The sequence below is a fragment of the Pogoniulus pusillus genome, chromosome 5 (genome assembly GCF_015220805.1).
Source record: "Pogoniulus pusillus isolate bPogPus1 chromosome 5, bPogPus1.pri, whole genome shotgun sequence".
Classification (NCBI taxonomy): domain Eukaryota; kingdom Metazoa; phylum Chordata; class Aves; order Piciformes; family Lybiidae; genus Pogoniulus; species Pogoniulus pusillus.
Window position 1 is genome coordinate 26,868,605 of NC_087268.1, and position 60,948 is coordinate 26,929,552.

The 60,948-nt window shown below is 42.5% G+C and overlaps 1 protein-coding gene across 2 annotated transcripts; it reads left to right on the plus strand.

The window, feature by feature from the left end:
• The first annotated feature begins 21,354 nt into the window (after positions 1 to 21,354).
• On the plus strand, positions 21,355 to 55,497 carry IL1RL1 (interleukin 1 receptor like 1). Of its 2 annotated transcripts, XM_064144023.1 has the most exons (10): positions 21,355 to 21,421; positions 23,424 to 23,625; positions 23,918 to 24,086; positions 24,170 to 24,332; positions 26,773 to 26,841; positions 28,925 to 29,057; positions 29,147 to 29,304; positions 47,046 to 47,189; positions 48,963 to 49,121; positions 54,576 to 55,497. In XM_064144023.1, the coding sequence occupies exons 1-10, from the start codon at positions 21,355 to 21,357 to the stop codon at positions 54,920 to 54,922; spliced, it is 1,611 nt and encodes a 536-aa protein (XP_064000093.1). In that variant the 3' UTR covers positions 54,923 to 55,497. The 2 variants fall into 2 exon arrangements, with proteins under 2 accessions (XP_064000093.1, XP_064000094.1); XM_064144024.1 differs by lacking the exons at positions 47,046 to 47,189; positions 48,963 to 49,121; positions 54,576 to 55,497 and adding an exon at positions 31,544 to 31,800.
• Positions 55,498 to 60,948: the final 5,451 nt, after the last annotated feature.

Consider the following 60,948-nt stretch of genomic DNA (forward strand, 5'->3'; position numbering starts at 1 on the left):
TGAGCCCCACCAAAACCCTGGGGTCAGAAGAGTATTCTGGTGTCTGAACCTCGAACTTTTCTTTGGTGCTTTGCTTCTGTAGCAACAAACAAAAACCCATGTGAAACCTGCTGAGGTTTGTGTAGCTTGTTTAGCCTGTGGCTCCAGTATTTCATGGCATTTTGCCTCTGTTTGTAGCAATAAAGTCTCAGATGAAGTTGTGTATTTACAGTGAGATACTTTAATCATGCTTACTCAGCAAATAGATTTAGATTCTGGCAGGCTGTTTGCTTTCTGTCTTGAGAGTGAAAAAGAGGTTTCTTCTCTTTGCTGCAAAGTCTGTTGCTGCTGGTGGGAATGAAAGTCCCCAGAGTGAAGTAATAGAACCCAAGTACTCTTCTTCAAGCTTTGGAAACCACACAGGGCAGTTTATTTCCATTCAGATATAATAATGCTGAATTTGTCTGTTGTTACTGCAGAACATGATTCATCACATCCTCTCCCAGAAAAACAAGGGAGCTTTCTTTACTTATTAAGGTGACTTTGGACCCGAGAGGTATTAAAACAGTCAACTTTTGTCCTGAAGAAAACAGCATTCTTCATTAGTTCTTGGTTAGCAAACACTTGTACAACGTGAAGCTACAGAAAAATGTCTGCAGGCATCATGCTGGGGTGGCCTGTTGGATATCAGAAGAGTTATGATACTCTTTTGCTGTTCTTGTGTCATGGTCTGACAGATGCTTGTTCCCTGTCCTGGCTAGTTCAGACTGTCCTGCTCCCTCTGTCTGCCCACATCTACTCCAAGACTACCCTTTCTATTGTGCCAGCACAGCTAGCTTCCTGTCTATGAAACCTGCCCAAGAACCGAACCAGATGAAAAGTAACTGTGCTTTTGTTGTCTTGCTTGGTCAATTATTTCTTAACATCTTTCTTTCAGGTGTTTTCTGAACTGTTTGCCCCCTAGGAATATGAAATGTGTTTTTCTGGAACAGTAGAGACAGAGGAGGTAACAGCAGATGAGTGAGAAACTCTACTGGTTAAGCACAGCATTGGTGTGTAAGCTGTTGGATGGTCTGTGTTTTGGTGGCTATACTGTTTCCAGCACTCTTGAAGACCCCTCTGTAGACTGCAGTACCAGGTGAGGAACACATTGAGAAAACTCTGTCTTTGGCCACATGTTTTAAGGATTTTATTTTTGAATGCATTGCATCTGATGGGCTCTCAGTTGCACTGGTCAAGCTGTTGAGTGAAAAAATGTCGTATCTCACAGTAAGTAGCATGCTTGAAGTTTCCTCTTCCAGATCAGGGATATTTTCTGCTGCCAACACAACTTTCTCATATTTACATTCAATCTCTCATCAAACTTCAGCATGATCTCAGTTTTAGCCATTCAGCACATTAGAGAGAAAAGCATGATTGATCTCCATGAAAGAGATGGCAGCTAGAGAACACTGAAAAAAGCAGGAGGTTCCTGGGAAGACCACAGTTTGGAAGAGATATCCAGACTATAAGAGAATGTGAAAGGCAGAATGGACATAGGTGGAAGGGGCAAGGGAAAAACCTTCCAGCCCCCCTCACCTCCTCAGTTGCCCTTGCATAGCAGATATAGGGCACTAGAAGTTGAGGGTGAGGTGGTTTTGGAGGTAGAAGTATCACCATCTGGGGGGTTGACTAAGGCAAATAAGTTGCCCCCTCACATCAGAACTTGTAACCAAAAGAATAAGAGGAGGGTAGTTGATATTGGTGATTCCCTTCTGAAGGGAGCAGAGGGCCCCATATGCTGGCCAGAACCCTCCCACAGGGAAGTCTGCTGACTCCCTGGGGCCCGGGCCAGGGATGTTACCAGAAGGCTGCCTACTGTAGTGCAGCCCTCTGATGACAATCCTTTGTTGGCTATACAGGTGGGAAATGATGAGGTTGATAGCAGAGGGCTAAAAGCTATCAAAGGGGACTTCAAGGCTCTGGGAAAAGTAGTGAATCAATTGGGGGTACAGGTAATCTTTTCATCAATACTCTTAGTTGCAGGTTGGAATGCTGAGAGGCTCAGAGGCTGGTGCCACCAACAAAATTTTGGGTTCTTTGATTTTTGGGGAACTTCATATAAGGCCCTGGGTCTGCTAGTGACAGATGGGGTAGAACTGATTCAGAGGGGGAGAAAGATCCTGGAAGGTGAGCTGGCGGGGACTCCTGGCACAGAGTCAGGTGGGAGTCAGTCTCTTCTCCCAGGCAACCAGCAACAGAACAAGGGGACACAGTCTCAAGTTGTGCCAGGGGAAGCATAGGCTTGATGTTAGGAGGAAGTTCTTCCCAGAGAGAGTGATTGGCATTGGAATGGGCTGCCCAGGTTGGTGGTGGAGTCGCTGTCCCTGGAGGTATTCAAGAAAAGCCTGGATGAGGCACTTAGTGCCATGGTCTAGTTGATTGGACAGGACTGGGTGATAGGTTGGAGTGGATGATCTTGGAGTTCTCTTCCAACCTGGTCAATTCTATGATAGAAGGTGAATAAACAGACAAAAGTCAGGAAATTCCTGGTGCTGAGAGAAATTGAAGACTAGGAGATTACTGAGGTGGAGTTATGTTGGAAGTTGGTATATATTTGGCATGCTCTTACACTTAATTTTGTTGAAATAGTCCTTACTATTGTCATGTTTCTATGTTGTGAACTATAAAAGCAATATACAGAGCTATTTCATCAAAGTTTGCTACTAATACTGTTGACAAGCATTCTCTCACATATCTTCTTTGTGTCATTTATTAGTGGCCTAATTCTCTAAATGGTAATTATTGGAAGGAATCATCAGCTCTGAATTGCTTTAAGTAAGGACGTCTCCAATTAGATCAGGTTGCTCAGAGCCCCATCAAACCTGACCTTAAAATTTGTCTCCAGGGATAGAGACAGTGTTCCACCACCCTTATAGTAAAGAACTCCTTCCTACTGTCCAACCTAAATCTACTCTTCTCTAGCTTAAAACCACTGCCCATTTTTCTGGTTGACATACCTGTAGAAGCTCTTCTTGCTATTGTTCTAATTCCTTGCCAAGTTCAGCTCCAGCTACACTCTGGCCTTCTTTACCTCAGCCCTACATGACCAGGCAGCCTCCCTGTACTCTTCTCAAGAGACCTGTCCCTCCTTGAACAACCTGTGCAGTTCCTCCTTGCCTTTAATTTGACCAGCAGGTCTTGACTTAGCCATGCTGGTGTCTTCCTTTCCTTCCTTAACACTTTGTAATAAACTACTCTAGAAAAGCAAGACAAACTGAACAGAATATTTTTAATAAGAATAAAAAGTGAAGGACTTTAGTATCTCCCAGCTATTTTTCTAGAAGTATAGTGTACTAATGGCTTTACAGATACATTTCCTTCATTGGGTTATCAGCCACAGAGTTGCTGCTCTACTTGTGACTACTTCTATACTGTCTCTTCCCATCCTTCAGCACATAAATTCACAGAAAAAGAGTGCTTTTTCTAGTGATAGGGAGAGATGAAACCGATTTTCTGTTCGTTATTTCAAGATAGACTTCTGTTTCTGCTGAGCTCTTAAAATTCAAACTTTGTGGCTACCCAAAAGTCAGATCTGACACCTCAGGTTTTGCAGAAAACCAACCTGGCAGAAAATGTACAGTATTGATAAGCTTTGTGACAGCAGCAAGAGGAAAGCCTGTGGTAAGAGTTCTCTATACAAGCACTACTATTCAGTAAACTTCTGTCTGGCTGAGAAAATTAGGATAAAATAATTTACATGAACATAGTATCGTTTCTGTGTAATCTTGCAGAGCTAGAAGTGCCAGTGTCTATGGGCAGTGTCTTTGCCCAAATTTAGGTAATCCAGTATCACACACAGTGTCACAGTATCATCAGGGTTGGAAGAGACCTCACAGATCATCAAGTCCAACCCTCTACCACAGAGCTCAAGGCCAGACCATGGCACCAAGTGCCACGTCCAACCTTGCCTTGAACAGCTCCAGGGACGGCGACTCCACCACCTCCCCGGGCAGCCCATTCCAGTGTCCAATGACTCTCTCAGTGAAGAACTTTCTCCTCACCTCAAGCCTAAATCTCCCCTGGCACAGCCTGAGGCTGTGTCCTCTCGTTCTGGTGCTGGCCACCTGAGAGAAGAGAGCAACCTCCTCCTGGCCACAACCACCCCTCAGGGTCCACCTGCACCCCAAGAGGGAAAGGGATGGTCTGATCTGGCTAGTGACAAATGGTGAGGACTTTTAAGATCTTCAGAGGGAGCTTTACTCCCTTAACTGGGTAATCTCAATGCTTAGTACTAACTCTACTAATAATTAATAGGGCATTTCTTTTTTCCACCCACAGTCATGATGTAAGCTGGCTATCTGTCTTCTGATAATAGAGCAGAAACAGCTCTGATGATACAAAAAATCTGAATGCAGGATGCTCAATTCTTCATTCTCATACTAGCCTTGTGGGTAAAACAGTCATCAGCAAGCTGGTGGCTTCTCTTGTTTTGAAAGAGAATCTGCACCCTTAACTCTTCATAAAACACTTTCTGCTTCTTCTGAGGTACTTGGGCCAGGTTGTACAGTTTTGCCTGTTGAAAGCAGATGTGACAGAGACCGACACACTTAGGGAGTCAGAGCCTCACAATACAGATTTCCATTGATGCCCACCCTTTACGTGGCTAGAGTAAAATTCACTCTTGGCTAATCTCTGTCTTCCCCATGACTTATAAATCCTGACATGCAGCATGCCGGTTTCAATGCACAGGGTGAAGAGTTCTTGCCTTGACACAGAAGCCTCTAGAGACCTTAGGAATCAGGTTAAGTGTTCTGACTAAAAACTTTATCTGGGCGTTGTGGATTGCTCTCACTCTGAGCTGTAAATGATTTTGTGTTGGAGAGAAATCCTTGTCCTTTTCAGAGGATAAGGTGCTGAGTGTGTAGCGTGCCTATCTTAAACATAGAAGAGACATTGAATCTCAGGCAGTGCAGAACATCAGATGTACAGAATTCTTGTCTGAGGTGTGGATCAGTCCTATTTTCTAAATCCCACTTCAGGCAAAATTTGGCTACAAATGTGTGACAGCTGGAGACTGAATGCTAGACAGTTTGTGTCTCTGCCTATGCTGTCTGAGCTTGAATGGCCTCTGTGAACAGCAAACTGACTCTGCTTTTCCTAACACACCAAAAGAACTCTTTTCTTGGATAATGAAAATGAATACCAGGGGGAAATGCTTCCTGACAGTGTGCAGGTTCTTTAAAGTAAAAAAAGAGCAAATCTTCTTACTGTCTGGATGAACAGTGTCTGACCAAATCATCTCTGTGTCACCCACCTGTCCTGTACTATGCAGAACAGTCTGTACTGAGGGAATATGGAGCTGGCCAGGGAGCATCCTTTGCTCAGTAGGCTAAGCCTGTGGTTAGCTTGTTATACAAAGTGTGCAGTTACATAATGTCATTGAGCGTGTCAGATAATTCACTTGAGACACAAAGGCCTCAAGATCATTACTGAGCTAATCATCAATCTGGGCACAGACTGCAGCACTCTCACATGCAACTCTCTGTACAAACTGTGTGGGGTGGCTGGCACTGAACTGGGAGTCCAGTTCAGGGTAGAAGCTAACTCTACATGAGGGCTTGCGTGTCATGATTTGTTGGACTTTCCAGGACAGACATTCAGAGAATTCTTATGCATTTTTAATTCATTTTGAACATTTTGTTACTTCTGCAAAGGAGAGGAAAGGCATGAGCTGTATCAAAAAGCATAGCTTGAGCCTTTACAGGAACAGGTCTCCAGTTTCTGCAGGAATTCCTTATTGCAGGGATGGAAAATTGCTCTTTTGGCTGTTAGCAGAATTATTAATCACTGTGGTTTTGAGATTAAATGAAATAACTGACAAACACCCTCAACCAACCAAAAAACAACAACAACAAAAAAAACCCCACCAGAATTTTAACTCAAATAAGAGTTACCTACACATTTGTCTGTCTTCTGTTTATCTGTTGTACACAACCTCCCTGACTCTCCATGCACAGGTCTTTATTCTGTTACTAACCAAAAGCACAAGCCCTCAAAAACAGGCAAAGGGGAGCAAGATGAATCCTGCAAGTGTCAATTACAAGGAATGGACATCCTCTGTTTAAAGTTTTCTCAGCTGCAGAGTGCCAGTCAGGTTGGTTTATCCTTGTAGCAAGAGCCCTCTGTCTCTGATATCCTTACTGCTCTTGTTAATTATATCCTATTTGTCACTTGTGACCAGAATGACATCCAGTGCACGAGATAAGGATATGTTGCATCAGTGCGATAACATTTCCTGTTTTGTACTGTTCTTTTGCTAGTAACAACTGACAGTTTGTCCTTTTGGCAGCTTCTGAACAGCAGACTGTTTTCAGAGAAAATCCACAAGGACCCATTCCCAAGTAGTGAAAGCTGATCACTTTCTATGTGTTGGTAAGAATCTTCCCCTGAAAACAGTGCTTTGTGTAGATCAGTGGCTAGCAATAACAAACCAATTAAAGCTAGAGGATGCCTGATATCATGGGACTTCCACAATGAAAATTTATCCACTGTCCAAATGCAATTGTTCATCTGCAGAGTGGACTGACAGCTGGCCTTTGCATTTCAATTGGTTTCACAGGACCTAGGAAGCTTCCAGCACTTGAATCTTGTACTAGACCCTCAGTGCTCAGGTGGAGTATCTGGGAACTGCAGATAGTATGGCTGTTGGATTCCAGTGTGTGAGGGCATGAAGTGATGAGAGAAAGACAAAGATGTACTTGCTCATCTTGTACAATGTAGAGCATGCTCTTCACTGATGGTGTGTGAAGTCTCAAACCAGCATGCTTCTGCAGGCTGTTAGCTGTAGAGTATAGGTCTAGGAAGAGTTTGGCCCGTTGTCGCAACTCTGAGCAGCCAGGTCAGGAGTGCTTGAAACCTGAAGCTCTTGAAGGTACTGATGTCCTCAGAAACTGCTAGGAGGTTGTGCAAGCTCTGGTGCTGGTCATGGAGATGAAGCAGAACAGAGATGTTTCTAATCAAACACTTTTGAATAAAAGCCAGCCATGAAGTGAGTTCCATTTTTGGCTGAATCTACGCTGAGGACTTATGTGTCTAGTGTAGGTGTTGATTAGCTGTGGGTTACCCATCTCACAGGGCTCTGAGGGAGTTTGTGCTTCACTGCTTTCAAGACCTGCCTCTCTGAAGGCATCATTGGACCCCAAATCTGACTCTTCTAAAAGCCCAGTCTATAACCTGTAGAATAAGTAAAACATCTCATTAAATAGTGATATAAAAAGTATAAATAATCATTACAGCTATATCTCTTGCATTCTGTCAGTATATCACAACTGTCTGCTATCAGTATGACTTCCAGTAATTCATATATGTTAAGGAACAAACAAGACTATTTAGTAGGATGTCACTACAAACAATCTGCTTTGGCAACAGATTATATTCAATGACTTTTCAGAGACTCACAATGTATTTTTATTGAGTGAATCAGTAACTGTGTCTTTTGCACCTTTCCAAAATGCCATATATTTGTAGAAGCTTTTTCCTAAGGAATTGTGTAGGAAAAAATCCTTATCCTTAGGGAATAGATCAGATAGGAACAACAATCATGTGCAGGGTAATCTTCTGTTTCCACAGTAATGGGAGCCATCACGGCTCCACCAAGTCACTCTATCACTCCACCTCCTCAATAGGACACAGAGGAAATACTGCGACCTTTTGCTTATCGGTTGAGATAAGGACAGGAGATCACTTACCAGTTACCATTAAGGGTAAATTAGACTCAACTTGGGAAAATTAATTGAATTTAGTGCCAGTTAATAAAAGAGTAGGATAGTGAGAAATAAAACTATATCCACCTTTTCCCCACCTGTCCCTTCTTCCCAGGCTTAACTTCAGTCCCAGGTGTGAAGTTCTTCTACCTCCCTCCCCTAAGCACTGCACGGTGATGGAGAATGGGGATTGTGGTCAGTTCATAACATATTGTTTCTGCTGCTCCTCCTTCCTCACACTCTTCCCCTGCTGCAGTGTGAGGTTCCTCCCATGGGAGACACTTCACTAACTTTTCCAATGTGAGCTTTTTGTCATGGGCTAAAATTCTTCACAAAGTGCTTTGGTTTGAGTCTATTCCATGGGGTGCAAGCTTCAGGAATACACTGCTCCAGTTTGGGTCCCCCACATGCCAGATGTCCTGCTGGAAAAGCTGCTCCTCTGTGAATTCCTCTCCATGGCTTCAGATCCTACGAGGAGCCTGCTCTAGCATGGGCCTTCTGTGGGCTATAGCTTCCTTCAGGGCACATCACCTGCTCCACTGGGGCTGCAGGTGAATATTTGTTTTACCGCCATCCTCCATAGGCTGCAGAGGGTTAACCTGCATCACCATGGTCTTCATCACAAGCTGCAGAGGAACCTCTGCTCTGGTGCCTGCAGCACTTCCTCCTCTTTCTTGTTTGCTGACCTTGTTGTCTGCAGGGTTGTTTCTTTCACATTGTCTCACTCTTCTCACAGTTACTATGCAGCAGATTTCACCCTTTGTTAAGTATGTTACCACAGAGGCTTATCTTTGGCCAGCAGTGGGTCTTTCTTGGGCCCAGTTGAAACTAGCTCTAACCAGTATGGGGGCAGCTCTCGGTATCTTCCCACAGAAGCCACTCCTGGCACTCCACAATTTAGGCATGTAAATTACTGACAGTGTATCTTGGAATAATGGGCTCAAACTTCTTAGCACAAGGAAATAGCAGAGCTATTTGGGCACTATTCATTTTTCTTACAATATGGGTGGTAATTTGACAGCATCATTCATTATAAAGACATGGGGCAATTCTTACCTTGGGGGAAGAGGAATCCACCTCCATCAGAGTATTGTAACCCTTGAAAAATCTTTCTAATTCTTTTTGCATGAAGCACGAGGTGTTTATACTAGCTGCAAGTAAGGCACCACAGCACAGATGAACAGGATGCTACACCCTCAGTAGGGCAGATTCCCACCAGCTTAAAAACATTAGAGCTATCATGGGTATGGACACGCCCAGCAACAGTTTCCCCTGCCGTCTGACCATTTTCTAACTTCACCAGTGCTCCTTATGTTGACCTCAATAGATGAAGGTACTGAAATCACCTTGCTTCTGTGGGTACTTCTGCCCAGGTGTCCCCTATTGTGTGCAGTGACAGTTTGCAAGCAGAGTGCAAAATATCATAGAATCACCCAGGTTGGAAGGCACCTCTAGAGGTCATCTAGTCCAACCCTAGTAAGCAGGGGCATCCTCAGCTAGATTAGGGTGCCCAGAGCCCTGTTAAGCCTCACCTTGAACATCTGCAGGAATGGGGCCTAAGCCACCTGTCTGGGCAACCTGTTCCAGTGCTCAACTACCCTCCTTGTAAAGAACTTGTTCCTAACATCCAATTTAAGTCTACTCTTCTCTAATTTGAAACCATCACCCCTTGTCCTGTCACTGCAGGCCTTTGTAAACAGCCCCTCTCCAGCCTTCTTGCAGGGCACCCTCAGGTACTGGAAGATGTACACAGCAGTTTTTTCCTGGCCAATGGTGGTAGGTATTAGCCAGCCAGGACTAATACACTGCTAGGCTAAGCATTGTTTCTTGGAACAGAGTGAACCCGGATGTTGCTGAGCTGCTGTTTTCCGATCTCTGCTTTTTATCTCAGATTTTATCTTTCTCTGGGGACATAATTTTTCCTCTTGAATATTTGAACTCCTATTTCTCATGATCTTAGCACTTCATTTCCTCTACATTTAATTTTTTTATCTGGTATGTCTTTAACTGCATAGGTAAAGCATGAGTCAGGAGTAATTTTGCCAACACACCTAAGTTCATACAGCCATGTTTCACTAAACTCAACCTTTGAATCACAGACAACTGAGTGTCTGGGTCATTTACTCTTAGTGATGGTGAGGGCCTGTAGGGCTAGCTACAGCATCATGACACCAATACCGGATTTTTCTTCATGATCTAACACCTAGTGGCACTAGGTTCCTGGTAACCTCTCCCAGTGCTTCACTGCCCTTCCTGTTTGTTTTCTCCCTGTTATCTTGCATAGCTATCCCATCATTCAGTTTAAGCTCATTACCTCTTGACCTCTTTGTTTGAAGGATGAATGATTCTCTCTCTTGCTGAAGTGCGATACATACAGGCTGCTGAGGGAGTATGATGCCTCTAAGTTTTCAAAGAAATCTGAAATTTGCTTTTCTAGGCAAATTTTTTCATATACTTACCAAACAGTATTTTTTTTAGAAGCTGGGCCAAGACTTAGGAAACTTTCAGTATTGATTGTAGGTTCTTATGAAGTTTGCAGAACGGATTTTGCTCAGCTGGCCACTATATCCTTTAGCCAGGGGATCAGTTTCCTCCTTGCACCATCATCTGGGAACAATCTGGGCATTGGGAATGGACTACAGCATGAAGGGTTCTTCTGAGGCTTGGAGCAATGAAATGAGCATCTCTGGTTTTACATTTCTGTGGACTTTATGATAGAATAGCTTATCCTGTACCCAAGCAATGGAAGTTATCCTGTCCTGAATATATTTATCCTTTCTCTAAATTAACCTGACATGTGGTGGTGAGCAGATGCTGGATCTACTACTGAATGCAGATAATTACTCCACATTAAAAAGTCTCTGTGGTGACAAAATGATTCCAATGAAACTGCATGAATCTGAGCAGAGAAGTGGTTTGTGAGTTTTTCAAGGTGATAATCTGACCCTGACCAGCTGACCAAATTATTGTGAGATCACTGAGGTTAAGTCAGCCTACAACCTACATCAAAAAATAGTGGATGAGTGAAAGGCTGTGGATGTCATTTACCTGGACTTTAGTAAAGCCTTTGGTATTGCTTCCCACACCACTCTTCTGGAGAAACTGGCTGTTTGTGGCTGGATGGATGTGCACTGGGTGAAAACCTGGCTGGATGGCCAAACATTAAGAGTAGTGGTGAATGGAGTTAAATCTGAGTGGTGACTGGTTATGAGTAGTCTTTTCCAGGTCTCACTATTGGAGTGTCATGGAAGGCCTAAACAGGCCAAAATAGGCTTATACATGTCCTGGCTTGCCCAGGTACGTTTTTCTGCTCTCCCTCCTTCTGTTGAGGGGAGAAGCAACTGCAGGAAAGAGGACAAAGAATCTGGAGCCACTGAGTCTAAAGACTGGCTTGCCCAGGCTTGTTTTGCTCCTGTGGTAAACAGGGTATACACACTTGGCTTGTGCCTGCCTTCTGCAAGGGCTATGCTTTTCCCAAATTTGGGTAAAGCAAGCCTATGACTTCACCTAATGTGCTCAAGCTTGGCTAACTGCCATTCTGATTGGCTGTTTTGTGTCCAAAGGCTCATTAGTCTTGTGCTGTATTGATAAAAAGAGATGAGCAGGTAACACAATGTGTGCTCTGCCATTGTATTCATGCTTGCTTGCCTGCTGCTGCCTGCTGCCATGCTGTGCTAAGCTATATGCTAGCTCTGCCATAAAGTAACAAACCCTGATACTTGGGATTTGTTTGCCTGGAAACTACATTGCTTTGAGTTTATCAGGAACAGGTTCTAAATGCCTCCATGTGATTGGCCTGCATAGCCAGAGGGATGTTGTGCTAAGACTGCACATCACAAAACATCCTTCCTACACCCGAAAGTCTCCTGCCAAAATGGGAAGTCCTGGAGATACACAGATCATCTGGAGAAATCAGGACCTGGTCAGAGATTGTCTGCCTCCTTTTCCCAGCATTCTGTGAAGCCTGGGAAGAATCAGAAGTGTCAGCGGCTGACAAGACTGACAGAATTCCCTGAAAGTATTTGGGTACTGTTTGGAGCTGTAGCTAACCCCCTGAGTCGGGAGATAATTTTTGTGAGTAAATACTTAAAGCCTCTTGTAATTTGCCATAGCCTTCTGAGTGAGTCCACCTAGTGGACAAGTGGTATAATTAACCACAAGCTGTGTATTGACCACAAGAACCTTCTCTTCCAGTTCAATTAATGTTTATACATTTTTGCTAGTTATTTCTAGATCTAGTTATTCCTCTGAGTAATGTTTCCATGACTGTGTGAAGAACTGATTATTATTAAAATTAGTGGTTGGGGGGATGAGACTGCTGAATATCAAAATTAATAAACAATATTAATTTTGGAAAACAATAATATTGAAATTAATTTATTACTCCTCCATATAACATGGCACCAGGTCTCTTGAATGTCTTTATCAGTTACCTGGGCAAGAAGATAAGTGTACCTTCAGTAAGTTTGCAGACCACACCAAGTTTGGTAGGAATGTTGATTTGCTTGAAGGTAGGATTCTGCAGAGGAATCTGTGCAGGCTGGATTAATGGACTGAGTCCAATGGTATGAGGTTCAACAAGATCAAGTACCAAGCTTGGCCTTGGTCACAATAACCTTATGGAGTGCTTGGGGCAGAGTGGCTGAAAAACTGCCTATTGGGAAAGGACTTGAAGGTGTTGGTTGACAGCCAGCTGAATATGAACCAGCAGTGTGCTCAGGTGGCCAAGAAAGTCAACAGCATCCTGACTTCTGTCAGGAATAGTGTGGCCAGCAAGACTATGAAAGTGACTGTGTCCTGGACTTAGCACTAATGATGCTGTACCTTGAGTGCTGTTTACTTCTGGACCCCTCACTACTAGAAAGACTGAGTTGCTGGAGTGCGTCCAAAGACAGGCACAAGTCTTACAAGGAGTGGGTGAAGAAACTCTGGTTGTTTAGTCTGGAGTAAAGGAGGCTCAGAGGAGACCTTACCACTCTCTACAACCGCCTGAAAAGAGGTTGTAGTGATGTGAAGGTCAGACTCTTCTCCCATGTAACAAGCAATAGGATGAGAGGAAGTGGTCTCAGACTGCACCAGAGGATGTTTAGATTGGACATTAGAAAAAATATCTTTGCCAAAAGCAAAGGCATTGGAATAGGCTGCCCAGAGATGTGGTGGACACTCACTTTAAAAGACAAGTCAATCTGATGTTTAGGATGTGGCTTTGTGGTGGACCTGGCTAAAAAGATTCTATGATTATATGATCTCTTTTTTGGGGGGGGCAGGGGGAGGCTTTTTTTTCCATTGACCCCTAGGCCACTTCAGAGGAAAGGCTGCCTCAAGAACTGGGGAAAACATGGATGTGACACTAGTAATGTTGATGTGTAATTGCTATATCTTTATGTCGCCATGTGGAATTGCTGTATGCTGAAATGATAGTCCCAGGACTCTGGAGATGATAAATGGTATTCATAACTGTGCCAGGAAAACTTAGAGTTCGAATGACCATAGCATAAAATGTCCTTGTTTGGTAAAAGATACTGTGAAAAGAAAGAATAGTTGATTGTCTTTAGCAGTTATCCTGCTTAGATGTAAAACCTCATTTGCCCTGTGGAATTCAGCTGGTTTTGCACTGAAATTGCCCCTCTAGACTGTTTGTTGCACAAGAACAGGCTAGTTTGGAATCTTTCGTCTCATAGATTGTTTTTAGTGCTAATGTTTAGAAGCTGGCTCAGCACACATGAACAGTGCTTCCTTAAAATACCTTTCTAGTCTGCTGAGTACTGGTTCTTCTGTTCATGTCAGTCTTGTCAGTCTCGGTACACTGAAGTGATTTCTCCCTCTCCCTCTTGCTCAGAGTTGCTTCTTGATTTCCTATGGAACTGCTCTTCCTCTCCAGCCTTCTGTCCCTCATTTAGCTAGAAATGTAAACAAATAGTTTCTCAACAGCCTTCTTTTACCAGCTTGGCTTCATCGAAGCAATCTCATTCACTACAACTATTCCTGGTACGCCGGGGGCTTCTAGAGCTGTTCTCTGGTAGCTCCTGGCTGAGTTGAGCAGGTGAAGCTGTCACTTAGTTTCAAACAAAATCTGTTTCAAAGCACCCTCTGCTGACTCCGTGCCTCTTCTTTTTCATCCTGGGCATTTGAGAAATCCCATAGTGACCCACCAGATTTATTGGGATGTAATCATGCTGACATGGAATAATTTGTGATAAATGGAAAACCTATGCTGTTGGCAAAAGAGATATGATTAATTGAAACTATGAGATATCATCTCTGATAGGTACTTAAGATTGCTACAGTAATTTCCATGCTTTGCTCTTCTGCTCTGTTTAGTGGGAGGTGTCTCTCATAATGAGGCTGCATATCTTGGCCCTAGAGATATGAACAGCAAAAGCTAGTCAGAGTTCCTATTAGTATGTGGTGCAAGCTACAGCAGAGAAAGCAGTATAAAGGAGCCAGCCACAGACAGCAGGCCACCCCTCTGTTTTCTGTCTATTTCAGAAGGTAAGTCAAAGTGTTATGTTATCATTTATCCAAAAATAACTGAAGTATTTTATAAGTATCTCAGTTCACTTATGTGCTTCTTTACCTCAAGAAAGAAGATTAGAATAGTAGATATGCCTATGTCATAGACAAATAATTTTAAGAGCAACAAAGGTTTGCCTTATAATGAAGGGTATTTAGAAATGGGTTTACCCTCAGATATTTTTACTAATTATTCAAAGACAGGAAAGTATTTACTGTGCAATTGATTTTTCAGAGTTTATTATCTTTATGTATTTTCTTACCTCAATATGTTTTGTAAGAATAACATCCATATAAATTCTAGTATTTCTATATTTTAGTATTGGAGTTGCTAAGTTTTACACTTACAGCTGTAACTGGTATAAGTATCACTTTCTGAGTGCTAGTTCTGGAGCATGTTCACTGTTATTGTTGCTGTTTGAATCAAATAACCTGTTTTCAATCAGAATAGATTCTCTGGTTTAATAAAAGAATGAAAATAACTCTCAAAAGGTGAATTAATGAATTTTAATGTCTTAGTAAACAAATCTCCTGCAACTACTATTTCACAGTGTATTTATGCTGTGAAGTCTGCTAAGCTTTCTAAAGTGAAAATGTCAGTAATGTTTCCAGTTTTTGTCAAAATGCCAGTTGTGCTTCTTTTATAATGTTTGTTCACTTACTTGATAATATAAACAGTTTTTGCCAAGGGAAAAAAAAATAAGGTCACAAATATGTTACTAACACAGATGCCTTTGAACAAGCAAGAAGTTAAACCCCATTGACTACTGCTTCTGCAACACAAGTAGGGATTCCTTGTTCTTTCATCTTTGGTACTGGATTGCTATGGGCTAAATTTGCCATACTCAGGTAGCTTTCCCAATGCTCTGTCGTTGGACCCAGTGCTTTTTCAGCATTATGATGATTTTTTCCTTTGCAGAGCTTAGACTTCAGTTCATAGCATGCACTTATTATGAGCTACAAAAAGAAGGAGATTTAAGGAAAATATCTCATGTTTGTTCCCCTGAATATTCAGAATCTACATTTATGTTGTACTGAAGACCCCAAAATCTACTGTGCAGGTTTTGTTTCAGACAAATGCAGCAAAACAGAGGTTCTGCATAGATCTGCAAAATAAGAAAGAAATCTAGTAACTACTTCCAGTAATTATGGCCCATGTCTCTCAGTGCTTCTAGCTGTAGCTATTTCTTCCTTTTGAGTGTGGGGCATGAGGTGTCTTATTGCCTTTGTCTTGTGCCTCATAATACTCTTTGTTATTTGACTGACGTATCACAGATGTGTGGGTGCTTTCATTTTGCTTTGTGCAAATTAACATCACAAGTTGTAAGGCAGTGAACCAGTTTCTGTCTAGAACTGCAACCTCTGCCTTAGTTTGTATTGAGGTAATTTGGCAGTTTGCTGCTAACTTTGGAAACTGCAAAGAAAAATCTCATTGTTCTTTGAATTGCCTGACTTTGCATTTTCAGGGAACATTCCTCTTTAATTAGAGCCCCATATACTGCATATATTTGCACACACAAACCTCAAACTCTACTTCTCTGCATTTTCAGGGAACATTCCTCTTTAATTAGAGCCCCATATACTGCATATACTTGCACACACAACCCCCAGACTCAACTTCTTTGCATTTTCAGGGAACATTCCTCTTTAATTAGAGTCCAATATACTGCATATATTTGCACACACAAACCTCAAACCCTACTTAAACTGCTGCTAATACATGGAAACTTGAAAATTAGGGGGAAGTAAATAAAACGATCATCACAGTTAGCTGGGAAGAATGTGTCACTTCAGCACAATTATTTTGCAGTGTTTTGGTGCAAGGTGGCAGCCTATTCTGTGTAAGGTCTCTTGAAGACATTCTTTTTCAAGAAACAGAAGGCTAAATACAACAACTGGCAAGAATGATGACAGGTAAATACAAATTTTGCACTCCTGGATCATCTTCGCACTTGTTAAAGTAGTTGGTGAGGGTAACCGCGGAAGGGAATGGGAAAGCAAGGAGATGGCTCAATATGAGCTATGCTATCCAAGAAATTCACACTTTATTGAGAGCATCAGGCTTCAATCACAAAGCACATACTTTTCAGTTAGGGTGAGAAAAGTGAGCACACACAGCATGCAACACGGTACTGTTCACTAGCATTTGGTGCATCTAAATATTTGAATATGCATAATCCTCCCTACTTACAGTTACTGTTATAGCATTTAGTGCACCTAGATATTAGAATTTGCACATTCCTCCTATTTCCCTCCTACTCTGCACACAGTCCCACAGAAGCTGTTTATCAGAAGGCTGAAGGACAAATTCCTCTGAGCTTCTTCACACACAGTGCTGTGGTTTGCTGCAGTTCCAATGCTGCAGTTCCAATGCAGCACCTCACATCCAAGGCTTGATTGCACAATCTTCCAGGGGTTCGTACCCCTTATTTTTCAGCCAGTTATCAACAGGTAACTAATTGGCTAACTCCATTCCTGGAGACAGCTGTATCTCAAACCCAGAGAAAGCACATCTCCTCTCTGTCCATCACCAGCCTTCTATTTCTAGGCCTGCAGCAGCGCTGGCAAAAGGAACTATAGTAGACACTTACAACAATTTCACCTACTTTCCCACATCCCTTAATTCTTATTCATTAGCTTTCAACCTGTTCTGCCTCCCCCCTTGGATAGAACTCAGCACCTTTCAGTTGCTCTCACACATAGAGAGCAACTCCCCCCCTCGTCTTGCTGGTCTATCCTTCCTGAACAGTCCATAGCCATCCATAACAACATTCCAGCCATGGGAGATGTCCCACCATGTTTCACTGATGGCAATCATATCATAGTTATTCAGCCTAACATGGATGTCCAGCTTCTCCTGCTTATTCCTCATGCTCTCTGCATTGGTATATAAGCATTTCAGGGAGAGAGATGGCTTTCACTATTGCAGTCTGACCATTCCCAGCCACTTCCATGGCCACCAACCTAGCAGTAAGCTCTATGTGTGCTGATTCCTTATTACTTGATCCCCATGGTACATTTCTGTAAGACTTTAAGAGTGTGTCCCCAGCATTCTGCAGGGTAACAGGCTGCAGGCTCTTATTAGCCTCCACCCTGGTGTGGCATCCCTCAGCTTATACTCTTTGCTAGCCCTCACATCTTCTCCAACATAGAACTCATTGTTATCTACCTCTCCTGAGATAGCAGTGGAGCTGACACGTCGTCCCACAATTGTCTCAGGCTTGCTTATAGTAAGCCTGACTTTCTCCCTCCCCCGCTTCCAAACTAGTTTAAAGCACAATTAATGAGCTCAGCCAACCCCTGCAATATAAACCTTCTTCTACTTTGAGAGAGATGCACCCCACCTGCTGACAGCAGACCTGGTGTCATGTGGGGTGACCTGTGGTCAAAAAAGCCAAAGTCCTGCTGGAGGCTCGAGGCTCAAAGCCAAGAGTTAAGCGGGTGAGTCCTCCTCATTCTTTCTGGGTTAGTCCCATCAACAGGTAGGATAGAAGAGAATACTAGCTGTGCTCTCATTCCCTTGACTAGTTGACCCAAAGCCCTGAAGTCTCTCTTGATAGCCTTCAATTTTCTTCTTCCAAGGTCATCATTGCCTATCTGGAAGGTTAACAATAGGTAGTAATCTATGGGCCATACCAGAGAGGGAAGCCTTATCACATCTTTGACCTGGGTCTCCAGCAGACAGCAGACCTCCCTTTGGAGTGGGTCAGGTCTGCATATTGGGCCTTCTGTTCCCTTCAAAAGGGAGTCACCTATAACAATGACTCTCCTCTTCTTTTTGATGTAAGTTGTTTGTATGGTGGGCTTAGGCTTCCTTAATTTTGGGAACTCTTCTAAGCCAGGTGATTCACCTTCCTCACTGGCTGGTTGTACCTGCAGGACATCAAACCTGTTCTGCAAGGGTACATGGGAGGCACTGTTAACAACTGAAGCAACACTCCCACCATGGCAGGTGGGAACTTGTTTCCACAGCCCCATGTTGAGGGGTGGGAGGAGTTTGGGGATGAAAGGTGGACAAGGCAGGAGTTTGTTTACTGCCTTGACCGTGGACTTGCCTCCACTCCCTCTTTTCCTTTATCTTACTGGCCTCAATCTGACAGAGGGTGGCTACAAGGGGTACTTGACCCTCAGTATCTTTTAATGGGTAATCCTGTCTCTCCATCAGGGTGGTCAGAGCAATCTGTCATGGGTTAGAATGGAACTCTCTTCCTACAACTTACTGTAAATCTGCACCAGAGACCAAATTCATCACAACTCATAATTTGGAAAGTCAGAAAATGAACTTGTGTGTTTACTATTAGACTAAATGTATTAAGCAAAATACTACAGAATAACGTAGCCTTAGAGGGAGTAAACAGCACAGCAAAGCCAAGCAGCAGCTAAAGCAGCAGTGGCAGGAGAGATAGAATCAAGCAGCAGCAGGAGAGTTAGAAAGATACAAACTGTACTTCCAGATATAAAATTTCAATGCTCCAATGAAATGATATTAATTTACCTACTGTTGCCATTTGATGGCCTATCTCTGGCATGTTATCCTTCTCACTCAGAGTATTTCTCTGTTCCTGCTTTTTTTCTTTTTTCTAAGTTAGAAATGTAGCTCAAATGGCCACACTCAATAGAATACCCAAAAGAATACGGAGACAGCAAATTCCTTGGAATGATCAGTGATGGCTCTCATGAACTACAAGTGAAAGCCATCATTTCTGTGAGCTAAAACAAGTGAGATGTAGATTAACCAAAGCTGATTTCAACCAGTAAGATTAATTACATTGACAGGTAGTGAAAGACCATTAACCAGAGTGGAAATTAATGCAGAAAATGAAATGAACTTTGTTTCTAGGAGCTCCTAGCTGGTCACTTGCTTCCTGTAAAAGGCATGGTGTCAGCTTTGCCATGACACTAATGCAGGGACACCTCTTTTGTGATTTGCAAGCATCCTTGCAAAATATGTATTCTGAAATTCTCACTCTCTTCTGACACTAAGTTTTGTTATTATTTTTGAGAGTTTAAGAATAAGGTCTGGATGTTATGAAACCATTTGAAAGAGGAAGCTTTCCATATCAGTACAAAGCCCATGACATGTCTGAAAGCTCATAACTGAGTTTGTTCTGATTTTCAGACTTGGCAAAAACATGGGTCTTGATAAGGTCTGTCAATGTTTGTTTAGACTGGAAATCTTTGGCACTGAGATAAAAAATGCCTTTCAGTAAGTGTGACGACAACACTTACCCAGCCCTTGCATTTCTTGCCTATTTTTTTCTACTTCTTTTGTACACAGTATCTGCAAGATGAGTTATAGCTTGTTTCTAACTTGATTTTTCTTGGAAACTTATCTGCTTCTTCCTGATACATGATAATAGAGCTCACCACTCTGTGATCTGCAGTGAAAGACAGCATTCGAGGTGTTTGTTAATGGTAAATAGAATGGTTGCAGTTGCATAGTATAGATGAATTGCATGTTTGCTGTCTCTTGATATATTCTTAAATTAAGTGAACTCAATTTCCACACATACATAGCCAGCTTCATTGATAAAGGAGTTTAATGGAGTTTGGAGAAGAGAAGGCTTAGAGGGGACCTGATCAATGTTTACAAGTATCTTAATGATGGATGTCAAGAAGATGGGGCCAGTCTTTCCTTATTTGTGTTCATCAATAGGATGAGTGGCAGTGGATACAAATTGGAACACAGGAAATTTCACCTCAACATGAGGAAAAGCCTCTTTACTGTAAGAGTAATGGAGCACTGAAACAGACTTCCCAGAGAGGCTGTAGAGTCTTCTCCTCTGGAGACTTTCAAAACATGCCTAGGTGTGTTCCTGTGTGGCCTGCTCCAAGTGATCTTGCTTTTGCAGGAGGTTGAACTAGATGATCTTGAGGTCCCTTCCAACTCTTGACATTCTATGGTTCTGCTGGAGAGTGCTCGAGCTACACCATGAATTGTGAATTACAGCAGGTGCATATCAATTAGATGCAAATGAAAACATCAATGAAGTATGGCATCTGCCCTACTGCTGTTACAAGAGTATAATATATGCTTCTTTGTCTAACTTTCCAGTCCCTTTCTTCAGTTTCCCTTCAAGTTATCTCTGCTGATGGCACTCATCTGTTTTTGTTCTTACTGCTAAACACTTCATCTAGAGAAGATACCAGAAGATACCTCCACTTTCATAGAAAACACAAAAAAATGTTGTGCACCTAAGCTGTTGGTTTGTATGAAAGCTTAATTCAAAGCCAGGCTGTGTATTTTCAAATCCAGGATCTGTTCTTTTGTAAATCAGGGTATATTAACTATGAAGAGAATGCCAGAGTATGTTTAGCTTCCTTAAAAAAAGAAAGCAAACAGAGGGTTCTTCCGAATGCCCACTATGGCACGGCAATTCCCCCTCCCAAATTAGAATCATGGAACCATAGAATCAGTCAGGGTTGGAAGGGACCATGAGAATCATCTAGTTCCAACCCCCCTGCCATGGGCAGGGACACCCTACCCTAGATCAGGCTGGCCACAACCTCATCCAGCCTGGCCTTAAACACCTCCAGGTATGGGGCCTCAACCACCTCCCTGGGCAACCCACTCCAGGCTTTCACCACTCTCATGGTGAAGAACTTCCTCCTCACGTCCAGTCTGAACCTACCCACCTGCAGCTTCACTCCATTCCTTCTAGTCCTATTGATCCCTGACATCCTGAAAAGTCCTTCCCCAGCTTTTTTGTATGCCCCCTTCAGATACTGAAAGGCCACAAGAAGGTCACCTGGGAGCCTCCTCTTCTCCAGACTGAACAGCCCAAACTCTTTCAGTCTGTCCTCATAGGAGAGGTGCTCCAGCCCTCTGATCATCCCAGTGGCCCTTCTCTGGACATGCTCCAGCATTAAACTAAGTCATAACAGTAGTTTCATTGGAACATCAACTATTAAATTGGTTATAGAACAAAGAGCATAACATCAGAGCTTCAAAACCACTGCTACACACACAAAGACTGTACAAAGCAGCTCACATGACACAGGTTATTGTTGCATGATAGTGTTATCTGTTATTAAGTGTACCTCAGTGCCACAATGCTAGAAAACTGATTCAGAATATGTTCTAAGAAAGCATTGTTTTTCTTCTTCATTTAGAAATATGATGGAGTGTGTACATCTGATCTTCTTATCTACCTTCTTCTCTATTTCCATGACATCTGAAACATGTAAGTCACATTTTAAAAATGCTTTCTGTTGAGGTTTATTCTGTGCAGGCTATTCCCGAATGGGTATTTGCAAGATGTTCCTCCTTCCGTAGAACAGTGCCACCTCTCCTGACACCTCTGCTGTGTCCTTCTGTCTCTGCAAGGCTGTCTCTGCTGCTGTTAAAAGGACAGGGTTAGGCGTATTTCTACCTAATGTGGTTAACTTAAGTACCTGAATTAGTAATTGAGATGATATGTGTGATGGTTTGGGTGTTCCCCGCCCCCTCCCCCTCCTTATGAAAATCACCCAGACTAGACTCGGCCAAGCTGAAAATTAAGATGAAGCTTTATATTTACAGCTTAGCACAATATACAAGCAGGTATTTACAATATATGCAGCTAGAGACAGAAATCTACAAGTTAAAAAGGTAATACAGAAACACAACAGCCCTCCCAGAAACCTGAGACCCCAGGAGGGGCTCCCAACCACCCTTCCACTTCCTTTCCATCCCTCTACCTTATTCCCAGACTTTGCCTTGCATGCAAGGTGAGTTTAGAAGATCAACCAGGGGGATTGGAAAGCAGAAGGATTAGTTACACAGACAGCAGGTTAGGGAGAGAAGGGCAGGCAGCCAGAGTCAGAGAGCAACTGCATTATCTGTGTTTGTCTTCTTGGTTTTATACATCTCAGCAAGCCTATGAGTGAAGTAGACATCACCATTGTCTCCTTTTCACAGCCTATAATATAATTCTTCTCACCAAAATATTCCAGCTAGCTTCAAACTAGCATAATATGTAATGTCAGTAGTGATGGGCCACTGCTTGAGAAACAAGAGCAGAAGCCAAGTGTTCACTGTACAGAGAGACTTACCACCTGATGTGTGGACCTGCATGCCTAAAGTCAGGCACTGGCAGTACTCCCACAAAGTGTCATTTTTGGTAGAAATTCATTATTTTGGTTAGCTATTTGGTTATCTACTCTCACTTTCATGCTTCCTTATCTAGTGTAGCCCTTCTCCCAGTCTCCACCTTTTTCAAATTTTCATTCTTGCTTATTTTCTCCCCTTTCTCTTCTCCAAAATGCAATATAACTTTCAGATTAGCCTTTCTATTAGGAGCAGCCAGTTCACTATTCAAGAGCCTGGGGATTGAAATATGTACCCAAATTGCTTGATTCACATTTATAGAATCATAGAATCAGCCAGGATTGGAAGGGACCACAAGGATCACCTAGTTCCAGCCCCCCTGCCATGGGCAGGGACACTCTACCCTAGATTATATGTTTTGGTTTCAGTGCTGAAAAGTAGAAATACATTTAGTTAAAAAAAAAAAATAGTATCCTACTTCCATCTTGGTCCTCTTTCTTCTTATGTGTGAGCATGTATGATTTGTTTACCTGAGCTATTTATTTGTCTCTTATTCCTTTCTGGCAACTCTTCACATTTGCATAAGATTCTTCCGTTCAGTTGGTTCCAATTTTTTTCCCCCCTCCCCACAATTTTATGGAGGAGGCTCAGGGGGGACCTCATTGCTGTCTATAACTACGTGAAGGGAGGTTGTAGCCAGGTGGGGGTTGGTCTCTTCTTCCAGACAACCAGCAATAGAACAAGGGGACACAGTCTCAAGTTGTGCCAGGGTAGGTATAGGCTGGATGTTAGGAGGAAGTTCTTCCCAGAGAGAGTGATTGGCATTGGAATGGGCTGCCCAGGGAGGTGGTGGAGTGGCTGTCCCTGGAGGTGTTCAAGAAAAGACTGGATGAGGCACTTAGTGCCACAATCTGGTTGACTGGCTAGGGCTGGGTGCTAGGTTAGACTGAATGATCTTGGAGGTCTCTTCCAACCTGGCTGATTCTATGATTCTATGGGCTTCAGAAGCTCTTCTGCATGTATCTCTTCCTCCTCCTATTACTTCTTGCCCCGGAAGGCAGAGAGACATGACTGGCCTACTGGCCAAAGAATTCCAGGTTCTCCTCTAGGATGAAGGATTAATTCATCTAGGATTTTTATTTTTTGTCCATTTGCAGTTGACACAATGGAAGGTGAGGCTTTTGTTATAAAATGCCCCCGATGGAGGTCAGCTGTGAAAGTCACCTGGTGTCACACGGATACTAACAAAGCGATTCCGGCAGAAGAAGAAGGGTCACGCATATTTTCCTTAAAACAATTTCTTTTGTTTCTGCCAACTTCTAGAGAGGATTCTGGAAACTACACTTGTGTTACACATTTGTAAGTGCAACATTGAAAAGTGTAACTCTTACCCAGTTACCTGTTTTAATAACACATTCCAATTGTTAGATGTGGAAGTGATGCAGTTTCTTCATGACATGCACCAATTCTTCTAACTCTTCATTCTGCAATTGTTATTTCTAGGATGGGTAATTAAAATCTGTGACTGAATTACAGTAATAATTCACATGTTTACAAAAAAAAAAAGATACTTCAAATACTTTGTTAAAAATATTTAACATATTCCACATAAAAATACTATCGTTGACATATCTTTATTCTACTCTTGAAGCTCAAATAATCGCACAAATTCATTCAACATGAACGTGCAGGTGCACCCATTCAAGGAAGGAGTTTGCTTCCCAAGTCAGATTCGTTATCCAAATGACACTGGAATTGGAAAAGTTGTTTGTCCTACAATTGACAATTATAAGAATGCTACTATCACCCAGTGGTACAAGGTAAATAAACCCCCGACAGTGACAGTTATAGATCAAATCACTGTGAGATGGCATTTGCAGCCAAATAAAGTTTTCTTTTACAGGACTGCAAACCTCTTCAGGGGCAGAGATACTACAAGAGAGAAAAATACATATTTTTTAACAACCCAGGAAAGGAGGATGATGGTTATTATACTTGTCAATTTACCTACACACATAGAGGAAATGTGTTTAATGTATCAGCAACGAGGATTTTCGTAAGTAAGGGTAAGACTGTCATTTTGTAGCTTGTTAAGATAAAAGACATTGATGTTTGCTTGAAGCAAAGGAAGCTGCTCTTGTACATTAAAGGGGAAAAGGTTTTCTGTCGGTTTGTATTATCTTTATAATGAAACATTAGATCAGCTCTTTTTTTAAGGTGAATTTTGTGGGTTGAGGGCCAGTTGAAGCAAGACAGGGGTAAACTCAGACTTGGCCACATTCAGCTCTTTGCTAAAAGTCTCTAACAACTCTGGTTATGTACTGTGGTTGGTAGAGATGTCTGGCAGCACTTATCTGTGAAATGAAAGATTTCCTCAATGGGATGCCAGAAAACTTTGCTTTCTATTTGTTCAAATGGAAAGGGATTTGTATCTTGTTAGAATCATCTGGTGCTCATTGGACCACTTCTGTTTTGATGGCTTACAATGCAACCTTCTGGTCCATCCTAATTGCCTAGCATTGATTTGATAGTAGGAGTGAAAATAACTTTTTAATTTCTATTGAATGAGACAAATGTATATATACATATATATATAAATAATTTTGTAACATATATGTTACATATATATGTTATATGTATAAATAAATTTGTATCCTGTATATATATGAATATATATATATATATATATATATATACACAGAGAGGACCTGAGCACAGCTGTGTTTTTGTTCTTTTGGATGGGGCCAACATGGCAGAGGTGTGTAGATTTTGGGATGCCTTTAGGATGCAGTTTCGTTGAGGCAGCTTTGTGTTTGGATGGTTGTCAGGAGAAGAACACACGGTAATCAGCAATTCCAGATCACATCCACTTGCTAAACTTCAAACTGTCTTCAGTTCTGCAATCAGATCAATAGAAAAGTAGTCAGAAAGAATTTTCTGGGGGATTGAGGAAGTGCTTAGTTTTAGGTTGTGACTTTAGTTGTGGGTTTTTTTTCTCCTAAGTAGATAATGTCCATTTGCAGACTGACATCAGACCTTTTTTTTTCTGTGGGAGGGCACCCAGTGCCTGGGCAGAATGCAAATTTGGTGTGTATTCACTGCTGCACCCAGATCTCAGTAGTGGAGTTCATCCTGAGTACTCTGAGCAGGCCAGAAGATATATTTGAGCAAAGACCTAGTGCAGTAGTTTAGGAGATCTCTTTCCTGAAACATCCTGAGGGCCTATATCATACTTCTCTGCCTAACAATTCGTGTTTGTGTGCGTCTTCACCAAAACTTCTCTAACTATTCAGGAATATTGTTGAGGGGTGGTTATAATGAAATTTACTGGGTTTTATTTGGTGCAAAAGGCATCCAAATTTACAAAAGTATTTCTTGCATCCAAGCAGATGACATGCTTTCAAAGTTAATCCAGCTTCCTCTTGAAATCATTGCAGAAAGAAGGGATTGCACCATAACATGGGAAATACGAGCTGGGTCTGTCATGTCTGCTCCAGTTTTTGCTAAATGTAAAGTACTTAATGATGACTACTTTGAGATTTTATCAGCCCTTTAAAATTAGCATGCTGATGAATGGAGCTGTTATTTTTTGGGTAATATTGGCTTATGATCTACATTCCTGTTTCCTTGCTGATTCACACTGACTCAGAGGACCTTCTGCCTCTGAATGCTGGCAGCTAAGAGCTTAGCATGGTTAGCTTGTTAGTCTGGCCTGATTTAGTTTTCACTAGGTTCAGCTAATGAAGATTAGAAATGGGGTGGCTGAAGAGAGTTGCTTTTATGGTAGTTCAGGTAGCCAGAGTTTCTGCAGGGTGTTTTTAGGGAAATATACTTGAAGATTTCACAGAGGTGCCTTCAGATAGAAAAGCTTAATGATGGAAAGGCTTGCAAGCAATGTGTTTGGAGTGAGAAATATGAGACAGCATAAAGGGCAAGAAAATAAGAAAAATGCATTAAGGAGAAGAAATCTGAAAGATCTGATTGCCTAATTCTAATCAAGGAGGTGGATATAGTTTGGACCCATCTCTAAAAAATATAGTGAGGATGGAAAATAAATATATGAAAGGAAAAGCAAGATTCCTTCTAAAATGTAATGTGAAGAGATGATAAATGTCATGGCAGACTGCCATAATGTGCAGCAGTAGTGTGCAGACAGCAGAGAGACCACAACACTTGGGGAGCAGATGTGCTTGGTTATAAGGCTGCAGGGATGGGGGAAACTGAGGAGAACAGAGGCAGGCAACTGTGGGCTAGAGGGTACACAGCTTAGATACTACACAAAAGTGTATACACTACCTCTTTTATGTCATGGATGTGAATAATTTATGTAATTTATGAAGTCTTGGAAGGAATAATTTTATCTCTCTCTCCCCCCCCCCCCCCCCTTTTTTTTTTTAATCTGGATTTTTTATTGTTATTAACCTTACAGATTATAATAGTTATCTTACAAAATGCACTCTTGCAGCTTTCTAATATGTACTTTCTTTCCCTTCTTACTTTATAAAGCAAAACACTCACCTTTACCTATTCAAATTTTATTTCCAAAGGATAAAGATGTAGTAAAAGTGGAGCTTGGTAAGTATAGGCTTTAAATTCTTTTTTAAATTGGCATGGTCCTGCTCTGATAGGAGGGATTAAACTATCACAGAATCATAGAATCAACCAGGGTGGAAGAGATCTCCAAGATCATCCAGTCCAACCTGGCACCCAGCCCTAGCCAGTCATCTAGACCATGGCACTAAATGCCTCACTAGGTGATCTTTTGACCCCTTCCAACTCCTGGTGATCTTCCAATCCCTAACATTCTGTGATTCTGTAATGGCTTAGTGAATGTGGCGTGGGGATCATAAAGATTTAACAATGGGATTTTTTGTTACAGTTTTGCACCATAATGTTTACCAGATCTAATTCTGTTAACTGATTGGTCATTTAGCCATTAAGCAGCAATTTTAAGGTATTTAAATAACCCTTTCTACTCTCCCTGGGATAGACTAGGATTACTCCCAATGTTACATCTCAGTTGTTGGGATGACAGCTGACGTCCAGTTCAGATCACTTGAAGTTGCTTAGTAATACCCGTGAGAGAGAAGGTTGGACTATCATTCAAACTAGAGATACTCCTTGCTGCTTTCAGTCACCATGTGGAGACAGTAGCTGTTGATGACTGAAGGAGAGCAAAGGACTGGTTGCTGGTCCTGAGGTCTAGGAGCACTGCCTGGCTCACATCTAAGTTGGCTAGCATTTAGCAGACCTGTCTGGTTAGAAGGTACTGGAAGGGCTGAAAGACAGGATTGGGAAGTGAACTTAGAAATAGCAGGTTGGAGAGCCTGTGATGCAGAGCCTTCTTCCTAGATTCCTTTCGTTTATAACTAGAGATTTTCTCAGTGATCTAGATTCACCCTAAGTAACTTAAAGCATCAGAGCAATGAGCTTGTAGTAAGAGGGAAAGCCATCTGGGGTTTTTGTACAGTCAGCAGAGAAAGGTAGAACTCTAGAGAGAGACCATGCCCATCTTAAACGTACATAGGTAGCCCAGGGAGCCTGTTTCCCAGAGCAAGGGAGGTGAATCCGGGACACTGGAACAAAGGATCACAGTTACCACTCCACTGTTTCTGTCCTACAGCAATGCTGCTCTGGTGGCAGGTACAGCAGGAGAACAAGTTTCACTCTGAATTGTCCCAGACTATGGCTTAGAGGTTTGCTGTGCTGACTCTCATTCCCATTCTATTTTCCTCTTTCTCTCACCGGTTTTGTCTTTCAGAATCAGATGATCTGTGCTGCAGACCCACCTTTCTCTGAGTAAATAACAATAAGCTAGAGGCAGGCCTCTAATACTTTGTGGGTTCTGCATCACCACTCCCTCTCTCTCCCCACCACCCCGGACAATAAATATTCCAGCACTGCCTGTGTGGAGCAAATTCACTTTGCACTTAAAAAAACCCCAAACATTTGCTGCACTGATTCTATTGTCTCAATTTGAAAACATCAAAGGATGTCTCCAGGCTCCTTAATACCAATTCAGGAAGCAAATATTAAGACTCGTTACTCATATCTAAACCCTGCTTAAATACAGATTTACATAGAAATAATTAAAAAGTTTTAATTACCTCTTCTTCCAGCACAATGGTGACTATTTGGAATAAATATTTCCTAGTGGCAGATGCTCAATGAGTAACATCCTGCTTTAGTTCTGCTTGGACTGGTTAACTTGATTTTTGTCCATCTTGAATAAAATCCAAGATAAGACTCTGCACACAGGACTTATTCAAAGTAATATATGTTGAAATTAAATTCTGTGATTTCCATGTACAGTCATATGTCAACTAGCATTTGCTTTCCACGTCCCTCAAGAGTTGATTATGTTGGGTAAGCATCACAAGTAAAGTCTACATCACCTTCATCATAACAAACATAAACATTTCCTTTTATAATCCTCAATGCTGTGTTAGGTTATTTGCTCAAAATTTCATTTTGCTATTTCTTTTCAAGTCTCTTCTTGTCATCGTTTTGTCACCAGTAGCTCAGAAAAAGATGTCAAAATTTGTAAGGTAAAACTCAGAGGTGGTATGAAGGTTTGTGGAAAAAAGTGTTATGAGGAAAGTAGAATGATGCTTGTTTTCCACAGGGGAAAATTGATACACCTCTCTATCTTGGTTAGGTGATGCTTTGTCACTGAAATGCAAGGCCCGCCTGGGGATTAAGAAACAGCCAATAGCTGTTGTCACCTGGGATGTGGATAACATCCCAGTGAAGCACTTAAATTCATCAAGATTTCAGGAAAAAAGTTACTTGTAAGTATATAAACCACAGAATAATCTTTCTCCTATGCAAACTGTACTGGCCATTCAAGCCAACAAACAGTACCAGCTCTTTCTGTTAGTTTTGAAGGACGTGAGCAAGTACATTATGGAGAGACAACTTTGAATATCACTGAAGTAAGAAGGGAGGATCTGCAGGCAAATTTCACGTGTGTAGTGGTGAATGAAATGCACAACACAAAAGCCACAGTGACATTAGAACTGAAAGCACAGTGTGAAGGTAGGATTTTTCATTTTGTTTTCTTGCTTTGTACTTTGTGTGAAATACATTGGTGGTTGTATTTTATTATTTGTTTCTGTTAGTAAGGAAATTACTGTTAATAATAAGAAGAAACCCAGAGTGCTTCCTCCACACAAATTCAATCCAGTGGCAAAATTCTCTTGCCTTCATTGGGTTATGAAAGTCCTTGGGGTACTTACGCTGGGGGTGGGGGGTGGAAGGTAGGGCTTGTGCAATGGTTTGGGTGTTCCCTGCCCCTCCACACTTCAGAAATCACCCAGACTAGACTCAGCCGGCTCTGGAAATATGAATGAAGCTTATATTTACAGCTAGCACAATATACAAACAGATATTTACAGTATATACAGTTATAGACAGAAATATACAAGGTAAAAAGGTAATACAGAAACACAACTCCCCTCCCTGAAACCCAGGAGGGGCTCTCAACTGCCCCTTCACCTTCCCCCTACCCCTCTCAACCTTACCCCAGTCCCAAGGAAGAATGGAGGTTCGGCCAGGGGGTTAGAGAGCAAAGTGGATTAGTCTGAAATGGAGGGTGAGGTTAGAGAGTAAGATGCAGCTCAGCCAGCAGCCCCAGTGAGAGTGGTTATCTATGTTCTTATTTCTTGTTCCTATACTTCTCAGCAGGCCTATGAGGGAAGTAGACATCACCATTGTTTTCCTTTCACAGCCTGTAATCTAGTCCTTCTCACCAAAACATTCTAGCCTGCTTCAAACTAACACAGCTTGGGATGGAGGAAGGGAGCATTGCTCAAATGGTACCAGCAAGAGATTAAATATGCAGAGCATGACTGTATCAGCCCTGCGATAAGAATATCCTATTTCTAGATTATTTCTTCTTGGTGGCAATTCCTTGTGCCTTGAAGACAGGCAATGCACTTGGATTTGAAGCACATTGCTGTAGTGCACTCTTCTCTGCAAAATACTCAGGCTGTAGAGGAGCCTCTGCAGATGAAAGCTAGGCAAGGAAGGAATCAACCCTTCCTTTGGTCATCATTGTTATAAAGCATTGTGAGAAACTGCTGTTTCTAGTGTGGAACCATGGCAGAAAATAGGCAAACTTTGAAACCAAGAATTTCATCTGCCAGTTTGTCAGTCTTACTTCCCATGTTCCATGATAAGTGGCTAATTTCTGCAGTGTTTGGATTTATCCTTCCTCCTTCTGAGTGTCACTGTGTTCAAAGGCTTTCCCTTCTCTCTTCTGGAGAACAAAAATCCAAGGTAATAAATGGTGGAGACTGGGATGGTCTATAACTCCTGTATTTTTTTTAATAGGGATAGCCATATCCATAAGCACTGTTGCCAGAGCCAATGAGTTAGGTTCTTGTGCTTTTGTGTCTGTGAAGGAACAAAAAGAAGCTGCAATTAATGGTTTCCTTTCTTATCCATTCAGATGTACTCAACAATAGGGGACCTTAAGAAGAAATCTCGAGGCCCTTGATAGGCTCTTAACAAGGGTTTTCTGTAAGAGAACTATGAGAAGAATAAAGTCAAGTGTGCTGTGATCACAGACTATGCAGAGCTCCCTGTCCCACAATACTCTTGACTGTTCATAATTTCCTACAAAATCACAACTTCAATGCATAGACATATTTCCTTGTAGCCTAGACTAGAAGGGATGTAGGTAAATTGTAGCAGCATCATCCACCAGAATACCACCAATTACCCCTAGAAGTAGGTAGCAGGAGATGTTTTGGTTGAATATTAAGTGAGTACAAGCATAGCTTCACTGAGGAAGCTGGAAGCTCACCAGCTTTGCACTGAAGTATCCACAGTCTCAAGCTGTGCTGGGGGAAGTATAGGCTGGATGTTAGGAGGAAGTTCTTCCCAGAGAGTGATTTGCCATTGGAATGGGCTGCTCAGGGAGGTGGTGGAGTCGCCGATTCTGGAGGTGTTCAAGAAAAGACTGGATGAGGCACTTAGTGCCATGGTCTAGTTGCGTGGCTAGGGCTGGGTGCTAGATTGGACTGGATGATCTTGGAGGTCTCTTCCAACCTGGTTGATTCTATGATTCTAAGTGTGGGAGTGTGCTTGCAATGAGAGTGAAGCAACAGTAACAGCTCCTGCTCACTCTAGTTCATGTAATACAAATCCGTTACTGGCTCTGTATTACAAAATAGGTGAAGGGAAAAGTGTATTTTACATTCTGCATTCATTAAGTGATTAATTGAATCTTACTTCTGTTCCAGATAAATATTATCCTTTTTTTTATCCATAGGTCTTCAGTAAATGTTCATGAAAGTTCTTGACTATGACCCCCCCTCTTTGCTGCTGCCTGCTTTGTGTGGATATCTGTCCTCTTCTTGTTGCCTCTATTGTCAAGATGCCTGCTTCTGCTCCTCAGCAATGTTGGTGTAAGCAATGTTATGTCCAGAAATGGTTGTGCTCTGCTTTAGTTTTCGTTCCTTACCCCTCACACAGCTGAGCAATATTTATGCTAAACAAAAGACAGCTTGCCTCTGAGTACAATAAAAATGCTGTAGGATGTGCTTGTACCTCTCGTCCTGTAAATGTGTAATAAAAATGTGTACTCTCCTCCTTTTTTTTTGTGTTTGATTTGTTTGTTTGTTTATTTTTAATAGAAAGAAAAAAGATGTTGTGGGTTTTGTTTTGTTTTCAGTATGTCATTGTTCCTTAGTGTTCCATAGCACAAGGTGTGTCTGCTAGCTATTATCTCATTAACGTTCTTACACAAGTTCTTGCTCTGTATTCAGCTTAATTTCTTTATTTTCAGGATATTCAGTATGAGTTACATTATCATTATTTGTAGCATAGATTTGTGGTGGGAGGTAAGACATGAAGAAGTGTTGTGCCACTTATTACTCTTATTAGTGTGTTTTGAAGATATTTAATGAAGTAGATAAAAAGTCTTTTAGCAGTGGAGGTGGAAGATTGAGGAAGCAAAGATACTAGAAGCAGTTGCATTAGAAGTCTTCTGTGTTAATAACTTCGAAGTCTCACAGTAACTGTGTCTTCTAAGACCTACTGAATGAACGATTTGGCATATCACATGGAAATGTTCTGTGGGAACCAGGAGTTAAATCTACTTTTCTGAGTCATAATAAAGTATTTAAGGTCCTAGTTCACTGTTAGCAGTAGCACTGCAATTAATCCTGGCAATTTACTTTGGTAACAACTGTAATTCACGTAAGAACAGAAAAAAAATTGCCAGAAAGGAGTGATGAGGAAAGGAGAAATTTCTTTCACAGTCAAGACTATTGAGAAATGTTTGGTTTTGCCTCCATGGAAAACAAAATACGCACTTAAAACTGCCAAGAATGGATGTCAGTGTCAAAGCTGCTTGACATTACACAGGGAAAAAAAGATATTTTCCAGTCTAGGATACATGCATTGCACACAAGCATATGTTCACACAAGTGTATGAAGAAAATACTGTATTGTGAAAAAAAGTCTCAGCTGTCTGTCCCAAATGGCTTCCCAAGTGTCTTTGTGATTAGATGCTTAAATAGGAAATAAATGCTGCTGAGAGAAGCTGATAAGCTTTGTAGCGATAAGCTACGTGACCTAAGTACCTCAGTTATCATGAGTAATGCAGCACAGTCAGCTCCTTTTGATGTGATTTGGAGGGATGCAGACTGTACATGCTATGCCTTGTAGATACAGAAACTGAGCAAATTCTTTCTTTGGTTTAACAGAAGGCTTTAGTGAGGATTTGGCTTTGAAATTTGACAGTTTCTGCAGCTATTTTCTTGTCTCCATTAGAAGTGACTAATGAGCCTGGATGGTCCAGTTGCTGGTGCTGCTGCATAGACAGAGTGCTTCTCCTCCTTCCGAGGAAGATCTTTCTCTGGTTTTTTTTTCTCATCCACACTGTACCTAGACTTTGATCATTGCCAGTCAGTAGGGAACTCATCAATTCACACTATTTTCCATTCTTTGTCTCCCCTCTGTCTGAAGCTATTTGGTATATTCTGACTCCTTCACCAACACTTGTTCATGACACATTCTTCATGACTCATAATAACTTTAATTTCCCCCAGATCTTTCAATCCTATATCTCCCTTTTTAATTTCAGAGATGGAGATCATCCCAGACTTTGCACTCCCTCTCTGCCACAAGACATGTCCTCTCACGTGGTCTGAGATCATCTGTGTAACTTGATGTGTAATGTATCTTGTGTCACAGCAGAGCTAAGGATTTTGCAAGAACTTTTAGTTACCTTTCCTCCACATTTCATGACAAAGATGTAGCTGGTCTTGCTGAACATCTGGCAAGAGATAATGACTCTGCTGCATGACTGTTCTTTAGTTGCCCTCTGCAGCTGCTTGATCTCTCTCATGCTGGAAGAGTCATATCTCAAGAATCGGAAAGCTAATCAGCTACACTGGCCATGTCAGTTGAGTCCACTGGTAACTGTGGTAGATAAATGCTCACAAAAGCAGAGGGGGGGGAAGCTGTTAGCTTGTGAGGTGAATGCCAAGTAATTGAAGAAACAACAAAAGTGTCAAATCCTTCTACCAGCAGAGCTATACCAAGTCAGAAATATCCCTTTAACCTGACTGCTAGAGAATGCATAGACTGTCTGAATACTTTCCAAGTCCTTCTCTTTTTATTAGTATAAAAGCTGCCATTGGCTTCTAGTTCCTCACTGATTCAGAATTGGTTACATAACTGGAGGTGGCTCTTCATGTGTCTGACCCACAAGCATCATCTTATTTCTCCCTGATTATTCCTCAATTCTCAATCACGAGGAAGTGTAAAATAGCCAGAGGACCACAAATCTTTCTGCCTTAAACCCTCTTCTCTGGAGAATGTCAGAAAATCCTGCTATTTGGAGCAGAGATGTCTTTGGCCCAGAATATCAGCCCTGTTCTTCCTCAAAAATATTTAGTGCTGAACCTAATCTTCTGGGTCATCTTTGGTAGACAAATGTTGGCAAGAATTTCAGACCCAGAACTTTGCATCTTTGCATTTGCTGTCTGGAAGTGCATCTACTTTAGAAGCCTGATAAGTCATGTAAAACCTTGCTGTTCTTTCAGAGTTTGTCAGCAAACAAATGTTGCCTTCTGACTTGTTTTGCTTGGCTTCTCCAATATAGTTTCTTGTGAGCTGATAGTTCTGTAATCCCATTGCTCTTGAGTATAAATGAGTAGTATTAGAAGACAGCCTACTCATAAGCTCTCTGCTGCTAAATGGTACAGCAAAGTCAAACTGAACAACAAGATCTGTTGTTCAAGGCCTCCAGAAGTCACTTCTGGCCCTTGCTTCCTCTGTGCTGAAGATAGACCTTTTTTTTTTTCCAGAGAAATGAGAGTCTGAGCCAGCCTTACTGAGAACTGAACCTGCTCTTCCTGGAAGACCCATGTGGAGTTCTTTTATGGTGCTTTACAAACACAGGAAATTTACTACTTCTTTTCCAGCCTTGGCCTAATCTGTGCAAAACCAATTGCAAACAATGGGTGGTTGTTGGGGTTTTTTTTGTTCATAGTTGCAAGAGTTGTTGCTGGAATCTGTTTCTTATCTACATGTTTTATAGCTACTTTCTCAATGCATTGCAGAAGTATTTGTAATGTTGTGGTGAGCATGAGATGAAGTAATAAGAAATAGTGAGCAATCTCTGGTGCTTGGATTGTCCTCACCACACAGTGGTTTCCAGATTTTTGTCTCTGTGTACATGTATTGACCAAAAAAATCAATCAAATCATAAAATTTGAAGGGGTCCACAAGGACAAAATTCCTTCATAGACATCGTATGACACTGTTAAACAAAAAAAAACCTGGACATACTTCATTATAAAACAAACAGATTGTTTTCTTGCCCACTGTGATGGTTTGGGGGTTACCCCACCCCCCCACACTTTTGTATTTGCCCCAGCTAACTCAGACGGACCCTGGGAATATAGATGAAGCAATTTATTTACAGCTAGCAGAATTTACAAGCAGCTATTTACAATATATACAGTTATATACAATTATATACAGAAATATACAAAGGATAAACAATACAAAAGCACAACTCCAGAAACCTAAGTCCCCAGGAGGGGCTCTCAAACCACCCCAACACCTCCCCCCGGCCCCTCTCAACCTTACCCCAGTTCTCAGGAAGAAAAGAGGTGCAGCCAAGAGGTTAGGGAGCAGGGTTAGTAGGAGCAGGGTTAATGAGATGTGACCAGGTCTAAGGCAAAAGCAAGAGTGAGAAACAAAATGGAGAATGTTTACTTCTTCTTCCCAGAGATCTCAGCGTGACTGTGAGAGAAGTAGACACAATTGTTTTTCATTTCACTGCCCGTTATCTAGTTCTTTTACCAAAACATTCCAGCTTGCTTCAAACTAGCACAATCCACCCCTTGTCTACTTCGCTCAGAGTATCGCTGAGAATTATCTAATCTAATCTAAACCAATATTTACACCAAAACTATATATACAAGTTCAGTTCACAATTCAATCAGATGTAGGTGATTCAAAAGCTCAGAACAGGGACTCCCAGGTGATGTTGGGTTCATGCTCACGTACTGTAGATTTTTCTCAGTGTTGGGCGCCGATGCTACCTAGAACAGAAAACTCCTAACAGCTTGAATTTAAACTCTCTCAGCTAAAGTTAGATTTCTCTGTGGAATACACTGGATTTCACCATTCTCCTGCATTACCCAGTATGTATGACCAGGACCCTCAGCAGATACCACCCCTCGGACAGGTTTCCCTTCACCCGAAGGAGAAAATACCCAAACAGTTTTCCCTAACAGATTCTTCTCATGTACAACAGGAACTTTATCACCGTCTACTGTTTGGACCAAATCTGATTGTGCAGGTCCTGCTCTGTTTACTGAACCTCTACTATTTACCAACCAAGTAGCTTGTGCTAAATGTTTGTCCCAGTTTTTCAGAGTTCCACCCCCCATGGCTTTTAGGGTGGTTTTCAGCAAACCGTTGTAGCGCTCAATCTTCCCTGAAGCTGGTGCATAGTAGGGTATGTGATAGATCCATTCAATACCATGCTCTTTGGCCCAGTTTTTCACAAGATTGTTCTTGAAATGAGTACCATTGTCTGACTCGATTCTCTCTGGAGTTCCATGTCTCCACAAGATTTGTCTCTCCAAACCAACAATAGTGTTACGTGCAGTAGCATGTGGAACTGGATAGGTTTCCAACCATCCAGTGCTGGCTTCTACCATCGTTAGCACATACTGCTTGCCAGAACGAGATCTAGGTAAAGTGATGTAGTCAATCTGCCAGGCTTCACCATACTTGTACTTTGACCATCTATCACCATACCATAAGGGCTTGATTCGCTTAGCCTGCTTAATAGCAGCACAAATGTCACAGTCATAGATGACTTGGGTGATAGCATCCATGGACAAGTCAATTGACCTATCACGAGCCCATTGGTATGTTCCATCTCTGCCTTGATGTCCAGATGAGTCATGGGCCCACCGAGCTAAGAACAGTTCACCTCGGTGTTTCCAATCAAGGTCAATGTCAAGATCAGAGTTGGTATCAACTTGAGCAATCTTAGCAGCTTGGTCTGCCTTCTGGTTATGTTGATGTTCCTCAGTTGCTCTACTCTTAGGCATGTGTGCATCTACGTGCCGCACCTTCACTGGAGTTTTCTCCAGCCGTGCATCAATGTCCTGCCATAGATCAGCACACCAAATAGGCTTTCCTTTCCTCTGCCAACCATTCTTCTTCCAGTCCTTTAGCCAACCCCATAGAGCATTGGCTACCATCCACGAGTCGGTGTAGAGGTAAAGGATAGGCCAATTCTCACGTTCAGCCACATCAAGAGCAAGTTGAACAGCTTTTACCTCAGCGAACTGACTGGATTCTCCTTCTCCATCTTTCGTTTCGGTAACTCTCCTGGTTGGACTCCAAACCGCTGACTTCCATCTTCGCTTGTTCCCAACAAGACGACAGGAACCGTCTGTGAACAAAGCATAGTTCTTTTCCTGATCAGAGAGATCACCATAGGGAGGAGCTTCCTCAGCACGAGTTATTTTCTCCTCTGGAGGTTTGGGACAGTCTGTGCCTTCCGGCCAGTTGGTGATCACCTCCACCAGACCAGGTCGGTCAAGATTACCCATTCGTGCTCGTTGGGTTATCAAAGCCATCCATTTAGACCAGGTTGCATCAGTGGCATGATGTGGTGATGAACCTTTGCCTTTGAACATCCAGTTTAGAACTGGCAGTCTAGGAGCTAAAAGTAATTGTGACTCAGTTCCAATCACTTCAGAAGCTGCTTTCACTCCCTCATAGGCTGCTAGAATCTCTTTCTCAGTTGCAGTGTAATTTGTCTCTGAACCTCTGTAACAACGTCCCCAGAAACCAAGTGGACGACCACGTGTCTCATTTGGAGCTCTCTGCCAGAGACTCCAAGTTGGACCATTATCACTGGCAGCCGTGTACAGAATGTTTTTAATGTCTGGACCAGATCTCACAGGTCCCAGGCCCACTGCATGGACTACTTCTCGCTTGATCTGATCAAAGGCTGCTTGTTGTTCAGGTCCCCACTCGAAATTGTTTCTCTTACGAGTCACATCATGCAGAGGTTTGACAATCTGACTGAAACCAGGAATGTGTAGTCTCCAAAATCCCACCACACCAAGAAAAGAAAGTGTGTCCTTCTTACTGGTGGGAACTGCCATGGTAGAGACTTTGTTGATCACATCCTGAGGAATGTAACGGCGACCATCCTGCCACCGCACTCCCAGAAACTGAATTTCTTTGGCAGGTCCTTTGACCTTGTCTCTCTTTATGGCAAAACCTGCTTGCAACAGAATGTCAATGATTTTGTTACCTTTCTCGAAGACTTCCTTAGCAGTTTGGCCCCACACAATGATGTCGTCGATGTACTGGATGTGCTCTGGAGCTTTACCTTTCTCCAGTGCATTGTGGATGACTGAGTGACAGATTGTTGAGCTGTGTTTCCACCCCTGAGGCAAACGATTGAACTGGTACTGGATTCCTCTCCAGGTGAATGCAAACTGAGGCCTGCACTCCTTTGCTATGGGAATAGAGAAGAAAGCATTAGCAATGTCTATGGTTGCATACCATTTAGCCTCCTTCGATTCCAGCTCGTACTGGAGTTCCAGCATGTCCGGCACAGCTGCGCTCATGGGTGGCGTCACCTCGTTGAGGGCACGAAAGTCAACTGTCAGTCTCCAGTCGCCCGTAGGTTTGCGCACAGGCCAGATGGGACTGTTGAAAGGTGAATGAGCTTTCTCGATGACAGCCTGACTCTCCAGTTGACGAATCAGCTGATGAATGGGCAACAAAGAGTCACGGTTAGTTCTGTACTGCCTATGATGAACAGTTTGAGTTGCAATTGGCACTTCCAGGTCCTCTATGTCATGATGTCCCACAACTGCAGATTCATCAGAAAGTTCAGGTCTAATAGACAATTTCAATTTATCATCCTCAATCTCTACAGATGCTATTCCAAAAGCCCATTTATGACCCTTAGGATCTTTGAAACAACCTTGTCTCAAAAAGTCAATTCCCAAAATGCAAGGCGCATCAGGACCAGTTACAATAGTATGTGTTTTCCACTCTTTACCAGTTAAACTGATCTCAGCCTGTATCTTAGTTAACTCTTGAGATCCACCAGTGATTCCAAAGATAGAAATGGACTCTGTCCCTTTACAATTAGATGGCAATAAAGTACACTGAGCACCTGTGTCAACTAAAGCCCTGTATTTCTGAACTCTTGAACTGCCAGGCCACCTAATGAATACATTCCAATAGATTCGGTTCTCTCCACTATCCCTTTCCTCCTCCTGGCTGGAGGCAGGGCACCCCTAATGCTGAACATGGCATGTGGGGTGTACACAATGATTAGTGTTGTTGCGAGAGAAATTGCAACTGTTGGAACAATTGCAGTTGCCCTCGGGAGCTGAAGAAGTGACAGCTACTTTTCTGGCATTACTGCCTCTGTTTCTGCCACTCTGCAGATCCCTGACCCTCTTTGAAAGAGCTGAAGTAGGTTTACCATCCCATTTGTTCATGTTCTCACCGTATGTGTCACGCAGAAGTATCCACAGTGACGCACGTGATTGCTGCTGTCTGGGTGGAATTTGTCTCCTCCTAGGCTGGAATTGCCTTGCAGGAGGTGGGCGTCTGTTCCTGACTGCAGAAACATTCACCCATTCAGATGATGCAGGAACGGTATCCTTTACCAGATTAGTAATGTTTTTGAGATCCTCCTTCAGTTCTTTCATGGTATTCTTAATCTCTGTGGTCATAGTTTGTATGGCAGAGACTAAACCAGAATGTGACAAGCTGTCCTCAATCTGCCTGAGCTGATCAGTGAATTCACCAACAGTGAAAGATCTTCCATTATCACTCCTTGCTAGAAACTTACTGGCCAAGATGTTAGCATAGGATGAAGGAGCAAGCTTAATCAGCTTCTTCATGAGACCTGTTCCCAAAGGAATATCATCAGGCTCATGTGTGCCATGATCTCCATAAAGCACTTCCTTCACAGCAAACTCCTTCAGAAGCTTAATTCCCTGCTCAACAGTGTTCCACTTCTTGGCAGCCCATGGCAAATCATCTCGGGAAGGATATCTCATAGCCACAGCCAACAGAAGGCGTGTCCACAAGCTAACCCTACCAAGAGGACTTGCTAGGTGTTTGTCCACTCCACTCTCCTTAGTGAGTGGTCCCAGCTGCTTGGCAGACTTGTCTCCTACCTGCAGAGCATTAGCACCAATGCCACGGCATCTCACTAGCCAGCTTAAGATTGGCTCACCTGATTCTCTTGTGTATTCCTTCCTAACTTCCCTGACCTCTCTGAGTGGATCCTTGGAACCCTGGATGTCATCTTCCTCCTCTTCTTCCTGTTGTTCTGGTGGTGCTGGGCCTAACACAATCTTCCTCATAGCATTCCTAAACTCATTGGAACCATCCTCTCTCCTGGCAGCTAACCTCCCAGTGCTCCTCTCACTTGAGTATTGTTGTCTCAGCACATCTACAAGGTCTCGCAGACTAACTGCCTCCTCTTCCTCCTCTTGCTGCTGATCACCAGAGGTCCCATCTCTTACATCCTCCTGCGAACCACTCTTTGTCTTAGCTTTTGCCTTAGCAGGTGCCAGAAGGGCCTGAGCAGCAACAGACTTGGATGTGTCTGCTGGAGGATTTGAATTTTTAGGAGTCTGACCTGAAGGGTTTGAATCCTTAGGGGTCTGACCTGGAGCTTGTGAGTTCAAATCTGCCTTGCTTTTAACAGGAGGATTTTGGTTCTGGTCTGCTGGCTGGGGGTTCGAATTGGCTGAGCTGGTGTCATTAGGATTTGGACTGACTGGGCTAGCGTTACTAGCACTAGCAGTGTTATTATTTGCCTGTCCTCCTGGGATGCCTGCCAACCCTGAGGTGTTATCATTTTTGCTGGGAACATTCTGATTTTGGGTACCTGCCTGTCCTCCTAGGGCTCCTGCTGAGCTCTGCCCGTTATTGTTTTTGTTTTTGTTATCTTTGTTTACGTTAGTGGCGGGTACACTGGCTGTGTTCCCAGCACTTGGAGAAGGAGGGGCAGAGGCTGGCAAGGGGGAAGCCGATAACTGTGTTCCCTTGTTTTGCTGTGAAAGAGACTGCTTCTGAGACACAGAATTTTTCCTAGCTCTTACAGAAGCTGGTTTTGAATTTTTCACCAATAATGCCAAAATTAATATGAATATTAAAATCATGAGGCAAATATTAAAAACTGTGAGAAGAAAAACAGTTTTACAAGAGCATGTACCTATGCAAACAGTTGGAATTCCTGTCTTAGGCTGAATAACTCTCATTAGAGCCATATTTAAAGCAGAATTTCCATTGATTGTCACATTATTGACCAGAGCTCCTGTAATGTCCTTGGTAATATTCTCAGAGATATTAAAACCAGCATAACCAAGAATAAAATCACCCCAGCTCCAGAACATATTTGAAAGCTTAACTTTAGCCTTCTTAAAAACTACATGAAGTAAGAAATAACCAATTTGATCTTTGATCCAGTTGTACACAAAAAACCAGAAAACAGGCCACACAGCAATCCCCACCAAGTACAATAGCTGCTTGATTAGCTTCATCTTAATTCCCAGAGCTAATTTCCACTCACTGAAATATCTAGCCCCACGTTGGGAAAGCCAATAAAAAAAAATGTGATGGTTTGGGGGTTACCCCACCCCCCCACACTTTTGTATTTGCCCCAGCTAACTCAGACGGACCCTGGGAATATAGATGAAGCAATTTATTTACAGCTAGCAGAATTTACAAGCAGCTATTTACAATATATACAGTTATATACAATTATATACAGAAATATACAAAGGATAAACAATACAAAAGCACAACTCCAGAAACCTAAGTCCCCAGGAGGGGCTCTCAAACCACCCCAACACCTCCCCCCGGCCCCTCTCAACCTTACCCCAGTTCTCAGGAAGAAAAGAGGTGCAGCCAAGAGGTTAGGGAGCAGGGTTAGTAGGAGCAGGGTTAATGAGATGTGACCAGGTCTAAGGCAAAAGCAAGAGTGAGAAACAAAATGGAGAATGTTTACTTCTTCTTCCCAGAGATCTCAGCGTGACTGTGAGAGAAGTAGACACAATTGTTTTTCATTTCACTGCCCGTTATCTAGTTCTTTTACCAAAACATTCCAGCTTGCTTCAAACTAGCACACCCACTTCTGTCTTTTGGAAGGTGGTTTCCTCAAAACTCCTAGTTTTGGAGAGCTATGCTTCATCACGTGCTGGATGTTTCTTTCTCTCTCCCTGGGAAAGAAAGAAACATCAAGAGCATGAAAATCTTGTCACATCCTACTAGAGGAAAGGGAAAATGTACTTGTAAACTCTTTTTGATACCTTTTCAGTGGAATTTCTCAGGCTCTGGTATTTTCAGAATTCCTTCATATGTACTACACTGCTTTATTCAGCATCTCCTGCAGAAGCCAGGGACCCTGTCAATTTCAATATAAGAGACTCCTTTCTGCTAAATATTTTACCTTATTTCGTTCACTCAGTGGCAGGTCCAAGCAAAAGCTCTAAAATGGCTCTGTGGTGGTGATCAGTGCCTTCACTTTGTAGCATATGTAGTGACTACATACAGTCTGTAGCATTTTACAATCTGTTTTGCTGCCTGCTCTGCAGAGGAAATTTGAACTGGTTCCTTAGCTCGTTGTAAGTGACAGTGAAGGGCCTGCTGCTGCAGCCATGTGTCTTATGTGACTTTTGCAGACAGAGAGAGTGAAAGCCTTGTAAGTCTGATCCCTGCTCTGAATGCACAAGGCTTGGCTGAGTGAAGTTCATATCAGTACATGAAATGACCCTCTATGGCCTGAGATGCTATGAAGGGTCTTAACAGTGAGGATGCTAGAGCTGACCTTCATGTTTATATTGCTAGAATGCCTGCATTTACATTTATAATGATATTCCAAGCCAGGGTGTTCCATCTGACAACTAAATGTTGCATTTGCTATAATCTAGTAAAATAAAAATAGATGCAGCAGTGATGTGCAATCTGGGAATTTTAATGCATATTCCTTTGGGAACAAAAGTTCATCACCCAGTCCAACACATCTGGAGTTGTATTTTGTAATCCAAATAATTTCAATGATCTTCATCACAGAAAAGTTCCTAAATGCTTACATTATTGCAGCTTTAGGATGATGAGTTGTCATGCTAGACAGGAATAATGAAGTAAATAATGTTTAGGCAGGCATGTAGCAATGGGATGAGGGACAATGCTTTTAAATTGGAGCAGAGTAGATTTAGATTAGACATATGAAAAAAGTTCTTTACTATGAGAGTGGGAAAATACCAGAAGAGATTGCCCAGGAATCTGGTTGAGGCCCCATCAATCTGATCTAGTGGCCCTAATCATTCTGATCTAGTTAGAGATGTCCAACCCCCCAACACAGAGGGGTTGAAGAAGATGATATTTGAGGGCCCCTTCCAACCGAATGCAAGCTGTGAATCTGTAAAGAAGGTGGATAGTGAATGGAAATCTCTTAATGAGCCTAGTTGTCAGAGAAAAAAAAGTACACCAAGCTGCTCTGAGTCTGTATCTTACAGCAAATAGGTGTCGATTTAGGTATCTTTCTAAGGAGCAGATTTCTTCTACGAGAAAAATTGCCATTATTCTTCCCTGCACAGGAATAATGAATTATCTTTGTGTAACTGCTCTATGGAGCTTTTGATATTTCCATTTCAAACTTGGCTATCTGAAATTGTGTTCAGTTCTGGGCTCCCCAGTTTAAAAGGGACATTGAGATGCTTGAGTGTGTCCAGAGAAGGGCGACGAGGCTGCTGAGAGGCCTTGAGCACAGCCCTATGAGGAGAGGCTGAGGGAGCTGGGATTGTTTAGCCTGGAGAAGAGGAGGCTCAGGGGTGACCTTATTGTTGTCTACAGCTACCTGAGGGGTGGTTGTGGCCAGGAGGAGGTTGCTCTCTTCTCTCAGGTGGCCAGCACCAGAACAAGAGGACACAGCCTCAGGCTGCGCCAGGGGAGATTTAGGCTTGAGGTGAGGAGAAAGTTCTTCACTGAGAGAGTCATTGGACACTGGAATGGACTGCCAGGGGAGGTGGTGGAGTCGCCATCCCTGGGGCTGTTCAAGGCAAGATTGGACGTGGCACTTGGTGCCATGGTCTGGCCTTGAGCTCTGTGGTAAAGGGTTGGACTTGATGATCTATGAGGTCTCTTCCAACCCTGATGATACTGTGATACTATGAAATTCATACTATTTTAAATATTAAATCCTAGGTGAATTCAATATGTCCAGCATAGCGGTCAAAAGTGTCTTCTTCAGCATTGTGGCTGTGGATTAAGCTTCCATGTTTCTAGTGTGGAGAGTACAAAATGACCTTGGTTCCTCTGCTCTCACTGTCTCTTGCTGTAGCAGAACTAGATGACCTCTAGAAGGACGTGCGTATCTAGACTGACTTCTGCTCTGTGAGTCACAGGGGAGGAAAAATGGGCTGTTACTGAAAGGCAGCTATCTGAGTTGCAGTAGAAACATAGCACTCCCCTAGAAGAGTGATAATTACATCTTGTCCTACACTAGCTGTGTGCATATGATAGCACAGAGTTGATGACTGACATCCTGGAAGGACTAGAGAGACTAGGACTAGGAGGACTAGGGAGAATGTGGGACCCTTCCAGAAGGGAAATGGAGCACTGGTGACAAAGGATATAGATAAGGCTGAGGTGCTCAATGACTTCTTTGTCTCAGCCTTCAATAGCAAGGGCTCCAACCACAATGCCCAAGTCCCAGAGGGCAAAAGTAAGGACTGGGAGAAGGAAGATCTGCCCACTATAACTGGAGATCATGTTTGCAAGCACCTAAGGAATCTGAATGTGCACAAGTCCATGGACCCTGACGAGATCCACCCACGGGTCCTGAGGGAACTGGCAGATGAGGTTGCTAACCACTGTCCATCGTATTTGAAAGGTCATGGCAGACTGGTGAAGATCCTGCTGACTGGGAAAGGGCAAACATAACACCCATCTTCAAGAAGGGAAAAAAGGATGACTCTGGGAACTACAGAGCAGTCAGTCTCACCTCTGTGCCTGGCAAGATCATGGAGCAGATCCTCCTGAAGGCTCTGATAAGGCAAATGGCAAACAAAGCAGAGGTAGTTGGTGGTAACCAGCAATGGCTTCACCAAGGGCAAATCATGCCTGACAGACTTAGTGGCTTTTTATGACAAAGTGACAGCAACAGTGGACAAGGGAAGGGCAACTGACATCATCTGCATCTACCTGGACCTGAATAAGGCATTTGACTGTGTCCCACATGACATCCTGGTCACCAAACTGGTAAAACACAGATTTGATGAGTGGAGCATTGCTGGATAAGGAATAGGCTGGATGGCTGCACACAGAGTGGTGATCAAGGGCACAATGTCCACGTGGAGACCAGTGACAAGTGGCATCCCTCAGGGGTCAGTGCTGGGACCAGTGCTGTTTAATATCTTTGTCAGTGATAAGGACAGAGGAATTGAGTGCACCCTCAGCAAGTTTGCAGATGACACCAAGCTGTGTGGCACAGTTGCCTTGCTAGAGAGAAGGGATCCATCCAGAGGGACCTGGACAAGCTGAAGAGGTGGGCCCAGGCCAACCTCATGAAATTCAACAAGGCCAAGTGTAAGGTCCTGCACCTGGATTGGCACGATCCCAGGCACAAATCCAGGCTGGGTGGCAAATGGCTGGAGAGCAGCTCTGAGGAAAAGGACCTGGGGGTCTGGGTTGATGGAAAGCTCAACATGAGCTGGCAGTGAGCACATGCAGCCCAGACAGCAACTGTGTGCTGGGCTGCATCAGGAGAAGTGTGGCCAACAGGGCAAGGGAGCTGATACTGCCCCTTGACTCTGCTCTTGTCAGACCCCACCTGGAGTACTGTGTGCTGTTCTGGAGCCCCCAGCACAAGAAGGACATGGAACTGTTGGAGCGAGTCCAGAGGAGGGCCATGAGGATGCTCAGGGGGCTGCAGCACCTCTGCTATGAGGACAGGCTATGAGAGTTGGGGCTCTTCAGCCTGGAGAAGAAAAGGCTTTGAGGAGACCTTATAGTGGCCTTCCAGTATCTGGAGGGACCTATAGGAGGGCTGGGGAGGTACTGTTTACAAGATCTTGTAATGACAGGACAAGGGGTAATGGGTTTAAACTGGAAGAAGGGAGATTTGAACTAGATGCTAGGAAGAAGCACTTTACAGTGAGGGTGGTGAGACACTGGCACAGGTTGCCCAGGGAGGTTGTGGCTGCTCCCTCCCTGGATGTGTTCAAGTTCAGGTTGGATGAGACCTTGGGTGACCTGTTCTATTGGGAAGTGTCCCTGCCTATGGTGGGAGGTTGGAACTGAATGACCCTTGAGGTCCCTTCCAACCTAAACCATTCTATGATTCTGTGATCCTTACAAAATCACCGAGTCACAAAACAGGTTGGGTTGGAAGGGACATTTAAAGGCCACCTGCAATTATAAAGGACATCTTCAACTAGACCAGGTTGATCAGAGCCCTGTCCAACCCAGACCTTGAATGTTTCCAGGGATGGGGCATCTACCACCCCTCTGGGCAATCTAATCCAGTATTTCATCACCCTCATTGTAAGCAATTTCTTTCTTATATGTAGTCTGAATCTGTGCTTGATAGCTCTTAATCTCTGGTGTGGATGTGGGCAGATTTAAGAGCTCTCCATGAAGGAAACTGAACTGAAACAAGGGGCTCTTCTATCTCCTAGTTTTTCATACTTGTGATTGATATTTTATGCTCCTTGACTGTCTTCAAAGGAAAAGTCAGGGGAGATCATCATCTGCCTCTAGCATAGTTTATATTACTTTTGTGACCAGGGCATGTTCTGTTTTCCTGCTTGTTCTGTGTACTTTGGTCTCATCTTGCAGATTTATTATTTGCACATGTTTTCCCCTACACTGTTTGTGCAACTTTGCCAGTAGCCTCCGCTTGTCCTTTTGTGAACACTTAGAGTTGTCATGCATAAGCTTAGATGCCTTTGAAAATGCTTGATGGTTTTGCAATGTTGCAACATACTTCAACGTTGTTGTCAGCTGCGGCATTTAGTGTAGGTAAGTCTGGATTCAGTGGAAATAAATATTAATTATACACTGCTTAGTATGCTTTTAGTTTAAGGTTCTCTGTGTTGGCTCCACTAGCAGGGGAATGAAAAAGCTTTTTTGTCATTGTGAGCTCCTTAAAGACACAGCAGAAGTAGGGGCACGAGAGACTGAGGCTTCAGCAGGCAGGTTAACTTCTCTAATGGCTAACAATATATTCTTCTTTGCAGTGGATCTCCCTCACATCCTCTTGATCATAGGATCTCTCCTTCTACTACTTGCAATAGCAGCCTCTGTTATACTTTACCAGTCCTTCCGAGTTGATATTGTCCTGTTGTATCGGGAGTTACTTCAGCCTTATTCAGTCAAGGATGGTGAGTAAGAATTGACCAAGTAAGTTAAAATAAAAGAGAAGAGAGCAAATCATATGAAAACAGGGTTTTTTGATAGTTGCTTACTAACTCATGTGACACATGATCCTGATCCTTCACTTTCCCATGTCTTCTGAAACCATTTAGATGAGGAGACATACATAATATGGTAGTACTTAACATTTCCTGGGTTCTGTAGTGATGTGTGGTTGTGAAAGGGGATTCAGTCCTGGGTTCATACTTTTTTAACAAGAATATTTGCCCCGATGCATTGAATGCCAGTGAAAATTCAGTTTACAATGCCATTAACTGTACTTGTTATGTGCTTTCTGAAGTAAAGGAACTGATCTGTTGGCTAATGTTTTAACAGGCATGTTAGTACAATATATTTATGAGCTAAAGCAAAAGGTGCCACTATTGTAGAAGACACTTTAGGGGGGAATCCAACTTTAGGAATGGACTTCAACTCAAGATTAAGACATCTAAACTTAAGTGCATGCAATTAAGGTGCACACATGTAAGTTCCTGTCATAGATATAGAACTTGGAGACCTGGGACTGGGCTCAGCTGTCTGACTGTAAGCAATCAGTACCATTGGAACTCTCTTAGGACTTAAGAGAGTCCTGAACCCCTTTGCAGTGGCAGCTGAAGGGCAGGCAGTGCCTAGCGATACATGTTTTTAGGTGACCAAATCCAATTTCTCATTAACAAAATCAACTGAACTAACCAGGCACCAGGACCTTGCATGGCCGAAACATGGAACACACTACACAGATCTGCCAAATGTTGCAGATTGCTGGAGAAGGATCTGGAGATCAGGCAGGGTACCAGAGGAAGGCTCAAATGGCATTAGATGCTCAGGCAACTCAGCTAGGGCTCTGACGTTTACATGACAGTAATCTGGACCACTCTAGAGCTCACTAGCTGCAGTAGTCGGTTCTCTGCCAACTATGACAGGAGTTTAGATACTTAGCTTTCATACAGACAGCTAAACTTACATATTTTCAATCTGAATGCTACCATAGATGTCTGAATGGTAGGTGTTTACAGCTGATCTAATTACTTATGTTCTTTTCAAAGAGGAAAGCTATGTGCTTTATGGGAATTTTCCACTGAAGGGTATTTTATGATTAAATAAATTGGACCTTGTGAGTGGATGGTTTATTTATTTGTTTAGCTATTCATCTATCTATACATTTTATTGTAAGAAGAGTCTGAACCTTAGTTAGCAACACTGGGCAGAAACAAATGAAATATTTGTGAAAGTACCATAATGGAAAACAAAATTTGAGAAACAAATAAGAAAAGAGTGAAAGAATTATTTGGCTTTGTACTTGGTTCTGAATGCAAGACTGCTTCTTGAGCAACAGAGCTTTTCATTCTTCAAGGCATGAGAATTTCAGTGGAGTTGGAGTGCCTTGTCCTGAAAGGCTGAGGCTGTTAACAGAAATCACTGAAATGTTGAGCTTCATCACTATTCCATGCTAACATACATCAATCAATTGAATTCTTATTCTACATACTTTTGGACAAAGCCTTCACAATCCAAAGGCTGAGTTCTCCAAAGTTTCAGAAAACAACATAATTGAGCATGGAAAACTCCAAATGCACCCAGTCTCTAGTTTCCAAACATGTGTCCAATGATACAAATTATTCAGACTGACATGACTTTCTACTTTGATGTATTTTGAAGAGTGATAGTTTTATTTCTCTTCTGGCTTTTGCAATAGAGAGGTCTAATTGATGTTAACACAGCGCTTTTGTTTTGCCTTACAGATGGGAAGGTATATGATGCTTATGTTATCTACCCCAAAAGCCACACCAATGAAGCTGATTTTGTGGAGTATTTTGTTCACCAAATCATGCCAGATATTCTGGAAAATAAATGTGGATATAAACTGTGTATTTATGGAAGAGATATATATCCTGGAGAAGGTAAGTTTCAAATGAGATAATTCACTGAATGACTTGTCAAACTTGAACAGATCATGGTTCTAGTCCCTTTTAGCAGCATAGGAGATCCCTTTACATTCCAGGGCTTGCTGCTCACCTCCTTGGTAGCTGTGTGTCTGCTCTTTGAGGAAGGATGACAATGACACTCTGTGTTTGTCGGTGTGCTAAGACAAAGAAGCTACAAGCAGGGGCATGGATTGTTTATCATATACTTGAGTCATACAGGAAACCCCAGGTGTAACTCTTTTAAACATATATCTGCTTTTTGAATAGTGTAACTCTGCACTGCCATTATCTGAGCAAAGCCACAACCAAACCATGCATGAGTAGGTCTAGAAGACACAAGAGATAGAAACCACAAACTAAGTTGACGAATTAACCTTGTTGTTATGCTTAGGGTTTTTCAACCTGTTATGAGGGCATTAGTGTCACGGGAAGTTCAGTTCCTCTTCACTAACATGACCTGCTTTCATTTCATACAATTCCCAGCACTAGTTGAGGAGAGAGTTGATGTTCTTTAATTCTGTTTCCTTACTTCCAGAACAGAATGATGTTACTTACTCTGTGTTAATTTCCATATGGACACCTCCACACTGTCTCTTGTGATTGCTGTCATCTAGGCATGCTTTCCTTCAGACGTAACTTGTCTTTTTATCCTGCGCTCTTGTTATTGTGTGGACCAGATTGTCTCTTCCTGTCAGTAAGCAGGCACAAAGCCAAAGCTGGTACATTATCTGTTACACATTTCTGAAACTGTCTGCATTGGGCATTCATCTGCCCAGAGTTGGGGCTGAGATCTCTGATGTGCTTCTCCTCCAGAGAGTAGCAGAAACACTGCCTGAACTTAAGAAAAGCCACTGCAACAAGAATGTAAGAAAATAACTAACTGGTGCTGAATCACAGCATTCACAGATGCAGAATGAGGAACTAAGAGTAGCTCACAAAACTGTCAAGAGCAAAAACATATGCCACCTCTTCAGGTGATTAGGGACAGCACAATATTTTGTTATGGGTCACTACTTTCAAATTGTGGTTTATGGATAGTAATCCTAAAGAAAACCAAGCATAGCATGCAACTAAGGTGAAATCTCTGTGGCTAGCAGTGGCTCTAATAAGCTGGATGAAAACAAAGACATTTTGACCTTATAAAGACACGAATAAATAGATACCTGTAGGCAAGAGTGACAGACAGGGGACTCCCAGTGAGTAAATTTAATTTGACTCGTCCAATTAGATTCAGTTAAAAGTCTAAAAATGTCTTGAGCATTGATATTGTTCTTCTTTTTCTCTTCTTGCCTACTATTCCAGACTTCTGCTTTTCTCTTCCTTGTCCATTTTCATGCTCCAAAATGCTCTCACTTGGATGGAGAAGCTATTCCAAATCTCTCTGCCACTGGGAACACACAAAAGTTTTCTGCTTTCAGGCAGATGAACTATACATACGCTCCCCACACTTGTTTATCTTCTGATTTTGAACCTTTAATTACCAAGTTTCAAATCTGAAACTTTCCAATTAAAACATCCTAAGCAGAGTAAACCAGGAAATGCCACTTCCTGAACACGTACCGTAGCATTTGATGATTCATATTTTTCACTGTAAGCCTCCATGTGTTTCTAGAAAACAAAAATGCAGTGAGGATATAGACAGGAATTATTATTTCAGTGCATGACTATGACTCCTGGTTCCAAAGCAAAGCTTTGTTACTTGAAACTTGTGTTATTCCAGTAAAAATGAAATAGGATTATTCAAGTGGAAAATAACACTGCATAGCTGTTGGACTCCCACTATGCTTCTTTATAAATTAGCATTCTGTTCATAGTATCACCAAGGTTGGAAGAGACCTCACAGATCATCAAGTCCAACCCTTTACCATGGCACCAAGTGCCACGTCCAACCTTGCCTTGAACAGCCCCAGGGACAGCGACTCCACCACCTCCCCGGGCAGCCCATTCCAGTGTCCAATGACTCTCTCAGGGAAGAACTTTCTCCTCACCTCGAGCCTAAATTTCCCCTGGTGTAGCTTGAGGCTGTGTCCTCTTGTTCTGGTGCTGGCCACCTGAGAGAAGAGAGCAACCTCCTCCTGGCCACAACCACCCCTCAGGTAGTTGTAGACAGCAATAAGGTCACCCCTGAGCCTCCTCTTCTCCAGGCTAACCAATCCCAGCTCCCTCAGCCTCTCCTCGTAGGGCTGTGCTCAAGGCCTCTCACCAGCCTCGTCGCCCTTCTCTGGACACGCTCAAGCATCTCAATGTCCCTCCTAAACTGGGGGGCCCAGAACTGAACACAGTACTCAAGGTGTGGTCTAACCAGCACAGAGTACTGTTTCATGGTATTACTAAGTAATGTAAGTTTTCTAACACCTAGCAGTTGCTTGAGAAGGTGCAAATGCAAGTATTACTTAAAAAAAAAAAAAAATTAAAAATAATAAAAAAAAAAACCCAAAACATTACTTAAAAACAATTTTTAAAAAGCTTTCACTGTCAGCTTCTACTCCATTCTTCTCTTGGTCTCCTTGTCCTGCTGACTCTGTTCCTTGCTGAAAAATCTGACCTACCACTGCTGGAGCTACAGTGTCTGTAATACACAAACCCATGAGCAAGTAACAGAAGAATGGTAATGCTTTGCTGGAGCTGTGTGGCCAAGTGTCCTATCTTCAGCAGTGTTGTGATGGTTTGAGTGTTCCCTGCCCCCCCCCACTTTAGAAATCACCCAGACTAGACTTAGCCAGCTCTGGAAATATAAATGAAGCTATTTATTTACAGCTAGCACAATGTACAAGCAGATATTTACAGTATATACAGTTATAGACAGAAATAGACAAGGTAAAAGGTAATACAGAAACACAACTCCCCTCCCAGAAACCTGAGTCCCCAGGAGGGGCTCTCTACCACCCCTACACCTTCCCCCTACCCCTCTCAACCTTACCTCAGTCCCAAGGAAGAATGGAGGTTCAGCCAAGAGGTTAAGAAGCAAAGTGGATTAGTCCAGAATGGAGGGTGAGGTTAGAGAGATGCAGCTCAGCCAGCAGCCCAAGTGAGAGTGATGCCAAATGTGTAATCTACATTTTGACTTATGTTTTTATACATCTCAGCAGGCCTGTGAGCAAAGTAGACATCACCATTATTTTCTTCCCACAGCCTGTAATCTAGTTCTTCTTACCAAAACATGCTAGCCTGCTTTAAACTAGCACAAGTGGCCATGGGCAAAGGACTGGAAAAGACCTACAGAACAGGGCACACGTAGATTATACTTCCACTAAGCTATTCTTTCAGCAGCATGTGGATTTCAGATGCTTGAGTTTTTGGGTGTAACAGTTGATGGATTTTTTTATTTCACAATGTTTTCTGTCACTTTATGAGCTAATATAAATTTCTACATTTCTAACAATCACAAAACAGGTTGCAACAAATCTCTCAGGCCACATACTTGCAGCATGCAGCCTCATAGATTCATGTGATCATAGAATGGTTTAGGTTGGAAGGAATCTCAAGGATCATCCAGTTCTAACCCCCTGCCATAGGCAGGGACACCTCCCATTAGAACAGGTTGTTCAAGGCCTCATTCATTGTCTTTCTTCCTGCCACAAGCATGGCACCAGAAATCCAAATGTAGAAACGAATCCCTCCGTAGGTCCACAGTCTAAAGATCTTTTCTTCTAACATCAGGGAAATTCAATGAAAAGGAAGAAAATGAAAGGAGATAGGACTGGTGAATGCCAAGAAAAAGGCAAGTTGTTTTCACAGAATACTATCAGAGCCAAGAAATAGGACAGAGAAGTCATTAAAAGGATTCTCTTCCTGACAGAGGACATGAAAAATCTGAGCCTCTCTGAGAATGAGAGGACCCTTGCAAGGTGAAGGCAGTCTCCAGCAAAGGAGAACAGAATTCATACATACAGCTGGATGATGACATATACAAATCAGTGACTTTATTAAGTTGTTGTTACATTGAATTTCCTTTGCAGGATGCCAGCCTCCTTTCTCTTGGCTTAGCATTATCTTCTTCCACATAAACAACTCCAGCTTTCATTCTACAGACCACAGGAATCTTTTCTAACTGGGGTGGCCATTTTGCTGGATAGCCATTCATCAGCAGTATTCCTCCTATAAACATCACAGAATCACAGAGTGTTAGGGATTGAAAGAGACCTCTAGTCCAATCCCCCTGCCAAAGCAGGATTACCTACAGCAGACCACACTGGAACACATCCAGGCATGTTTTGAAAGTTTCCAGAGAAAGAGACTCCAGAACCTCTCTAGGCAGTTTTGTGATTGAGAAATGCAGCTCCTGGAGACTTATGGGGAGGTTTCCAGGCTCATCCAGAAGTTTCTCCCCTAGTATGTTGAATCCTCAGTTTCCTGGGTTCAGGACCTTCAGCATCACAGTCCCAGTTGTGGCTGATTTGCTCTACCTAACACAGCAATGCGAAATAAATAGGGCTGTAGTCATGCTGATGTACAAGTGTCCTGCAAGCCTGGATTCACCCCAGCAGGGCAGATACCAACCCAATGTGCAGGTTAGAGTCTAAATTAGCATGCTGTAGCTCAGGAGAATTAAGAATCCTTCTGCCAAGTAGAAAGCCTCTTAGAAGCAAGTCACCCCAAAGCCTGCAAATGGCTGCTTTTCATGGGTAAGTATTGCAGGATCGGTCTGTAAAGCACTGACCTTGTTACAACATGATTTCTTTACATGGAGACTCTTGATCAGGCCCAGATTTTTCATGCAATCCAGATATACTGAAGCCGACTCTAGGTTGTTGACTTAGAAATTCCTAACAATTTTTGACAGCAGTCTGCTAGTTTGAAGCTAGCTAGAATGTTTTGGTGAGAAGAACTGGATTACAGGCTGTGAAAAGGAAGACAGAATGATGTCTACTTCACTCATAGGCTTGCTAAGAGGTGTAAGAACAAGAATCAAAAGATAGATAAGGGAGTCGTTCTGCTTGGGAGCTCTGAGTTGCATGTCTTTCCAGCCTCTCTGATGTTTCTCTGATTAATCCACTTTGATTCCTAACCCTCTGGCCAAACCTCCATTCTTCCTTGGGACTGGGGTAAGGTTGAGAGGGGTGGGAGAAGGTGAAAGAAAGGTTGCGAGCCCCTCCTGGGGTCTCAGGTTTCTGGGAGGGGAGTTGTGTTTCTGTATTACCTTTTATCTTGTCTATTTCTGTTAAATACAACCCTTCCCACTAAAGAAAACATTTGAAAGGAAAGGTTGGTTTGTTTGTGTTTTGTTTTGTTGGGCTAGTTTGTTTGGGCTTTTTTTGGGGGGTGGAGGTGGTGGGGGTGGTCTTTAACCTCTTTTTTCTAATGAATAAACTGTACTAGGCTGAAGTGTGACAGAAGTTATTTCTGGTTAAAAATCAATGAAAATAAAGTGCCTAATCATGGAAGAGTTTCTATAAGAAAGGGTGTCATCATTTTCTTTCACGTTCCTAGACACAGCAAGTGCAATTGAGAAGAGGATGCAAAAGAGCAGACGGCTAATCATCCTCCTAACACAGCAGTTGATTAATTGTAAAGAACATGCTTATGATCAACACATTGCATTGTACAATGCCCTCATTCAAAACGATACCAAAGTGATCCTGCTGGAAATGGAGGCAATTGGGACTTATGAGAAGCTTCAAGAATCTCTTAGGTTTATCATTAAGCAGCAAGGTACCATCAAATGGAAAGAGCAGCACCCTGCACACACACAGTCATCCAATTCTAAGTTCTGGAAACAGGTGAGGTATCATATGCCACTGAGGCTCAAGCCCTCACACTCTGCTAATGCTGGGTGAACATACTATGAAAAGACCCTTACAGTGTCTGGATGGATTACATCCCTGCAGCTCTTTTCCCTTTCACCAGGTACACGATTTTGCACTCTGGAATTCTGGCTGCATTTTGGAACTGTTTTCAGTCCTTCAATTAAGTAACAATAAGGTGAACAAATGGAAGAGGTCTGGGGAAATAAGGGTAGTTTTTATGGTATGGGAGTTCAGGAAATAAGTCATTCTAGGCTGTGCACAGAATTTTGCTTGTGAAATGAAACAAAATGTAGCTGTACTCTTCATATGTGTAGCTGTATGTATAGCTAAAAGTTATGTTTCTGAATAGCTCAATGCCCTTCTTTCACCTTTCTAATGCCATAGGTAAGACAGAAATGCTTTCTGTATTATTTGACTAAAAAGTAGAATGTGTGCTATGAAGCTATAAAGTATAATGCAGTGCTTCTGAATATTTTTTTTCCTTCAATTATTCATTTTTGATTCAACTAATTCCAGAAAAAATGGATTTCTTCCTTAGCATAGATGTCTGAGTAAGGGCTCTTTTTTGAGACTGATGTGAATGCAGTATATATATAAAGATGGTATTAAGGGAAGTAAATACAACAATAATATTTATATGCATTTTTCCTGTTTATATATATATATATTAAAATGAATGTCACACAAAGGGGAAATTTCACATCTTTCAAGGACAACAGCCTATGGCATTAGTTTTGTCATTATTTCCAAATAGATATAGTGTTTTAATTCAGAGTGTAGTAGAGTGCTATTTTAAGCTACTGAAAAGAAGTGATTGCATTTTTATAAGATGCAGGATCCACTTTTTTTCCTTCTCTCACTGCTCTGACCTTATCCCTATTTAGACTTCTCACAGGGAATGCACTGACGTGCAAAGGTCAGAGCCAAATCTTCTCAAGTTGTGCCAGGGTAGGTATAGGCTGGATATTAGGAAGAAGTTCTTCCCAGAGAGAGTGATTTCCCATTGGAATGGGCTGCCCAGGGAGGTGGTGGAGGCACCGTCCCTGGAGGTCTTCAAGAAAGGACTGGATGAGGCACTTGGTGCCATGGTCTAGTTGATTGGATGGGGCGGGGTGATAGGTTGGACTGGATGATCTTGGAGGTCTCTTCCAGCCTGGTTGATTCTATGATTCTGTGATTCTTCTAGTTAAGGGGAGTATGAAAAAATATATAATTGCAAACTTCCATCTTTTTTAGCTTCTTAAACCCAGGAATTTTCTTTCTGTCAGAGAAGGCTTGGTTTTGAGCTTCAGACATGCTACAGAATGGACTTTAAAAGTGAAGATTAGATGCAGAATATCTAATGTTATAAATCCAGGTTACAGAACAAGCAAGAACTTTTCTTTTGCTGTAGGATTTTACTGAATGTGGATATTCAGACTTATGGGTAACTATCTGAAGTAGGAAAATATGTACATGTGTGTGTCAATAATATTCAACATTAAATTGCAACATCTACAGCAAATTAAACAGCTTTTCATTGAGGAGTTATGTTTTCAAGTGTTTGTTCATTCCTTGCTCACTTCTGGAAAAGTCTAACGTTACATTAGATTGTGTGCAGTGCTTGGTTCTGTTCCTAAAGATCTTTCTATATAGACCTCACTGTCTTTGTGGAAAGCTCCACAAAATGGATTCATGCCAGTGTAAGAGATGTGGTTTATTTTCCTACATTACCATTTCTTCCAAAAGATGTGTGTAAAGGCAGAAAAGTCTGTTGCTTTACACTGTGACAATTTTCCCCATCAGCTTCTGAGCAAGACAGAACATTAATTTCCAAGACTTATTAAAACATCAATTTTTAATATAGCTTGAGTCTGGGCACTTAACAAGGCAGAAAGAATGATAGCTGAGTATCTTGGAAACAAAAAGTCTAGTATTAATTTTTGTGTTGTGTCCCTTCCCCTTCTAGCTGCCATGGAGGTTAGACTAGATAACCTTTAGAGGTCTCTTCCAACCCAAACCGTTCTATGGTTCTATGCTGGAAAGGCATAAGAGGAGAAGGTACAATGAGGATGTGCACAGAGTTGTTGATGAGCCAAATTGTTCTGAAACACACTGATGTCTCACTGACTCCTGTTAGCCAGACACTTAGTTATGATGGAGAAAAACAAGTGCACTAAATGTGTCCTATGATGACACTTTTGTATCAAGTCTTACTGTCAATCAAGGAAAAAAGAGGAAAACGATATAAGGCAAAACCTGACAATTCTTAGTGTGATTTACAAGTAGTGAACAGTATGGCCTTGTTGTGGAAGGCCAAAATAGGCCTAAACATGTCCTGGCTTGTCTAGACATGTTTTTTTGTTCTGCCCCTTTCTGTTGTTGGGAGAAGCAACCATGGGAAAGGAAGACAAAAGGCCTGATGCCTCCATGTCTTTCCTTGCAAACTTGTAAACGATGTACTTGCATGTGTTTATACACTTGTTTGTATTCTGCCCCAAAAAAGTAAGAGCCCTGAATTTACCTAATATGGTCAAGTTTGGCAAACTGCCATTCCAATTGGCTAATCTATGGCCAAAGGAAGCATTAGTCTCAAACTGTATTGATAAAAAGAGATGAGCAGGTGAAGACAACGTGCTCTACCCTATTGTGCTTCTGCCATTGCTTCTGTCTCATTTCTCTCTGCTGTTGCATCCTGCCATACTCTACCTGCTACATAATACAAAGCCCTGATACTTTGGGTTTGTCTACCTGGAAACTTGCTGTGCTTCAAGTTCACCAGGAATCAGCATCAAGTGACTTCAAACGATAGGCTCACTTAGCCAGTGTGACATTGTGCCTGTCTGCAAGACATCCTGCCTTCACCTCTGCAACTCTCCGTGCCAAGACTGCACACCTGCAAGTCTTCTGCCGAGACTGGGAGCCCTGGAAGGGACACTGATCATTGAAGAGGAACCAGGATCAGGTCAGAGATCATCTGCCTCTCTCCCAGCACCCTGTTAAAGCCTGGGAAGCCTCAACAGCTACCAAGACACCAACAGAACTCCCTCCAAGTGTTTGGGCATTGTCTGGAAACTGTAGTTAGCCCTGGGAATCCAGACACAACTTTTGTGAGTAAATACTCAAAAGCCTCTTTGCAAAACACAGTAAGTTCTCTAATTGAATCCAAGTCTTTTGCCTCAAGCAGAAAGGAGCTTCTCGAGTCCATCTAGTGGGCAAGTGGTATGATTGACCATGAGAACCTCTTTCCAGTTCTAACGATTTAATGTTTGTTGTATTATTGCTAGCAATTTATTGAGTGTTTTCCTCTGTTTTCCTATCTGTAATGTTTTCACGACCACTGCAAAGAACCTATTATTAATAATGATGGCTTGTGGTGAGAGTCATGAATATTAAAATTAATAAACCATATTAATTTTTGAAAATAAACCTCACACCACACCTACTGCTACAGGCCTTGACAGAAAGAAAAGGGGCACATTCTGAGAGTGGCAAAGTGCTTTTACCAATCCCAGGGTGAGTATGTGACTGTAATAATGGGGGGGGGGGGGGAAAGCTGCAGTTGACATTCCTTTCTATATTCCTTGATGGTTACTAAATAAGTCTAAGATATGTATTGAAAATTATGTCTTTCTACAGATGCCACCACATTTGTAGTGTTAAAGAGAAAACATGAAGAGAACTGCAGGATACTTTCACAACATCACTACCACATCAGCAATGATGAGTCCACACTCAAAGTCTTGTGTCCAGTTCTGGGATTCTCAGTAGACAAAAGACACAGGCATACTGGAGAAAGTTCAACAAAGGGCCATGAAGTTGGTGAAAGGACTCTCCTGTGAAGAAAACCTGCAAGATGGGACTCTTCAGCTTGGAAAAGAGGAGGGTCCCATCTGAAAGCAAAATATAAAGAGGAAGGAGCCAGGCACAAAGTGAATCACAGTAAGTTCCCTCTGAACATCGGGAAACACATTTTTTTCCTGTGGTGAGAGTGATGTAGCACTGGCATGGGTTGCCCAGGGAAGTTATGTGCATCCTTGGAGGCAGGCAAAACCCACCTGGATGTGGTTCTGGGCAACCAGCTCTAGGTGTTCCTGCTTGAGAAGGCATGTTAGACTAGATGACTACTAGAGCTGCCTTTCAGCTTCAGCCATTCTGTGATATGTGACTTACAAAGCATATTCTAAATTTTATATTGTAACTTTTTAAAGCAACTTTCCCCACCAGGCAGTCTGTCTTACTGGACCAGAAGAACAGTCTGGCCCACTCAAAAAAATCTCTCACCATAGAAAGGTCATAGAAGAATCGCTTTGGGTGTTTGAAGCATAAAGTACACAGGAGAAAGGTAATTTTGTGCTGAGTTGGAACTTCCATTTAGAGATATAATGTCCTTTAATTTCTGCCCTGCGCTTCCCTGATTTTGGTACCTTAGGGATCCGAGAAGAGATTTCCTCGCACTCGTTGCTAGCGCGAAGTCCTTGCGCCATCTAGTGGACATGTAGGCGCAAAGCGATGCTGAGCAATCCCAAATCGATCTGCTGACACCTGACATAAAGACTGAAACTTTCGGGGTGTGCATGCTGCTGTAGCTTCCCGAAACCCATACAGCATTACCAGTAAGCAGCAGCTTAGGATCTGGCATTGAGAACGAAGTGCTGACGCCCTTATAATAACATCTCACAACATCCTCCTGGAGAATCTGGCTGCTCAGAGATGGGTGGACACTTCACTGGGCAAAAAAATGGCTGGATGTCTGGGTTCCAAGAGTAGTGGTGAATGAATTTAAACCCACTTAGAGGCTGGTCACAATTAGTGCTCCCCAGGGCTCAATTTTGGGGCCTTGTGCTAGGCTCTGGTGGGGTCAAACCTTAAGTATTGTGTTCTGTTTCAGGCGCCTCAATATAAGAGGGATATTGAGGTGGTGGAGTGAGTGCAGAGGAGGGCAACAAAGCAGATGAAGGGTCTAGAGAATATATCTTATGAATAGTGACTGAAGGAGCTGGGGCTGTTTAGTTTGAGAAAGAGGAGGCTGAGGGGAGATCTCATCACTGTTTACAACTGCCTGAAAGGATGCTGTGGAGAGGTTGGTGGTAGTCTCTCCTCAGAGGTAATTAGTGATAGAACAAGAGGGAATGGCCTCAAACTGTGAGTGAGTAGGCTCAGATTGGCCATTAGGGGAAAAAAAAATCACATAAAGAGTGGTCAGGCATTGGAATGGGCTACCATGGAGGTGGTCAAGTCACCAACCCTGGATGTATTTAAAAGTTGTTTGGATGTGGTGCTTTGGGATATGGTTTAGGATGGATCTTATAGAGTAGAGATATCAGTTGGACTTGGTGATCCTTAGGATCTTTTCCAACCTGCATGTTTCTGTGATTGTGTAATTCTGAATGTAGCTGAGGAAAATAATCATTCTGCTGTATGCAGTATTTGCAAGATCATAGAATTATAGAATCAGTCAGTGTTGGAAGTGACCATAATGATCATCTAGTTCCAGCCCCTCTGCCATGGGCAGGGACATCCTACCCTAGATCAGGCTGGCTAGAGCCTCATCTGCCTAGCCTTAAACACTTCCAGAGATGGGGGCTCAATCACCTCCCTGGGCAACCCATTCCAGGCTTTCACCATTCTCATGGTGAAGAACTTCCTCCTTGCGTCACATCTGGAGTGAAATGTCAGGTTTTGGGCTTCTCAGTAAAAGCAAGGCACTGACTCACTGGAATGACTCCAGGAAAGACCACAAAGATCATGGTACATAGTGGGAGAGGACAAGAGGTCCTGTTCACGTCCACAAGAGTCTAATGGTATGACAAAGAGAATGGATAGAGCCAGGCTCTTATCAAGGAGTAAGTGATGGGACAAGAAATGACTGTCACAAATCAGAAATCATATTAGTAAAAAAAATACTATATGCATGATCAAATGCTGGAAAGTATGCCCAGGTAAGCTGTGGGATCTCTTTCCTGGGTGGTGTTCAGGTCTTAGCTGTACACCCTTTGAGCAGGTGCTGGACTTTAGGACCTTCAGAGATTCCTTCCAGCTTGAAATATCCTGTGATGCTATGATGTAGGAGGAAA

Coding starts and splice junctions, on each gene's coding strand:
- IL1RL1 (XM_064144023.1), top strand. CDS start 21,355: ATGATGGAGTGTGTACATCTGATCTTCTTATCTACCTTCTTCTCTATT. Junction 29,305..47,045: donor ACTGAAAGCACAGTGTGAAG/GTAGGATTTTTC, acceptor TCTTCTTTGCAG/TGGATCTCCCTCACATCCTC. Junction 49,122..54,575: donor AGATATATATCCTGGAGAAG/GTAAGTTTCAAA, acceptor TCACGTTCCTAG/ACACAGCAAGTGCAATTGAG.